Here is a 63,876-nt window from a genome sequence, read left to right on the forward strand (position 1 = left end):
GATAAATAAGTGGAGCAGTGAGAATTTTTAGAGCAGTGAAAATACTCTATGATAATATAATGGTGGACACATGTCTATACATTTACCCAAACTCATACAATGTCCACATCAAGAATGAACCCTAATTTAAACTATGAACTTGGGTAATTCTGATATGTCAGTGTAGGTTGATGAATTGTAAAATGTACCACTCTAGTGGGGAATATTAATAATGGGGGAGGCTAAGCATACCTGGGGGCAGGGTGCATGTAAGAAAGCTCTGTAACTTCCTTTTATTTTGCTATGAGCTTTCCACTGCTCTAAAAATGTAGCCTTAAGAAAACGTAAATGACTCACACATCTCCCTAATTCCCCAAATGTATCCCTCAAGATAAATTTTCCCTACAAAATATCTCTTCTCACTGTGTCTTCATTTCCTCTGTCATTTTCCTAGACTAATATCCCATCAAACTGCAACAGAATTATCTGAAAAACTTTCTAGATAATGGATATGTGATATTCATTGGCAGACATTTTGGTGGAGGTCTCTTCCGGCAAAACATTAAACTTTTTCCCTTCAATGTTTGCATTCTCAAGTATTTGATAAACCTCATCTCCTCACATAGTGAAAGAACCACATCTCTTATGAGGACCTCAAAAATGAGATTAAGGGGAAGAGAGGCTGAGAGATTGGGAAGTCAGCTCTCCATGTTACTTGAATAAAAATCAATTATTCTATATTTTGACATCAATGTTTGGATGTGTCTTCAAAATTTCGACCTCAAAAAGATAATGTAAAATTTTCCTATTTCTAAAACAAACCATCCATGCAACTTTAATATTTATAAAGGAAAACAGGTTAAAATGAGCATCTCATAAGAGAAAAAGTAAATGTTTCTAGATAAACAAAAGGTATTTATTATGCAATGGCTGTGGTGAAAACTGGATTTCCATGTGCAAAAGAATGAAAGTGGACCCTTATCTTGTATTGTACACAAAAATAAACTCAAAATGGATGAAAGACCTAAATGGAAGACTGAAACCATAAAACTTCTAGAAGAAAATATAGGGGAAAGGATCCTTGACACCCACCATTGGCTTTGGCAATGACTTTTTAGATATCACATCAGAAGCTTTTGTAGCTCAGACTACAAAAGCAAAAATAAATAAATGAGGCTATATCAAACTAAAAATCTTCTGCACAAAGAATTTGAAAATGAAAAATAATTTTAAATAACAAAATGAACAGGCAAACTTTAGATTGAGAAAAATGATTGCAACCACATATCTAATAAAGTTACTATCCAAAATTTATAAAGAACTATTAGAACTTAAAGCAGAAAGAAATAACCTGATTAAAACATGGACAAAGACCTGAACAAACATTTCTACAAGAAAGACATAAAAATGGCCAACAGTTATATTAAAAAGTGCTCAACATCGCTAGTCTTATGTAGGATGAACAAGTCTAGAAATCTAATAAGCAGCATGAAGACTAGAGTGAAAAAATTGTATTGTATTAGGAATTTAAAAAAATAAGTAGATTTTTAGCTGTCCTTGTCACAAAAACCATGTGAGATAATGGAACAATTTTACCATCTATATGTATCTCATAATATGTTGTAAACCTCAATTATACATAGTAAATTTATTTTATTTTATTATTATTATTTTCAGACAGAACCTCACTCTGTCGCCCAGGCTGGAGTGTAGTGGTGTGATTTCAGTTCACTGCAACCTCTGCCTCCTAGGTTTCAGTGATTCTCCTGCCACAGCCTCCCGAGAAGCTGGGATTACAGGCGTGCACCACCACACGTGGCTAATTTTTTGTATTTTTTTAGTAGAGACGGGGTTTCATCAAGATGGCCAGGCTGGTCTCGAACTCCTGACCTCAAGTGATCAGCCCACCTCGGCCTTTCAAAGTGCTGGGATTACAGGCGTGAGCCGCTGCGCCCAGCCCCAGCAAATTTATTTTTTAAAAAGAAAATAGTGTGTAATACAAGGAAGTAAAAAAGTACCAGTTTAAAAAGAGTCCTGAAAGTCGGGAGAAGATTTTAGATTCGATGCTTTGACAAAGTGAAGCTCCTGAATGTTTGTGGATATATAAGTAAACGGAGAGTCTAGTCTCAGAGAAAGTGCAATGAGTCTATTATAAAGATCCCAGGATATTGCTCAGGTACTGCCTTAAGTTATATTTTGACCTTGGGCAAAATGTTTAATGTTTTCCATTTTGTTTTGTTTTGACAGGCTACCTTATTTGAAAATATAGGTCTTATGAAGTATGAAGAAGTATTTTCCACATTAGTAAAACTGGACATTACAAAACCAGTTTCAGATCAAAACATTACAGTGACTGACACCACCTTTAGTGGTATTCCAGTACGTTTGTATTTACCAAAAAGGAAGTCAGAAAGACAGAGACGGGCTGTAATTTATCTTCATGGTGGCGCCTTTGTCATTGGAAGTTGCAGTAAGTGCACTTTATGTGTGTATGTTGCAAGTTATATATGTTTATATTAAAATATATTGGATGTATACATGTAAAATTGGCAGAGCATTTGCTGATATGATATTAATTTTTGTGGTATGTACATGTATTTTAGCAAAGATATGATAGATTGTATCAATCATGGTTCATACATATTTCTTCACACACCACGTGGCAAATAACATTATAAAAACACTAGATGAGATTTTTGCTTTAAAAACTTTATTATTAAATTAACTTATATTGAAAGCATAGAATGAGAAGTTCAAGTTAGTAAACTTGAAGTTTAGGTTTGAAATTACCTAAGGACCTGCCTTCAGTTTCAGAAAAACTGACATGAATAAGATGTTTTAAGTGCTGAGTCAGAAATAATACAATTTGTAGCTACTGAGTGGAAAACACATGTCCAAGCTATACACTGTGATGGAACAATAATGTTGAGACTTAGAATCTAATGCATAACTTTGATCTTAAAATGAAAATATAACATTAGATAGAATGTTAGAAAATGTAACATAGAACTCAATGAATAAAAATAGAACTGATAAAATAGCTCCCCCCCGGAAGTCTATGTTCCCATCTAATGTTTGGAGATGATCACAAGAGATACAGTAAAGTAGCTGGGATGCATGCACACACATTCATATCCTTATTTTTAGATTGTCAGGGAATATTACCACTGCACAGCACAGAGTACAAAGTCACCACACACCACAGAGTACAAAGGATATCATACTAGGTACTCAGAGGATGTTAAGAAGCAAACAATAATACTCCTTTCCTCAAAGAACCTACAGCCTGATCATTACATCCAGAATTTTGGCTTCATGATCTGTTATTTAAAAACAAGCAAAAATGCTACCGCAAGCAGCAGGGTGGTCAACTTTTATTTTGCTAGATAAGCACATTCTAGGAATAGATATTATCACAATTTTTGAGGTGCACTAACAGACACAGAGAGGTTAAGTAATTTTCTCAAAGTCCTACTGTTAGTAAGTGGTAGAACCAGTAGCCAAATGAGCAAGATCCACTTGCTTAACCATCACACCACTGGTGAGCAGTTCTTCCATGTGCTCAATGTGGCTTATAAGAAGTATATGTGGCATTAGATTAATGTTTTTTATTCAAAAAGACAGTAATGATGACTAGTAGTTCCTGAAGAAATGAATTATGGTTGGATCTCTGAATATACGAAACTTACAATGCTGATCATAATATTATGCTCCGCTTAACTTCAGAGTTCTGGCTTATTCTAGTTAGAGTTCTATGGAAAACCATGGCAATGAGTGTTTCAGTTTTAGAGAGTCAAGACATACACATTCTTTCTTCTTTTCCATAGTTTTGCAAATATTGAGCAATACAGGATTGAAGCAGAAGACAGCCAAAATATTGTGTGTGTTACTAATAAAGATTTAAAGGATGTGTCTTTGATTCTTGCTTAATGGGTCAGAATTGAGTTACACATATACCCAGGATAGCATCCAACAGTGCTGCACAACCACCAGCCTCTTCCTGGTGAAACCTGCCACAGAAAGGAGAGAGCATCCTGTCTCTTGGCCATCCTTGGTGAATGATGCCCCTTTGAAGCGTGCAACGCAGTGGAACTGGAAGGAGAGTTCTGAAAGAAAACTAGTGGGTCAGCAGGGCATGCCAAGTTTCTTCTCCCATTGTCACCAATCAGATGTCTTTGTTTTTGGTGAGGAATGATTTGGTAGGTGAAGCATTAGGAAGGTTTTGTTACTCTGACAGAGGTCCTTTCATATGATGACAAAAAATGGAGGTTATAAAGTTTCCACCAGTTAATTACAATCTATACTTCCATCATATTTCATAAGTATCAGTGGTTTTCCATTGCTCTTTATTTACAGGGTATACTTATGTTTATTTCTTTCATTTCAGAGAATTCGCCTTATGACTTGCTGAACAGAGAGACGGCAAACAAACTTGATGCTGTTGTTGTGGGAGTGGAGTAAGATAAAAAAAAAAATACTATGATCCTTGCCCTCATGATATAGGATTGATTTCCAAACAAAGTCACCTAAGCCTCAAAAGTGGCTTGAATTGTGTGGAGTTTTTGCTCATATTAATAACTTTTATTCCTGTTATAATATCAATGCTTACTCAAAAGGACCCAACTTTCCTTTATTTATTTATTTTTTTTTATTATACTTTAAGTTTTAGGGTACATGTGCACAACAGGCAGGTTTATTACATATGTATACATGTGCCATGTTGGTGTGCTGCACCCATTAACTCATCATTTAACATTAGTTATACCTCCTAATGCTATCCCTCCCTCGTCCCCCACCCCACAACAGGCCCCGGGGTGTGATGTTCACCTTCCTGTGCCCACATGTTCTCATTGTTCAATTCCCACCTATGAGTGAGAACATGCCGGTTTGGCTTTTTGTCCTTGTGATAGTTTTCTGAGAATGATGGTTTCCAGCTTCATCCATGTCCCTACAAAGGACATGAACTCATCCTTTTTTATGACTGCATAGTATTCCATGGTGTATATGTGCCACATTTTCTTAATCCAGTCTATCATTGTTGGACATTTGGGTTGGTTCCAAGTCTTTGCTATTGTGAATAGTGCTGCAATAAACATACGTGTGCATGTGTCTTTATAGCAGCAAGATTTATAGTCCTTTGGGTATATACCCAGTAATGGGATTGCTGGGTCAAATGGTATTTCTAGTTCTAGATCCCTGAGGAATTTCCACACTGACTTCCACAATGGTTGAATTAGTTTCCAGTCCCACCAACAGTGTAAAAGCGTTCCTATTTCTCCACATCCTCTCCAGCACCTGTTGTTTCTTGACTTTTTAATGATTGCCATTCTAACTGGTGTGAGATGGTATCTCATTGTGGTTTTGATTTGCACTTCTCTGGTGGCCAGTGATGATGAGCATTTTTTCATGTGTTTTTTGGCTGCATAAATGTCTTCTTTTGAGAAGTGTCTGTTCATATCCTTTGCCCACTTTTTGATGGAGTTGTTTGTTTTTTTCTTGTAAATTTGTTTGAGTTCATTGTAGATTCTGGATATTACCCTTTGTCAGATGAGTAGATTGCAGAAGTTTTCTCCCATTCTGTAGGTTGTCTGTTCACTCTGATGGTAGTTTCTTTTGCTGTGCAGATGCTCTTTAGTTTAATTAGATCCGATTTGTCAATTTTGGCTTTTGTTGCCATTGCTTTTGGTGTTTTAGACATGAAGTCCTTGCCCATGCCTATGTCCTGAACGGTATTGCCTAGGTTTTCTTCTACAGTTTTTATGGTTTTAGGTCCAACATTTAAGACTTTAATCTATCTTGAATTAATTTTTGTATAAGGTGTAAGGAACGGATCCAGTTTCAGCTTTCTAGATATGGCTAGCCAGTTTTCCCAGCACCATTTATTAAATAGGGAATCCTTTCCCCATTTCTTGTTTTTGTCAGGTTTGTCAAAGATCAGATAGTTGTAGCTATGCGGCATTATTTCTGAGGGCTCTGTTCTGTTCCATTGGTCTATATCACTGTTTTGGTACCAGTACCATGCTCTTTTGGTTACTATAGCCTTGTAGTATAGTTTGAAGTCAGGTAGCGTGATGCCTCCAGCTTTGTTCTTTTGGCTTAGGATTGACTTGGCAATGTGGGCTCTTTTTTGGTTCCATATGAACTTGAAAGTAGTTTTTTCCAATTCTGTGAAGAAAGTCATTGGTGGCTTGATGGGGATGGCATTGAATCTATAAATCACCTTGGGCAGTATGGCCATTTTCTCGATATTGATTCTTCCTACCCATGAGCATGGAATGTTCTTCCATTTGTTTGTATCCTCTTTTATTTCATTGAGCAGTGGTTTGTAGTTCTCCTTGAAGAGGTCCTCCACATCCCTTCTAAGTTGAATTCCTAGGTATTTTATTCTCTTTGAAGCAATTGTGAATGGGAGTTCACTCATGATTTGGCTTTCTGTTTGTTTGTTATTGGTGTATAAGAATGCTTGTGATTTTTGTACATTGATTTTGTATCCTGAGACTTTGCTGAAGTTGCTTATCAGCTTAAGGAGATTTTGGTCTGAGATGATGGGGTTTTTCTAGATATACAATCATGTCATCTGCAAACAGGAAAAATTTGACTTCCTCTATTCCTAATTGAATACCCTTTATTTCCTTCTCCTTCCTGATTGCCCTGGCCAGAACTTCCAACACTATGTTGAATAGGAGTGGTGAGAGAGGGCATCCCTGTCTTGTGCCAGTTTTCAAAGGGAATGCTTCAAGTGTTTGCCCATTCAGTATGATATTGGCTGTGGGTTTTTCATAGATAGCTCTTATTATTTTGAGATACATCCCATCAATACCTAATTTATTGAGAGTTTTTAGCATGAAGGTTGGTGAATTTTGTCAAAGGCCTTTTCTGCATCTATTGAGATAATCATGTGGTTTTTGTCTTTGGTTCTGTTTATATGCTGGATTACGTTTATTGATTTGCATATGTTGAACCAGTCTTGCATCCCAGGGATAAAGCCCACTTGATCATGGTGGATAAGCTTTTTGATATGCTGCTGGATTCAGTTTGCCAGTACTTTATTGAGGATTTTTGCATCGTTGTTCATCAGGGATATTGGTCTAAAATTCTCTTTTTTGGTTGTGTCTCTGCCCGGCTTTGGTATCAGGATGATGCTGGCCTCATAAAATGAGTTAGGGAGGATTCCCTCTTTTTCTGTTGATTGGAATAGTTTCAGAAGGAATGAATGGTACCATTTCCTCCTTGTACCTCTTGTAGAAATCGGCTGTGAATCCATCTGGTCCTGGACTTTTTTTGGTTAGTAAGCTATTAATTATTGCCTCAATTTCAGAGCCTGTTATTGGTCTATTCAGAGATTCAACTTCTTCCTGGTTTAGTCTTGGGAGGGTGTACGTGTCGAGGAATTTATCCATTTCTTCTAGATTTTCTAGTTTATTTGCATAGAGGTGTTTATAGTATTCTCTGATGGTAGTTTGTATTTCTGTGGGATCGGTGGTGATATCCCCTTTATGAGTTTTTATTACGTCTATTTGATTCTTCTGCCTTTTATTCTTTCTTAGTCTTGGTAGTGGTCTATCAATTTTGTTGATCTTTTCAAAAAACCAGCTCCTGGATTCATTGATTTTTTGAAGGGTTTTTTGTGTCTCTATTTCCTTCAGTTCTGCTCTGATCTTAGTTATTTCTTGCCTTCTGTTAGCTTTTCAAAGTGTTCACTCTTGCTTCTCTAGTTCTTTTAATTGTGATATTATGGTGTCAATTTTAAATCTTTCCTGCTTTCTCTTGTGGGGATTTAGCGCTATAAATTTCCCTCTACCCACTGCTTTAAATGTGTCCCAGAGATTCTGGTATGTTGTGTCTTTGTTCTCGTTAGTTTCAAAGAACATCTTTATTTTTGCCTTCATTAAGATGGCCAAATAGGAACAGCTCCAGTCTACAGCTCCCAGCGTGAGCAATGCAGAAGACCAATGATTTCTGCATTTCCAACTGAGGTACCGGGTTCATCTCAGTGGGGATTGTGGGACAGTGGGTGCAGGACTGTGGGTGCAGCACACCAAGCATGAGTCGACAGGGCAAGGCATCGCCTCACCCAGGAAACACAAGAGGTCAGGGAATTCCCTTTCCTAGCCAAGGGAAGGGGTGACAGACGGCATCTGGAAAATTGGGTCACTCCAACCCTAATACTGTGCTTTTCCAAGGGTCTTAGCAAACGGCACACCAGGAGATTGTATCCCGTGCCTGGCTTGGAGTGTCCTACACCCAGGGAACCTTGCTCATTGCTAGCACAGCAGTCTGAGATCAAACTGCAAGGCAACAGTGAGGCTGGGGGAGGGGCGCCCGCCATTGCCGAGGCTTGAGTAGGTGAACAAAGTGGCCAGGAAGCTCGAACTGGGTGGAGCCCACGATAGCCCAAGGAGGCCTGCCTGCCTCTGTAGACTCCACCTCTGGGGGCAGGGCATAGCCGAACAAAAGGCAGCAGAAACCTCTGCAGACTTAAATGTCCCTGTCTGACAGCTTTGAAGAGAGTAGTGTTTCTCCCAGCACACAGCTGGAGATCTGACAATGGACAGACTGACTCCTCAAGTGGGTCCCTGGCCCCTGAGTAGCCTAACTGGGAGGCACCCCCGAGTAGGGGCAGACTAACACCTCACATGGCCAGGTACTCCTCTAAGACAAAACTTCCAGAGGAAAGTTCAGGCAGCAACATTTGCTGTTCACCAATATCCGCTGTTATGCAGCCTCTGCTGCTGATACCCAGGCAAACAGGGTCTGGAGTGGACCTCCAGCAAACTCCAACAGACCTGCAGCTGAGGGTCCTGACTGTTAGAAGGAAAACTAACAAACAGAAAGGACATCCACACCAAAAACCCATCTGTACATCACCATCCTCAAAGACCAAAGGTAGATAAAACCACAAAGATGGGAAAAAACAGAGCGGAAAACCTGAAAATTCTAAAAATCAGAGTGCCCCTCCTCCTCCAAAGGAATGCAGCTCCTCACCAGCAACAGAACAAAGCTGGATGGAGAATGACTTTGACAAGTTGAGAGAAGAAGGCTTCAGATGATCAAATTACTCTGAGCTAAAGGAGGAAGTTCGAACCCATGGCAAAGAAGTTAAAAACCTTGAAAAAAGATTAGATGAATGGCTAACTAGAATAACCAATGCAGAGAAGTCCTTAAAGGACCTGATGGAGCTGAAAACCACGACACGAGAACTACGTGATGAATGCACAAGCCTCAGTAGCTGATTCGATAAACTGGAAGAAAGGGTATCAGTGATGGAAGATCAAATGAATGAAATGCAAGAAGTTTAGAGAAAAAAGAATAAAAAGAAATGAACAAAACCTCCAAGAAATATGTGACTGTGTGAAAAGACCAAATCTATGTCTGATTGGTGTACCTGAAAGTGACGGGGAGAGTGGAACCAAGTTGGAAAACACTTTGCAGGATATTATCCAGGAGAACTTCCCCAATCTAGCAAGGCAGGCCAACATTCAGATTCAGGAGATACAGAGAACACCACAAAGATACTCCTCAAGAAGAGCAACTCCAAGACACATAATTGTTAGATTCACCAAAGTTGAAATAAAGGTAAAAATGTTAAGGGCAGCCAGAGAGAAAGGTCGGGTTACCCACAAAGGGAAGCCCATCAGACTAACAGCTGATCTCTTGGCAGAAACTCTACAAGCCAGAAGAGAGTGGGGGCCAATATTCAACATTCTTAAAGAAAATAATTTTCAACCCAGAATTTCATATCCAGACAAACTAAGTGAAGGAGAAATAAAATCCTTTACAGACAAGCAAATGCTGAGAGATTTTTGTCACCACCAGGCCTGCCCTAAAAGAGCCCCTGAAGGAACCACTAAACATGGAAAAGAACAACTGGTACCAGCCACTGCAAAAACATGCCAAACTGTAAAGACCATCGAGGCTAGGAAGAAACTGCATCAACTAACGAGCAAAATAACCAGCTAACATCATAATGACAGGATCAAATTCACACATAACAATATTAACCTTAAATGTAAATGGGCTAAATGCTCAATTAAAAGACACAGACTGGCAAATTGGATAAAGAGTCAAGACCCACCAGTGTGCTGTATTCAGGAAACCCATCTCACATACAGAGATACACATAGGCTCAAAATAAAGGGATGGAGGAAGATCTACCAAGCAAATGGAAAACAAAAAAAGGTGGGGGTTGCAATCCTAGTCTCTGATAAAACAGACTTTAAACCAACAAAGATCAAAAGAGACAAAGAAGGCCATTACATAATGGTAAAGGGATCAATTCAACGAGAAGAGCTAACTATCCTAAATATATATGCACCCAATACAGGAGCACCCAGATTCATAAAGCAAGTCCTTAGTGACCTACAAAGAGACTTAGACTCCCACACAATAATAATGGGAGATTTTAACACCCCACTGTCAACATTAGACAGATCAACGAGACAGGAAGTTAACAAGGATATCCAGGAATTGAACTCAGCTCTGCACCAAGCGGACCTAATAGACATCTACAGAACTCTCCACCCCAAATCAACAGAATATTCATTGTTTTCAGCACCACACCACACCTATTCCAAAATTGACCACATAGTTGGAAGTAAAGCTCTCCTCAGCAGATGTAAAAGAACAGAAATTATAACAAACTGTCTCTCAGACCACAGTGCAATCAGACTAGGACTCAGGATTAAGAAACTCACTCAAAACCGCTCAACTATGTGGAAACTGAACAACCTGCTCCTGAATGACTACTGGGTACCAACTTTCCTTTAATCTCTTCCTTTGTAGTTAACTCTGAGAGGCATTGCAGGGTGAACATCCTGGGCAACACAGCTGTGAGAATCTCTGGGAACATAAAGGTGCTAGAAGGACCCAGCTTAATCCCAATATAGTAAACATAGAAAGAGGAAGCTAGTTACCCATTACACATTTGCGATGCTGGGTTTTGTTTCAGCTGGTAATAAAAAGATGAATTTTAGAGATATTTTGGGTTGGAAGAATATCAGGTGACAAATATTGGAACCATATGATAATTTCAAGTCATTCTCAAAATTAGAGATCTTAGTAGTTCACAATTTTGTCAAAATTTCTAACAATATGTGAGAAAGACTGATGACTGTCCAAAATGTCCAATACTTTCTAATGTATTCAGGTGTACTCTGTACTTCTAAAACCATCATCCTCAGGATGAAGAACTTTTTCCATCTTTCCCACCAACTTCAGAGTGCAGAAATACACTTAGAGAATTTTAGCATCCTTATGAAAAGAGAAAATAGTGTAAATTCTTGTGAGAAATTAATAGGATCAAATAGAACATACAAGTTGAACTAATGCCATCCTGTTTATTTTTGCTGCTTTAGAGCAACCATAAGTATCCCTTATGCTTTCAGAGATATTTCTAACTTATACTAATTAGGATAGTCTCCCTTTTACTCTATAGGTTTAACCTGTTTAACCTAGTATGCCACTTTATCATTTTTAAATATACTTCTAAAATGGTAATATGTAGAGAGTATCTGGTTCAAGAATTTTATCAAGTAATCTTATAAATTACAAATTTATCATAAATAATTTTATCAATTACTTATGATGTTTTTTGTTCTTTACCCATGTTTAAAGTAACAATCACATTTTTGATATGCTATTTTGTTTAGATTATGCTATATTTTAGATACTTTAGATACAGATTACAGTATGACAATACTGCTAGGACAATCTTTGTAATGTTTATTGCTTAGTGTTGCCATATGAATAATTTACTAACTCTAATTATGGATATTGAGATTAATACTATCAATAGGAATAAAAAATTGGACAGTTCAATAGCTCCTATATTAGAAGGCAAGGTATATAATATGTATGTGGTTATATATATACATATATAGAGTCATTAAAAGATGCTGCAACAATTTACCTTATAAATAAATTACAATGATTAAGAAAGATTCCTTGCTATGCTTAAATATTATTTACATTTCAAAGCTTTTATTTTGAATCACGTTTTCAGATAGTGCTCATGATATGAAATGAGACATGCAACCTTATAGAATTTTGACCTAAATACATTTCTAATACAAGGTATCTACAAATAATTTACTTTCAGATTTTCTCCTTTTAAAAAATATTTTGTGCCTTCCCAACAATAGTTCTGAAAATTGTTGACCCAGAAAACATAGGCAACAAAAATAAAAATAGCCAAATATGATTACACCAAACTAAAAGCTTCTGCACAGCAAAACAGTTAACACTCTACAGAGACATCTATAGATTGAGAGAAAATACTTGCAAGCCATACATCTAATTAGGGGTTAATATCAAAAATATTTATATTTTGAGCTCAAACAATTTAATAGCAAGGAAACAAAAAGCTCAGTTAAAAAATGGGTGAGAAATTTGATAGATATTTCTCAAGAGAAGACATTCAAATGGGCAACATATATATGAAAAAATACTCAACATTGCTAATCATGAGGGAAGTGCAAATTAAAACCACAATGAGATATCATCTCACACTTGTCAAAATGGCTATCATAAAAAAGATGAAAGTTAACAAGTGTTGGAACTGATGTTGAGAAAAGGAAACCCTTGTACAGCATTGGTGGGAATGTAACTTAGTACAGCCATTATGGAAAAGTCTGTGGAGTTTCCTCAAAAAACTAAAATTAGAATTACTATATGATCCAGCAATCTACTTCTGGGTATCTGCCCAAAAAAACTGAAATTGGTTTGTCAAAGATATGTCCTCACTCCCATGTTCATTGTGGCACTATTCACAATAGCCAAGATATGAAATCAACCTAAGTGTCCATCAACAGATGAATGGATAAAGAAAATGTGGTACATATACACAAGGGAATACTGCTCAGCCTCAAAAAAGAGGAAATTCTGTCATTTGTGACTACATGGATGGAATTGGGGAACATTATCGTAAATGAGATAAGCCAGGCATAGAAAGACAAATACCACAGGTTCTCACATATATGTAGAAACTAAAATCATTGAATTCACAGAAGCAGAGGGTAGAACAGTGGTTACAGAGGCCAGTGGTTAGGACCAGTGGGGAGACAATGGTTAAAGGGTACAAAATCTGTTAAAAAAGAGGAATTCTCTTTTAGTTCTATTGCACAATACAGTGAATATACTTAGTAATATTGTACAAAGTTGCAAAGATTACAAACATCATATGTTCTTAACACAAAAAATATTAAGTATTTGAGGTAATGGATATATTACCAAGCTCATTTTAATTATTTCATATTATGTTATATTCATAAATCATAACATCACTTTGAAACCCATAAATTTATAAAATTATAATTTAATTAAAATGTATGAAATATTTTCTAAATAAAAATTTTTACAAATTATTATTGTCAATTTAAAGTAAAAATGTTTTCTTGAGCCACCAACTACATTGAGAATCTGATGAATAGTACAGGGTACCTCCCCTCCTGACTGCTCTTCTGTTGAAAATTTTATGAGAGTGAAGACACATCCTTCTCTTTCTTATCTCTCTATAGAGCCAACATTTTATAACCTTTATAGCAGCATCTACTTTTTATTTTAAAACAAAAGTTAGTAGTAAGCCAGGTTTAATTGAAGAAATTAAAGTCAAAGTAGGGCCAATTATGTTCAATGGATCGGTAGCTTAAATTGATAGATATTTGGATATATATAACCTAAGTTTAATCATAAATGCTTTGTTGCTTTTTTTTTCTGAAGCTTTAGACAACCTCCTCAATATTATTTCCCTGCTGCCATTGAAGATATTCTTTCTGCGGTCAAGTTCTTTCTACAGGACAAAATTCTTGAAAGATATAGAGTGGATCCCACACGAATCTGTATCACAGGTGATAGTTCCGGGGGTACATTGGCAGCAGCAGTGACTCAACTGGTATGTTTTATGTGTTATGTATGTTTATAATACACATGCATACTGTAATTTGAATACAAGAGAATCATTTTATTTCTGTTACAATCTTTGTATTGTTCTTATATTTTCAACTTTGAAATAGCAAAAATGAACAAACATACAGACAACTTCCTGTCCCTTTTTGTATAATTATACCTTAGATAGATATGGCTTTAAAGGCATTGAGGGGACATTGCACATAATGTTAAATAAGGCTCTTATTTGTCCCATCAATTTTAAGAAAACTAATACAATGTCCAGGACTACCATTTAATATGACAGAGGCTTGTTGTTCTCCTTAGGTAAATTGTCAGCGTAAACCATGTTTTAAACCCTGTAGTGTCATCAGATAACATACCAGACCTGTGTCATGCTTGTGTAGAAGAATCACTACTGTGACAGATAAAATTTACCTGATGTTAAAACTCTTGTCATATGCAATTAAATATCTGCCCAAATAAATATTGAAAAATGATTTCAGTCTAATATGTAATTCCCACTGCCAAAACATTTATTTAATGGAACAAAATTAACATAAGCAGAGGAATTCCCTTTTCAATTATAGAACAGCCCCTGCTTGTAAAAGGAATGTAGACTCAAAAGTTAGTTCGTAAGTACTTATTGTGCCTTTAAGTAAAAATAAAACAAATTAAAACCACCATGAATGAAGGTGGCTTCTCGACACATCCCATTTAGCATGAAAGGAAATGGGCCCGGCGTGGTGGCTCATGCTTGTAATCCCAGCACTTTGGGAGGCCTAGGCAGGTGGATCATGAGGTCATGAGTTCAAGACCAGCCTTACCAATATGGTGAAATCCCGTCTGTACTAAAAATAAAAAATTAGCCGAATTAGCCAGGCGTGGTGGCACGCACCTGTAATCCCAGCTACTCAGGAGGCTGAGGCAGGAGAATCACTTGAACCTGGGAGGCGGAGGTTGCAGTGAGCTGAGATGGCACTACTACACTCCAGCCTGGCAACAGAGCGAGACTCTGCCTCAAAAAAAAAAAAAAAAAAAAAATGGAAATGAACTTAAATCCTGTTCCTCTCTTCATGATCTCAGAGCCCCTCTGGGCCCTTAGCTTTTAGGATCCATGTGTCCAAGCAGATGAAGCAAGTGGAGCTGTGGTCATGGATTAAAACCTTCCCTGTCTGCAGCAGCAAACTGATGAGCAGATAGAGAGAGAGAGAGTCCAGGGCAGCACTCTCAACATAGGGTAGAGGGCAGATACTCTCTAGGAGAGCTTCCTAACAAGCAGAACAGTGTGGAGGGTGGAGTAAGGGATTAAATGTTTGTGTGTAGTCATTCCTAGGCCATGTGTCTGTATGCAGAGCTTTGAAAGTAATAATTTTAAAGTTTTTTTTTCTTTTTCTTTTATTTTATTATTATTATACTTTAAGTTTTAGGGTACATGTGCACAATGTGCAGGTTAGTTACATATGTATACATGTGCCATGCTGGTGTGCTGCAACCATTAGCTCGTCATTTACATTAGGTATATCTCCTAAAGCTATCCCTCCCCCCTCCCCCCATCCCACAACAGTCCCCAGAGTGTGATGTTCCCCTTCCTATGTCCATGTGTTCTCATTGTTCAATTTCCACCTATGAGTGAGAATATGTGGTGTTTGGTTTTTTGTTCTTGCGATAGTTTACTGAGAATGATGATTTCCAATTTCATCCATGTCCCTACAAAGGACATGAACTCATCATTTTTTATGGCTGCATAGTATTCCATGGTGTATAATACGTGCCACATTTTCTTAATCCGGTCTATCATTGTTGGACATTTGGGTTGATTCCAAGTCTTTGCTATTGTCAATAATGCCGCAATAAACATACGTGTGCATGTGTCTTTATAGCAGCATGATTTATAGTCCTTTGGGTATATACCCAGTAAATGGGATGGCTGAGTCAAATGGTATTTCTAATTCTAGATCCCTGAGGAATCGCCACACTGACTTCCACAAGGGTTGAATTAGTTTCCAGTCCCACCGACAGTGTAAAAGTGTTCCTATTTCTCCACATCCTCTCCAGCACCTGTTGTTTCCTGACTTTTTAATGATTGCCATTCTAACTGGTGTCAGATGGTATCTCATTGTGGTTTTGATTTGCATTTCTCTGATGGCCAGTGATGGTGAGCATTTTCTCATGTGTCTTTTGGCTGCATAAATGTCTTCTTTTGAGAAGTGTCTGTTCATATCCTTTGCTCACTTTTTGATGGGGTTGTGTATTTTTTTCTTGTAAATTTGTTTGAGTTCATTGTAGATTCTGGATATTAGCCCTTTGTCAGATGAGTAGGTTGCGAAAATTTCCTCCCATTCTGTAGGTTGCCTGTTCACTCTGATGGTAGTTTCTTTTGCTGTGCAGAAGCTCTTGAGTTTAATTAGATCCCATTTGTCAGTTTTGGCTTTTGTTGCCATTGCTTTTGGTGTTTTAGACATGAAGTCCTTGCCCATGCCTATGTCCTGAATGGTAATGCCTAGGTTTTCTTCTAGGGTTTTTATGGTTTTAGGTCTAACGTTTAAGTCTTTAATCCATCTTGAATTAATTTTTGTATAAGGTGTAAGGAAGGGATCCAGTTTCAGCTTTCTACATACGGCTAGCCAGTTTTCCCAGCACCATTTATTAAATAGGGAATCCTTTCCCCATTTCTTGTTTTTCTCAGGTTTGTCAAAGATTAGATAGTTGTAGATATGTGGCGTTATTTCTGAGGGCTCTGTTCTGTTCCATTGATCTATATCTCTGTTTTGGTACCAGTACCATGCTGTTTGCTCCTGAATGACTACCAGGTAAATAGTGAAATGAAGGCAGAAATAAAGATGTTCCTTGAAACCAATGAGAAAAAAGACACAACATACCAAAATCTCTGGGACACATTCAAAGCAGTGTGTAGAGGGAAATTTATAGCACTAAATGCCCACAAGAGAAAGCAGGAAAGATCCAAAATTGACACCCTAACATCACGAATAAAAGAACTAGAAAAGCAAGAGCAAACACATTCAAAAGCCAGCAGAAGGCAAGAAATAACTAAAATCAAAGCAGAACTGAAGGAAATAGAGACACAAAAAACCCTTCAAAACATTAATGAATCCAGGAGCTGGTTTTTTGAAAGGATCAACAAAATTGATAGACTGCTAACAAGACTAATAAAGAAGAAAAGAGAGAAGAATCAAATAGACGCAATAAAAAATGATAAAGGGGATATCACCACTGATCCCACAGAAACACAAACTACCATCAGAGAATACTACAAACACCTCTACGCAAATAAACTAGAAAATCTAGAACAAATGGATCAATTCCTCGACACATACACTCTCCCAAGACTAAACCAGGAAGAAGTTGAATCTCTGAATAGACCAATAACAGGATCTGAAATTGTGGCAATAATCAATAGCTTACCAACCAAAAAGAGTCCAGGACCAGATGGATTCACAGCCGAATTCTACCAGAGGTACAAGGAGGAACTGGTACCATTCCTTCTGAACGTATTCCAATCAATAGAAAAAGAGAGAATCCTCCCTAACTCATTCTTTGAGGCCAGCATCATCCTGATACCAAAGCCGGGCAGAGACACAACCAAAAAAGAGAATTTTAGACCAATATCCTTGATGAACATTGATGCAAAAATCCTCAATAAAATACTGGCAAACCGAATCGAGCAGCACATCAAAAAGCTTATCCACCATGATCAAGTGGGCTTCATCCCTGGGATGCAAGGCTGGTTCAATATACGCAAATCAATAAATGTAATCCAGCATATAAACAGAACCAAAGACAAAAACCACATAATTATCTCAATAGATGCAGAAAAGGCCTTTGACAAAATTCACCAACCTTCATGCTAAAAACTCTCAATAAATTAGGTATTGATGGGACGTATCTCAAAATAATAAGAGCTATCTATGACAAACCCACAGCCAATATCATACTGAATGGGCAAAAACTGGAAGCATTCTCTTTGAAAACTGGCACAAGACAGGGATGCCCTCTCTCACCACTTCTATTCAACATAGTGTTGGAAGTTCTGGCCAGGGCAATTAGGCAGGAGAAGGAAATAAAGGGTGTTCAATTAGGAAAAGAGGAAGTCAAATTGTCCCTGTTTGCAGATGACATGATTGTATATCTAGAAAACCCCATTGTCTCAGCCCAAAATCTCCTTAAGCTGATAAGCAACTTCAGCAAAGTCTCAGGACACAAAATCAATGTGCAAAAATCACAAGCATTCTTATACACCAATAACAGACAGAGAGCCAAATCATGAGTGAACTCCCATTCACGATCGTTTCAAAGAGAATAAAATACCTAGCAATCCAACTTACAAGGGATGTGAAGGACCTCTTCAAGAAGAACTACAAACCACTGCTCAGTGAAATAAAAGAGGACACAAACAAATGGAAGAACATTCCATGCTCATGGGTAGGAAGAATCAATATCGTGAAAATGGCCATACTGCCCAAGGTAATTTATAAATTCAATGCCATCCCCATCAAGCTACCAATGACTTTCTTCACAGAATTGGAAAAAACTACTTTCAAGTTCATATGGAACCAAAAAAGAGCCCACATCGCCAAGTCAATCCTAAGCCAAAAGAACAAAGCTGGAGGCATCACGCTACCTGACTTCAAACTATACTACAAGGCCACAGTAACCAAAATTTTAAAGTTTTAAAAAAGGTTTTTGAAGATTATTCCAATAATATCAATTGTATATGTTACTTATCTCTAAGCTGGTCATTTCACCTTTTAAGGTAACTTTCCCTCCCTTTATTAAATTATAAAATTTGGATTAAATTAATAACTTAAATTATGAATACAACAATCCATACAAAGCTTATAAAGTTCTAAAAAGCTTTTCAGAAATTATGTGAATATTCTGTTTTATGTGGAATGATGGAAACATCATCACACAAATAGAGGTGATGAGAAGAATAAAATAAAAAGTTTTATTACCAAACCTCCAAAGTAGGAAGTGATTTTTCTAAAAGAAAAACAAGAGATATAGACAGCAGCTCAAAAGATGTGTACTCTGGTTTTAGACAGGCTCAAAACTTATTGCGAATATCTCTTCTGAATTGCAGTGCAAAGAAATTCTTGAGGCATGCCACTTCTTCCATAGTTAGTCTTACTGCCTTAAGGTAGATTTTCAGAAGTAGAAAAACTTGATGTTTAAGGTTTGAGAGACATATTGTTTGTGAAATGAGTTTTACCAGTTTGCTTAGACACTAGAAATGTAGATAGGTGTTGGATTCATTCCATTCCCACATGCAGTACATAATCATATTTACAATGATTTTTTTGTTTTTACCGCGGTAAAGGGATATTATTTCCACTATAGTTTTGATGTACATTTCTTTCACTACCAGTGAAATAGAATACTTTTTACTGGTAAAATTAAAAATGTGAATGATTTTATTTCCTCCTCAATAAGATCTCTATTCATTCTTTGCTAATTTGTTTCATAAAATATTTTTCTTTAAAGAGTATAATTATTTGTTAACTAAAGATAACCTTTGTAATTTATTTTTGTGAGTCTGTTTGTATTTTTTACATGGATATAGGCTTGCTCATCTTCTAAAAAATTTTTCTTTTTTTTACACTTAGAAAACTTTAAACTTGTAAAATATTGGAAAAACCTGGGTATTATTATTTTTCTTCATTATTTTTCCCATTTCCTTTAAGCTTACAAAAACTTCTGGTTTAGAAACTTGATACAATTGTTTCATATCAAGTATATATTTCTTATCTATATGTCTACATATAATCTGTCCTATCTCTAAAATCATTAATATACTAATGCCTCTGTGTTACCAACATTATGGCCTTTGATAGGCTCTCATATCTTATGGAGCTAATGTTTTCAATTATTATTCCTATTTTAATTAAAATTTATTATATCTTTTCACCTGCCAAACCACATCAGACTTTACCTGTGTCTCTTCAAACAAAAATGGAGCCAAGCTAATAGTTTACCTGCTAGAACACGAAGATTTTCAGAAAAGATAATTCTTTTCCATTGCCTATAGTGATAATACTAAATATAGTTAATATTTATTGAACACTTGCTACATTCCTGGAACTCTTCCTCACGAGTTTCATCTTATTTTCACCATACAAAAACCATATACAGTATTGACTAATAAAATCATTAATTTAGAGATCAGAAAACTGAGGCTTTGAAAGGTTAGGTGAGTTTATTAACACAACATCATAAAATGAATATGTTGTAAAGCCAGAACTCAAACTAACCTATGAAGAGCTCCAAGGCCTGTACTTTCAAACTCTGTGTGATATTTCTTTTCAGTCTCTTCTCTGCTAGTAGATTGGGTATTGGATATCATATCACTGAGTATGCTTTTGAATGTGAGACTGTTTTAGTGCATTGCTTCAGGGACACAGAGTGGAATGTATGGTTGCTTTGGAGAAGTAGGGAGCAGAGATTGGAAGGGTTTATCCTCAAGGTAGAGAGGATGGAGTCTGCAGGGCAGTAGTTTCATGTTATTGAGCACCCAGAAAGCCCCAAGTGGAAGTCCCCTAGCACCCAGTATGGGCTGAGTATGTGTTCTAGGATAAAGCAAAAATAACCTCTCTCGCTGAGATTTATTTATGGTTGCCCATAGTTTATCCAGGCACTGTCAGACTTTCTTCATGCTAGAATGAATGAAAGGAACCAGGGAGCCTATGGGAAAAGGGAAATTAGTGGGAATGACAACTAAACTCAATGTTCTAGGTGAAAAAAAAAGAATTGGTAATTTACGTGAGGAAGATTTCTCACTAGGTCAAATACTCAATGAATATCTTGTGTATATCTATTGTCATTTATGGGAGGCCACACATAGGAGGGTGAGACTTGGAAGACCAGTTACTACATACCCAAATCACTGGATAAATGGGAGATGCACTTGTGAATCAGTGACAAGGTCCAGAGATAGAGTATAGAAGACTTAGGGATGATGTGCTTGGTGCAGGGAATGAAATATGACTCTTGAAAAGGACATCTAGCCCAGGAAAGAGCTATGTCAAGGTGGATGATCTTGAAGCCATTTGGAACATGAGAGCATATTCAGCAGTGCTTCAGACTTTCTGGAGCAGAATAAATACCAGACACATGTGTCTATGGAAGCTACTGCTTTGAAAGTCTGTTAAAATCAGTAGGAGCCACTGAGGGATCCCAAACCTGTATGAGTAGGAATTAAAGTTATAGACCAGCACTTTTCAAAAGTTTGCAACTGTTCTCAACTGACATATCCCCTCAGGATGGGCCCACAGCCTGCTGGGTGTGGAGCTAAAGGAACAATGAAAAAAAGTCCAAAGGCAAAGTAGAGCCAAGAGTAAGCTGCTAAATAAAAATCCTCAAAAACCTAAGTACTTAATCTAAAGAGGTCAGTGGAAGGTGGCAACCAGGTGCTGTGAAGGTATGGGAGAGTAAGTACTGATACCAAGATAATCAAGAATAACAATGGCATGTTGAGGACATGTACATGAGATGCATATATGAGCACTTTAAAAGAAAACACACATGCACACACACACAATTGGTGTGTTAAAGGTACCAGACTAATCTGTACTCTCCCTTTAAGATATAGTTCCTGACCTCCAAATTTTTCTCTTTTTTAATTTTTTCTTTTTAATTTTTGTGGATACATAGTAGATATATATATCTATGGGTATGCAAGATGTTTTGATGCAGGTAAGCAACGTGAAATAAGCACATATTGGAAAATGGTGTATCTATCCCCTCTAGAATTTATCCTTTGAGTTACAAACAATCCAATTACACTGTTTATTTTTAAATATACAATTAAGTTATTATTGACTGTAATCACGCTGTTTTGCTATCAAATAGTAGGACATCATTCTTTCTATTTTTTGTGCCCATTAACCATCCCCTCCTCTCTCCCATCCTTCCATTACCCTTCCCAGCCTCTAGTAACCATCCTACTCTCTAGGTCCATGGGTTCAGTTGCTTCTATTTTTACATCCCACAAATAATTAAGAACATGCAATATTTGTCTTTCTGTGCCTGGCATATTTCATTTAACATAATAATCTCCAGTTCCATCCATGGTTTTGCAAAAGACTGGATATCATTCTATTTTTATGGCTGAACAGTACTCCATTGTGTGTATGTACCACATTTTCTTTATCCATTCATCTATTGATGGATACTTAGGTTGCTTCCAAAGCTTACAATGTTTCAGCATTGTAAACAGTGTTGCAACAAACATAGGAGTTCAGATATCTCTTCAATATACTGATTTTCTTTCTTTTGGGTATATGCCCAGCAGTGGGATTGCTGGATCATATGGTAGCTAAATTTTTAGTTTTCTGAGGAAGCTCCAAACTGTTCTCCATAGTGGTTGTACTAATTTACATTCCCATCAACAGTGTACAAGAGTTTCTTTTCCTCTACACCCTTGCCAACATTTGTTATTGCCTATCTTTGGATATAAGCCATTTTAACTGGGATGAGATGATATCTCATATCGTTTTGATTTGAGTTTGTCTGATGATCAATGATGTTGAGCACCTTTTCATATGCCTGTTTGCCATTTGTATGTCTTCTTTTGAGAAATGTCTATTCAAATCTTTCACCCATTTTTTGATCAGTTTATTAGATATTTTCTATTGAGTTGCTTGAGCTCCTGATATATTCTGGTTATTAATCCCTTGTCAGATACGTAGTTTGCAAATATCTTCTCCTAATCTGTGGCTTGTCTTTTCACTTTGTTGATTGTTTCCTTGCTGTGAAGAAGGTTTTTAACTTGATGTGATCCCATTTGTCCATTTTTGCTTTGGTTGCCTGCACTTAAAAAACTTAAAACTTAAAAAACACAAAAAAACTTAGCCCAAACCAATGTCCTGGAGATGTTTCCCAATATTTTCTTGCAGTAGTTTCATAGTTTGAGGTTTTAGATTTAAGTCTTTAATCTATTTTGATTCAACTTTTGTAAATGGTGATAGACAGGGATCTAGTCTTATTCTTCTGCATATGAATATCTTCTGCATATGAATATCCAGTTTTCCAAGCACCATGTATTGAAGAGAATGTCTTTTCCCCAGTGTATGTTCTTACCACCTTTGTCAAGAATGAGTTCACTGCAAGTGTGTGGATTTGCTTTTGGGTTCTCTATTCTGTTCCCTTGGTCTATGTGTCTGTTTTTATGCCAGCACCATATTGTTTTGATTACTATAGCTCTGTAGTATAATTTGAACTCAAGTAATGTGATCTCTCCAGTTCCATTTTTTTTTATTTTTATTTTTTGCTCATGATAGCTTTGTCTATTCTGGATCTTTTGTGGTTCCATATAAATTTTAGGATTGTCTTTCTATTTCTGTGAAGAATGTCATTGGTATTTTGATAGGGATTGCATTGAATCTGTAGATTGCTTTGTGTACTATGAACATTTTAATAATATTGATTCTTCCAATCAAGGAACATGAAATATTTTGCCATTTGTTGGTGTCCTCTTCAATTTTCTTCATCAGTGTTTTATAGCTTTCATTATAGATATCTTTCACTTCTTTGGTTAAATTAATTCCTGGGTATTCAACTTCATTTGTGGCTATTGTAAATGGCATTACTTTTTAAATTTCTTGTTCACAGTTTTCACTGTTGACATTTATCAGTAGCATTTTTATCAGTGGCATATATATATATATATATATATATATATATATACATATATAACTGATTTTTGTATGTTGACTTTGTAGCCTGCAACTTTACTTATTTTTCAAATCAGTTCTAATAGTTTTCTTGTGGACTCTTTAGGTATTTCCAAATATAAGACCACATTGTCAGCAAACAAGGATAATTTGACTACTTCCTTTCCAATATGAATGCCTTTTATGTTTCTCTTGTCTGACTGCTCTAGCTAGGATTTCTAGTACTTTGTTGAATAACAGTAGTGACAGTGGGTGTATTAATCCGTTTTCATGCTGCTGATAAAGACATACTGAAACTGGGAAGAAAACAAGGTTTAATCAGGCTTACAGTTCCACATAGCTGGGGAGGTCTCATAATCATGGCAGGAGGTGAAAGTCACTTCTTACTTGGTGGCAGCAAGAGAAAAATGAGGAAGAAGCAAAAGTGGAAACCCCTGATAAACCCATCAGATCTTGTGTGACTTATTCACTATCATGAGAATAGCACGGGAAAGACTGGCCTCCGTGATTCAACTACCTCCCACTGGTTCCCTCGCACAATATGTGGGAATTCTGGGAGATACAATTCAAGTTGAGATTTGGATGGAACACAGCCAAACCATATCATTCTGCCCCTGGCCCCTCCAAATCTCATGTCCTCACATTTCAAAACCAATCATGCCTTCCCAACAGTCTCCCAAGTCTTTAATAATTTCAGCATTAACCCAAAAGTCCACAGTCCAAAGTCTCATCTGAGACAAGACAAGCCCCTTCGGCCTATGAGCCTGTAAAATCAAAAGCAAACTAATTACTTCCTAGATACAATGGGGGTACAGGTATTGGGTAAATACAGCCATTCCAAATGGGAGAAATTGGCCAAAACACAGGGGTTACAGGCCCCATGCAACTCCCAAATCCAGCAGGGCAGTCAAATTTTAAAGCTCCAAAGTGATCTCCTTTGACTCCAGATCTCACATCCAGGTCACACTGATGCAAGAGGTAGGTTCCCATGGTCTTGGTCAGCTCCACCACTGTGGCTTTGCAGAGTACAGCCTCCCTCCTGGCTGCTTTCAAGGGCTGATGTTGAGTGTCTGCAGCTTTTCCAGGCACGTGGTGCAAGCTGTCAGTGGATCTACCATTCTGGGGGCTGGAGGATGGTAGTCCTCTTCTCACAGCTCCACTAGGCAGTGCCCCAGTAGGTACTCTGAGGGGGCTGCAACCCCACATTTCCCTTCCGTACTGCCCTAGCAGGGTGGTGGCAGCAATTCAAGACTGTCTTTCCTAATCTCTCCAGTACCTCTTTCAGTGAAGTTAAAACCAGGTACTGTGATTATTCACCTGTTTTTTTATTCTTAGGGAGGTGCTTTTTTGCATGGATAGTTGTTCAATTTGGTGTTCCTATGGAGAGGATGATTGGGAGGCTTCTATTTGGCCATCTTACTTGGCCTCCTTGAATAAAATAGTTTAATGTTCCTGAGATGTAGTATAAATATTTTGAAAATAATCATTGAGTACTGTCGGTTTTGTAACTTTATTTTATAATAACTCATGTTATTGAAGTAAAGACTTGAACTTCTATAGTTTAAAAACTTTTGACTAATTCACATTTTATTATATATTTTCAGCTAAAGAATGACCCAGTATTCAAAAATAAAATTAAGGCTCAAGCTTTAATTTACCCTTTTTTACAAATCCTTGATTCCTTCACGCCATCTCACCAAGAATATAAACATGGCCCATTGCTAACAAGGGATATCGCAATTAAAATGGTATGCTTATATTTGACCAGAGATGAAGCACTTCCTCAGGCAACAAATAAAAACCAACATATGCCTCAAGAATCAAGACATCTGTTCAAGTTAGTCAACTGGAGTAACTTTCTTCCTGATAAGTATAAAAAGAACTATATTTATACAGAACCAATTCTTGGACGACTTGACGTATCATATCCAGCACTTTTGGATAGTAGGTTATCACCCTTGTTAGTGAATGATTCCCAATTACAAAAGTTGCCATTAACTTATATCATCACCTGTCAACATGATATTCTAAGAGATGATGGACTTATATATGTCACACGACTTCAGAATGTTGGAGTTAACGTTGTTCATGATCATATAGAGGATGGAATTCATGGAGCTCTATCACTCATATCACCACGATTTTATTTACTCTTAGGCATTAGAATAAAAGATAAGTATATTAATTGGTTAGAAGAAAATCTATAAATCCATAAATCGTACATGTCAGTAATCACTTAGTTAGTATTATAATCCAAAGATTATGTTTTAAAGTCTTGCGAGTTTAATGGATAGAACGATGGTATGAGTTTGGGATAAATCAAAGTTTAAATCAGAGTACTTTTAAATGTAAGTTTAAATTGTGTACTTTTGAATAAATTATTTAGTTTTTCTACTGTTAAACCTTGCTAAAATGAAGACATTATTGTATTATTCCAATTTGATTTACTTTGCTTGATAAACACTAAATATTCACTAATATCAGTAAAGTATAAAAGTGACTATGGTTATAGGCAACGCAGGCATAACAGTTTCTTGGCAGTGATAAGAATGGTAATGGTGAGTGAGGGGAAAGTTTAAGGAAGGAAAATTGCAATGACATTTGTATGGGGTTATCACTACATTATATTGCAGCCATTTTTTTCAATTAGGTATGGCTCATACATTACTTATATCTGCCCAATGTAAATTCTATTAGTTTTTTTTTCTATTCACTTAATAAAAACAAAATCTGATTTCAAATGTATTGCTAGGATTCTTTGCCTATAGAAGAAAAAAAATTAACTTCCGTACTCTGAATTATTTCTATAGCCTGAAATTTTCACCCTTACTCAAACTTTTAGCAAAATCGCTACAAACTTTTAGCAAATTTTACTACATTGATTGCTATGTGCTGATTATTAATCCAAGAAGCTTCCTAACCAACTATATGACAGCCAAAATTATTTATTCTATTATTTTGAATTACCAGATTAAATCATATATCCTTATGCAGGATATATAAGTAGCAAGATACTTAAGCTGATAAACTCAGGAGCTCTTGACTTCCTTGTGATGATGAGACCAATTCTCATGTCAGCCTATACCAACCTCACAATTAAAATGCATTCCCATTATGAGGCATTAGAAGTAATTTTTGAGGTCCTTGTGATGCTGCTGTTTGCCTGATATTGTTTTCTCTGTTCTGGATCTTTTATTAACGCTGACTGAATATGGTGTTGTGTAAATTCACTTGTTCCTGTGGATTTGATTGATAATCAAATACCAAAACTTTTTTCTTTTGGCCTGCAGCTTATTCACTTGCTGTTTGGTCATCTCAACAATAATCTGTTCACTAATTTTCACCAGAGTTTACCATATACATCTCTTCACTAAAATTCAAATACTGAGCTATATTTCATAAGCTTGAGAATGTGTTGATGAATATGTTTTCTTTGCTATTAGTTGTTTCATGACATGTATAAAGCTATGACCTCCTGTGCAATAATGATCTGGTTGTTTCACTTATAAATCATAAGGGACATTGATAAACTCATTTTAAAGCAGAATTGACACAAAAAATTTGTTTGCCAGACTTAACTATTAATCATTTAAGTCATGTGAGTAGGTATTATATGTTCAAAGTTTGTTTTGCAAACACTGTACAGCAGGAAAAGTCTGTAGATTAATTCCAGCATTCATGCATGTACTTGTTCATTGATTCATTCACAAATTTTACTGAGTATTTTGTATAATGGCTAAATTTCAAATAAGTCATGAGCATGGAGAAAAGATTAGAAAACTGTCATTTTTTGGTTCACAATGCAAATATTTTGAGGTAAGTTATTTAAACGTTAAATATACAGCATGGAACATAAAAAAGCAAAGAAGAATTAAATATGAATTATATAAATTCAGTTACCATCCAAATTATCAATCTTTTGGTTAATATACATGATTGAACATCAATTTTATGATAATATGTAACATGTTTCCCTAGAAACTTGTTTAAGCAAATTGCTAGTGACAGAGTAATTTTGTATCTGATATGTTTTAGAAGTAGGTACAGAATTACCAGTTCATTTAAAACATGAAGGAAATAATTATTTCCTGAGATATAAAGGGGTCAAAGACAACCTCTTAGTTGAAAAAAGAAAATTAATAGAATACTTAGCATTAAAGTGACTGGAAGTTGAGTGACAGTCTATTACAAAGGTGTCAGAAGCAGATAAGTTTGTAGCCCATTTTATTTCATATTTCAAATCAATTCATGTAAATGCTCACGAAAATATTTTACATAAAGTAAAAAGTTAAAAGGCTGTGCAACCTCTTTCATTAATTCAGCATAATTTTTTTTATTATTATACTTCAAGTTGTAGGGTACATGTGCACATCATGCAGGTTTGTTACCTATGTATACATGTGCCATGTTGGTGTGCTGCACCCATTAACTCGTCATTTACATTAGGTATATCTCCTAGTGTTATCCCTCCCCCCTCCCCCCACCCCCCAATGGGCCCCAGAGTGTGATGTTCCCTTTCCTGTGTCCAAGTACTCTCATTGTTCAGTTCCCACCTATGAGTGAGAACATGCAGTGTTTGGTTTTTGTCCTTGCAATAGTTTGTTGAGAATGATGGTTTCCAGCTTCATCCATGTCCCTACAAAGGACATGAACTCATCATTTTTTATGGCTGCATAGTATTCCATGGTGTATATGTGCCACATTTTCTTAATCCAGTCTATCATTGTTGGACATTTGGGTTGGTTCCAAGTCTTTCCTATTGTGAATAGTGCTGCAATAAACATACGTGTGCATGTGTCTTTATAGCAGCATGATTTATAATCCTTTGGGTATATACCCAATAATGGGGTGGCTGGGTGGCAACAAAAGCCAAAATTGACAAATGGGATCTAATTAAACTAAAGAGCTTCTGCACAGTAAAAGAAACTACCATCAGAGTGAACAGGCAACCTACAGAATGGGAAAAAATTTTTGCAATCTACTCATCTAACAAAGGGCTAATATCCAGAATCTACAATGAACTCAAACAAATTTACAAGAAAAAAACAAACAACCTCATCAAAAAGTGGGCGAAGGATATGAACAGACACTTCTCAAAAGAAGACATTTATGCAGCCAACAGACATATGAAAAAATGCTCATCATCACTGGCCATCAGAGAAATGCAAATCAAAACCACAATGAGATACCACCTCACACCAGTTAGAATGGCGATCATTAAAAAGTCAGCAAACAACAGATGCTAGAGAGGATGTGGAGAAATAGGAACACTTTTACACTGTTGGTGGGACTGTAAACTAGTTCAACCATTGTGGAAGTCAGTATGGCGATTCCTCAGGGATCTAGAACTAGAAATTCAGCATAATTTCTATACCAAATCATAATAAAGATAATAATAACCACAAAAAACTTCATTATATAAAGAAAATATGGTATATATACATAAGATAAAAAAGAATGAAAAATTTAAAAGTATGAAATTCTGTCATTTGTTTGCAATGTGGATGATCCTAGAGGACATTATGAAATAAACCAGGCACAAAAAGATAAATATTACCTGTTCTCTCTCATATATATGTGCTAAAAATTTCTGAGCTCATAGAAGAGAAGAGAACTGTGGTTATTAAAGGATGGGAAGGTAGGGGAAAGAAGAGGATAGAGACAGGTTGGTTAATGGATACAAAGCAATAAGTAGATGAGAAGAATACTGTTCTAGTGTTCTGGAGCACAGTAGGGTGAATACTGTTAATGTAATTTAGTGTTTTTAAAAAGCTAGCAGTGGCTCACGCCTGTAATCTCAGCACTTTGGCAGGCCGAGGCACGCAGATCACCATGTCAGGAGATCAAGACCATCCTGGTTAAAAGGGTGAAACACTACCTCTACTAAAAATGCGAAAAATTAGCCAGGCGAGGTGGCGGGTGCCTGTAGTCCCAGCTACTCAGGAGGCTGAGGCAGGAGAACGGCGTGAACCTGGAAGGTGGAGCTCGCAGTAAGCCGAGATTGTGCCACTGCACTCCAGCCTGGGCGACAGAGAGAGACTCTGTCTCAGAAAAAATAAGGAGTCAAGACCCATCAGTGTGCTGTATTCAGGAGACCCATCTCACGTAAAGAGACACACACAGGCTCAAAATAAAGGGATGGAGGAAGATCTACCAAGCAAATGGAAAACAAAAAAAAGGCGGGAGTTGCAATCCTAGTCTCTGATAAAACAGACTTTAAACCAACAAAGATCAAAAGAGACAAAGAAGGCCATTACATAATGGTAAAGGGATCAATTCAACGAGAAGAGCTAACTATCCTAAATATATATGCACCCAATACAGGAGGACCCAGATTCATAAAGCAAGTCCTTAGAGACCTACAAAGAGACTTAGACTCCCACACAATAATAATGGGAGACTTTAACACCCTACCGTCAACATTAGACAGATCAATGAGACAGGAAGTTAACAAGGATATCCAGGAATTGAACTCAGCTCTGCACCAAGCGGACCTAATAGACATCTACAGAACTCTCCACCCCAAATCAACAGAATATACATTCTTCTCAGCACCACATCACACTTATTCCAAAATTGACCACATAGTTGGAAGTAAAGCACTCCTCAGCAAATGTAAAAGAACAAAAATTACAACAAACTGTCTCTCAGACCACAGTGCAATCAAACTAGAACTCAGGATTAAGAAACTCACTCAAAATGGCTCAACTACGTGGAAACTGAACAACCTGCTCCTGAATGACTACTGGATACATAACAAAATGAAGGCAGAAATAAAGATGTTCTTTGAAACCAATGAGAACAAAGACACAACATAACAGAATCTCTGGGACACATTTAAAGCAGTGTGTAGAGGGAAATTTATAGCACTAAATGCCCACAAGAGAAAGCAGGAAAGATCTAAAATTGAATCCCTAACATCACAATTAAAAGAACTAGAGAAGCAAGAGCAAACACATTCAAAAGCTAGCAGAAGGCAAGAAATAACTAAGATCAGAGCAGAACTGAAGGAGATAGACAGAAAACGCCCTTCAAAAAAATCAATGAATCCAGGAGCTGTTTTTTTCTAAAAGATCAACAAAATTGATAGACTGCTAGCAAGACTAATAAAAAAGAAAAGAGAGGAGAATCAAATAGATGCAATAGTATTCTTCTTTAAGTGATAGACTATATTGTTATAACTAAATAATTCAGAGAAGCCTGAAATATAGGTGAATAAAAATAAATGTTTAAATAATTCAATTTTGATAGACTTTGGAGTTAATACTTATGCACTAAAGAGGTCCAATATATACCTTTAATGATACATATGATAGATATACTTATGACATTTACTTATGTCAGTATAATTATATATATACTTATATCATTAAAAGTATATATTGGACCTCTGATATGAGTGTATCCTATTACTAAAAATTACTTCCCATAAGTACCAATCCTGTACTTACTATTTACTATGTCCTGACACATCAGAGAGAAAATCTCTAGTAGTCCTTGTATCTCTGAAGAATTTTCAGGTGATCAGCTGTAATGTGGCAGGGTCTCTCTCAGCCTGTCAGGTTGCAGCAGGCGAAGTCCAACATTTGTATTTGATGTTCTCTGCCACCCTAGGAAGGCTAAATTATTCATGTGAATTAGTCCTAAAGATTTAACACTGAAACACATGAACACAGTCACTATATGTATTAGTCAAGGTTCTCTAAAGGAATAGAACCAACAGGAGATAGATAGATAGATAGATAGATAGATAGATATACACATCTATATAACTATATATAGATATCTATCATACATTATATTTATATATCCATATCTATATATACATCTATATATCTATATACATCTATATATCTATATCTATATATCTATTATCTATTGTATTATATATATAACATATGGATAGATACACATATTTATATATAGTTATATACATTTCTATATATAATTTATTATATACATATATAATATATAAAGATAATATATAAATTTATGTTATATACACACAGATTTATATATATTTATAATATACAAATTTATATATAATTTATTATATATACATATAATTATTATACACATATAATATATTAATATATACAATATATAAATTTATATATTGTATATATTTATATATTGTATATTTATAATATATAAATATGTGTGTATCTATCCATATATTAGCATGTATATATGTGTGTGTGTGTATATATATATATAAAGTGTAAATTGGCCCATGCAATTATTTAGGCAAAGAAGTCCCACAGTATGCTGTATATACTGTGGAGAACCAGAACCAGGAAAGTTAATGTTCTATAAAACCAGTCTGAGTCTGAAGACCTGAGAACTGGGAGAAGGGAGGTGGTGTCTGGTGTGAGTGTCAGAGTCTAAAGGCATAGGAACTAGGAGCTCTGATATCCAAGGGCAGGAGAAGATGGATGTCTGTTGTGGTTTGTTAAGTGAAGAAGAATTTAAATTAGGTTTGGTGTAGTCAGGTGCAGCACAATGAGGACATTTAGACTACAATTACTTGCAGATTCCAGAAAGAGGAGTGTAAAATGCCTTGCAGAGCCAATGGAAAGGGTGAGGCAGTCAAGGACACTGTCTCTCACACAGCAGGTGAAAAGCAAGTGAGAGATGGACGGACCTATGGGTAAAACCCTTTATTGGGGTTCAGGATTACCTAGATGGGTTTTCCACAACAGAGTTGGATTGGTTAATTTGAAGGAAGCATGAGTTTAAGTGTGAGAACTTGGGTTACATGATTGTGTTTACCAGACTTAAAGCAGAAATAAGGCAGCAAATGGGACCACATCTATGTAGAAACAGAAACTGGGTGGAGACTGTCTCAAAATATGTAGGACATTTGTGACAAGCTGGGGACGGACCAAGAAGGTGGTGCTGAGGCAGCACTAATATGAATTAGAGTTACAACAATGTCCCAGCCCAAGAATAGAGTGAATTTACCTTTCCTTCACATTTTTGTTCTGTTCAGTCCATCAATGGATTGGATTCTGCCCACCCACACTGGGGAAGGTGATTCTTTATTCACTCTACCAGTTCAAATGCTGATCTTTTCCAGAAACACTCTCAAAGACATACCCAGAAATACTTTTTTACAAGCTATTTATTGTTTACGAGCATCCCTTAGCTCAGTCAAATTGACACATAAAGTTCATCATCATACTATGTAATCCTCTAAGAAAACAGATAATTGCACTGAGCTTCCAGGCTTAGTCTACAGAAAAATTCTAGTTTGATGCTTAATAGAACTCGGACAAGTCCCCTCATGCCTTGTTTTTTAATCCAAAACTTGTTCCACCACAAGAAAGTTTTGTTAACATGGTTAATAATCCATGATAATGGCATTAACCTGGATTTGGACTTAATATCAGCAAACTTAAAAAAAAAAACTGTTCTTAATATATGTTGCAACCACCACCCAATCACAAAAATTTACTTCATGACTTATTCGGTGCTTTCATTTAGGTTTCATTTAGGTTTAAGTCTCAATAATAAAGTTGTTTTGGGCTGATGATGGTATCACAGGGTGAAGAAACACTGTAAGAGTATTACATTGCATGATAACAATGCACGCACACCCTCATGAATTATGACATCTGTTCCAGTCTGTGTGCTTGCAAAACAAGTTACTACTGACACTGTAACATTTGAATTGAAAATTAGCTTCATGTTGTTAAGATGATCATATCACCTGAGAGAGTTCCCAAGTCTACATTTGCTCTACTAGTTACTATTCAGTGTTTATGAAAAATTTTAATCTCAGTACTGTGAAGAAGCTGGAAAAAGGGATATTATGGGGCTAAAAGCTCTCTGTTTGGGGCTGCTTTGTGTTCTTTTTGTCTCTCATTTTTACACACCCATGCCAGACAACATTGAAGAAAGCTGGAAAATAATGGCCTTGGATGCCATCGCTAAAACTTGTACATTTACGGTAAGGTTAACATTGTTTTTTTCTGTTGGATATTGGGATGACTTATTGATTAAAAATGGGTGCTTATGAACTCTTTTATTAATAGTATTAATATCACCATTTTGAAAGAACCATTGCTTGTTAGAGTAAATTAATTAAACAACATTAAGTAAATAAAACTCCCTATATCTGTGCATAACAGTGAGACAGAATTCTCACTTCAAAGACTTTATGTCTAAATGTGACATGTATAAAATAAATTTATTGTGACGTATAAAATAAATGGTATTGCTAAAGGAAAAGGTTTTGAGGTTTATTTGAGAACTTGACTTAAATTTGAACTTTCAGGGACAACCTAGTCCCGTAATTATCTTTTAGTTGTTCAGTACACATTATTGATATTTGTAACTCTTTGATATTAATTTAAGGTTCTTACTATTTAATGGCTTTCATTGTCCATCTTCAATTCTAAATTGCTGGTTTTCAGGCATTATCTCACTTGGCATGTGCAGAATGAATTATAAATTCATGCAAAAATACCTCCTTCAAAAGGGAGAGATAGGGTTAGAAACTAATATTTTTGAGTTCTTAAGTTGTATAGGCTTTGTATAATATGTACTTCCATTGATTCCCCACTATCCTACAATTATTTTTATCAGGTTATGGGGTTGGGGAAGAGATTGAGAAGAACATATGCAGGTAAAAAGTAACAACTCTATAATTTGAACTCTAAACTATCTCATTTTGAAACCCATACTCTTTCTGCCAAGCCAGACAGCTTTCAGAAAGGGTAACAATAAGAGGCTCAAAGGAGAAGGCCACAGCAGAAGATGATCAGAAAAAAAGAGAGCAATACATGGTATTAGAAGAAGAGGCTGTCTTATGATGCTTTGTACAGCAAACAGTACATTTGCTTTGTGAAACCACAGTCAACTCCTTCTGATGTCTGCTAATATTTTCCCCTGTAATCACTTCTAGAGGCTTACCTTCTCCATAACTTTTCTCCAATGCTCTTACTTCTTGAGTAAGCATATGTGGGTAAGCAAGTGTCAGTTCCACAGAGAAAATACTATGTTCCCTTCCTTGATTATCTAATTTGTATCTCAGGGCATTAACTTGTTTAAACCCTACTACAATCCACTGAAGTATTATTATTACTATCATATAGACAAGGAAATTGAGCTACAGAGAGTAATTTTCTCAATGTCAATCAGCTAGTAAATAGTAGCATAAGATGCTGGTTTAAATGGATGCAAACTTGGCTTTGACATTTACTGGCTACAACTTAGAGTTTCTGCATACTTCCTCATCTTTAAATTATAAGGGTTAGCATGGTGGCTCACGATTGTAATTTCAGTACTTTGGGAGGCCAAGGCAGGTAAATCACCTGAGGCTAGGAGTTCAGGACCTGCCTGGCCAACATGGGGAAACACCATCTCTACTGAAAATACAAAAATTAGCCAGCTGTTGTGGCGCACTCCTGTAATTCCAGCTACTGGGGAGGCTGAGGCAGGAGAATCACTTGAATCCAGGAGGCGGAGGTTGCAGTGAGCCGAGATTGTGCCATTGCACTCTAGCCTGGACGACAGAGCAAGACTCCTTCTAAAAAAATTAAAAAATTAAATTAAAATTAAGAAAATAAAGTATAGTGGCTAGATGTTCTCAATTGCCCTGCAAATACCTTAATTTCCTTGCAATAACTGTAATAATAAAGATTGTTTCATGTGTTATTAACCACGTAATTTTTAAGTTTTTTTATGAGTAAACTGTCCAGTGACATAACACAAAAGCCCTCAAGAAGCTGGTCAGAAATACCAAAGGCAGCTTTTTTCAATGACATCAAATATGGAATTTAAAGGTGAGGAAAGTGCCCTAATCTTTTTGGAGTTGAAAGCCAAAAAATTTGGATTATTACTAGTGTGTTCATATGAAGATATTTAAAACTTTGGATTAAATAAAATGAACAATGAAAAAAGAAAACATGACAGCATGCCTACAAAATGTTTTTTTTCCTGAAAAAAATTTACAAATCAAAAATAATTACAGCGGCATAAAAAAACTGCTAGTAAATTAATGGATTTTGAATAGGACAGCTCTCAGTCTAAAACACTAAATATTTGAGATTTTCTTTTTTTATACACAAGGATTTATCTTTTTTTTGTCTTTTACTTCAAGTTCTGGGATACATGTGCAGAACATGCAGGTTTGTTACATAGGTATACATGTGCCATGGTGGTTTGCTGCACCTATCAACTCGTCATCTAGGTTTTAAGCCCTGCATGCTTTAGGTATTTATCCTAAGGCTCTCACTCCCCTTTCCCCCTGCCTCCCAACAGGCCCTGGTGCATGACGTTCCCCTCCCTGTGTCCATGTGTTCTCATTGTTCGACTCCCATTTATGAGTGAGAACATGTGGTGTGTGGTTTTCTGTTCCTGTGTTAGTTTGCTGAGAATGATGGCTTCCAGGTCCATCCATGTACCTGCAAAGGACATGAACTCATTCATTTTTGTGGCTGTACAGTATTTCATGGTGTATATGTGCCATATTTTCTTTATCTATTCTATCATTGATGTGCATTTGGGTTGGTTCCAAGTCTTTGTTATTGTAAATAGTGCTGCAATAAACATATGTATGCATGTGTCTTTATAGTAGAAATATTCATAATCCTTTGGGTATATACCCAGTAATGGGATTGCTGGGTCAAATAATATTTCTGATTAAAGATCATTGAGGAATTTCCGCACTGTATTTCACAATGGTTGAACTAATTTACGCTCCCACCAACAGTGTAAAAGCATTCCTATTTCTCTGCATCCATGGCAGCATCGGTTGTTTCCTGACTTTTTAATGATTGCCATTCTAACTGGTGTGAGATGGTATCTCATTGTGGTTTTGATTTGTATTTATCTAATGACCAGTGATGATGAGCTCTTTTTCATATGTTTGTTGGCTGCATAAATGTGTTATTTTGAGAAGTGTCTGTTCATATCCTTTGCCTACTTTTTGATGGGTTTGTTTTATTCTTGTAAATTTGTTTAAGTTCCTTATAGATTCTGGCTTTTAGACCTTTGTCAGATGGGTAGATTGCAAAAATTTTCTCCCATTCTGTAGGTTGCCTGTTCACTCTGATGATAGTTTCTTTTTCTGTGCAGAAGCTCTTCAGTTTAATTAGATCCCATTTGTCAATTTTGGCTTTTGTTGCAGTTGCTTTTGGTGATTTAGTCATGAAGCCTTTGCCCATGCCTATGTCCTGAATGGTATTGCCTAAGTTTTCTTCTAGGGTTTTTATGGTTTTAGGTCTTATGTTTAAGTCTTTAATCCATCTTGAATTAATTTTTGTATAAGGTGTAAGGAAGGGGTCCAGTTTAAGCTTTCTACATATGGCTAGCCAGTTTTTCCAGCATCATTTTTTAAACAGGGAATCCTTTCCCCATTGCTTGTTTTTGTCAGGTTTGTCGAAGATCAGATGGTTCTAGATGTGTGGTGTTATTTCTGAGGGCTCTGTTTTGTTCCATTGATCTATATCTCTGTTTTGGTACCAGTACCATGCTGTTTTGGTTACTGCAGGCTTGTAGTATAATTTGAAGTCAGGTAGTGTGATGCCTCCAGTTTTGTTCTTTTTGATTAGGATTGTCTTGGCTATATAGGTTCTTTTTTGGTTCCATATGAAATTTAAAGTAGTTTTTTCTAATTCTGCAAAGAAAGTCAATGGTAGCTTAATGGGAATAGCATTGAATCTATAAATTACTTTGGGCAGTATTGTCATTTCCAATGATATTGATTCTTCCTATCCACGAGCATGGAATTTTTTTTCCCATTTGTTTGTGTCCTCTCTTATCTCCTTGAGCAGAGGTTTGTAGTTCTCCTTGAAGAGGTTCTTCACATTTCTTGTAAGTTGTATTCCTAAGTATTTTATTCTCTTTGTAGCAATTGTTAATGGAAGTTCACTCATGATTTGGCTCTCTGCGTGTCTATTATTTGTGTATAGGAATGCTTGTGATTTTTGCACGTTGATTTGTATCCTGAGACTTTGCTGAAGTTACTTATCAGCGTAAGCAGTTTTTGGGCTGAGACGAAGGGGTTTTCTCAATATATAATCGTGTCATCTGCAAACAGAAACAATTTGACTTCCTCTCTTCCTATCTGAATACCCTTTATTTCTTTATTGCCCTGGTCAGAACTTCCAATGTTGTGTTGAATAGTAGTGGTGAGAGAGGGTATCCTTGTCTTTTGCCAGTTTTTCAAAGGGAATGGTTCCAGCTTTTGCCCATTCAGTATGATATTGGCTATGGGTTTGTCATAAATAGCTCTTATTGTTTTGAGATAGGTTCCATCAATACCTAGTTTATTGAAAGTTGTTAGCATAAAAGGATGTTGAATTTTATCGAAGGCCTTTTCTACATCTATTGAGTTTTTTGTCATTGGTTCTGTTTATGTGATGCATTATGTTTATTGATTTGCATAGGTTGAACCAGCCTTGCATCCTAGGGATGAAGCCTACTTGATCGTGGTGGATAAGTTTTTGATGTGCTGCTGGATTTGCCCGTATTTTATTGTGTTATTTTCACATTTATGTTCATCAGGGATATTGGCCTGAATTTTTTGTTGTTGTTGTGTCTCTGCCAGGTTTTTGTATCAGGATGAAGCCAGCCTCATAAAATGAGTTAGGGAGGAGTCGCGTTTTTCTATTGCTTGGAATAATTTCAGACGGTATGGTACAGCTCTTCTTTGTACCTCTGGTAGAATTTGGCTGTGAATATGTCTGGTCCTGGGCTTTTTTTGGTTGGTAGGCTATTAATTACTGCCTCAATTTCAGAACTTGTTATTGATCTATTCAGGGATTTGACATCATCCTGGTTTAGTCTTGGGAGAGTGTATGTGTCCAGGAATTTAACCATTTCTTCTAGATTTTCTAGTTTATTTGCACAGAGGTGTTCATAGTATTCTCTGATGGTTGTTTGTATTTCTGTGGGATCATTGGTGATATCCCCTTTATCATTTTTTATTGTGTCAATTTGATTCTTCTCCCTTTTCTTCTTTATTAGTCTAGCCAGTAGTCTATCTAGTTTGTTAATCTTTTCAAAAAACCAGCTCCTGGATTCATTGATTTTTCAAAGGTTTTTTTCATGTCTCTATCTTCTTCAGTCCTGCCCTGATCTTAGTTATTTCTCGTCTTCCGCTAGCTTTTGGATTTGTTTGCTTTTGCTTCTCTAGGTCTTTTAATTGCGATGTTCGAGTGTCGATTTCAGACCTATTCAGCTTTCTGATGTGGCCATTTAGTGGTATAAATTTCCCTCTTAACACTGCTTTAGCTGTGTCCCAGAGATTCTGGTATGTTGTCTCTTCATTCTCATTGGTTTCAAAGAACTTCGTTATATCTGCCTTAATTTAGTTATTTACCCAGTAGTCATTCAGGAGCAAATTGTTCAACTTCCATGTAGTTCTGAGATTTTGAGTGAGTTTCTTAATCCTGAGTTCTAATTTGATTGTGCTGTGGTCCGAGAGACTGTTTTTTTATGATTTTCATTCTTTTGTATTTGCTGAGGAGTGTTTTTTCTTCCAATTATGTGGTCAATGTTAGAATAAGTGCTATATGGTGCTGAGAAGAATGTATATTCTGTTGATTTGGGGTGGAGAGTTCTGTTGATGATTATTAGGTCCCCTTGATCCAGAGCCGAGTGCAAGTCCTGAGTATCCTTGTTAATTTTCTGTCTCATTGATCTGTCTAATATTGACAGTGGGTGTTAAGGTCTCCCACTAGTATTGTGTGGGAGTCTAAGTCTCTTTGAAGGTCTTTAAGAACTTGTTTTATGAAACCTGGTGCTCCTGTATTGGACGCATATATATTTAGGATAGTTAGCTCTTCTTGTTGCCTTGGTACCTTTACCATTGTGTAATGTCCTTCTTTGTTTTTGATCTTTGTTGGTATAAAGTCTGTTTTATCAGAGACTAGATTTGCAACCCTTGCTTTTTTTTTCTTTCCATTTGCTTGGTAAATCTTCCTCAATCCCTTTATTTTGAGCCTATATGTGTCTTTCAATGTGAGATGGGTCTCCTGAATACAGCACACTGATGAGTCTTGACTCCTTATCCAATTTGCTAGCCTGTGTCTTTTAATATGGTCATTAACCTATTTACATTTAAGGTAAACATTGTTATGTGTGAATTTGATCCTGTCATCATGATGCTAGCTGGTTATTTTGCACAACAGTCAATGCAGTTTCTTCAGAGTGTCATTGGTCTTTATATTTTGCTGTGTTTTTTCAGTGTCTAGTACCAGTTTTTCTTTTCCATATTTATTTCCTTTCCATGTTTCTTTCCATATTTATTTCCTTTCCATATTTTCTCCTTATTTCCTTTTGTAAGGCAGGCCTGGTGGTGACAAAATCCCTCAGCATTCGCATGTCTGGAAAAGATTTTATTTCTCCTTTGCTTATGAAGCTTAGTTTGGCTGGATATGAAATTCTGGGTTGAAAATTCTTTTCTTTAAGAATGTTGAATATTTGTCCCCACTCTCTTCTGGCTTGTAGAGTTTCTGCAGAGAAATCCAGTGTTAGTCTGATGGGCCTCCCTTTGTAGGTAACCTGACCTTTCTCTCCGGCTGCCCTTAACATTTTTCCTTTGTTTTAACCTTGGAGAATCTGATGATTATGTGTCATGGGGTTGCTCTTCTCAAGGAGTATCTTAGTGGTGTTCTCTGTATTTCCTGAATTTGAATGTTGACCTGTCTTGCTCTATTGGGGAAGTTCTCCTGGATAATATCCTGAGGTGTGTTTTCCAACTTGATTCCATTCTCCTTGTCACTTTCAGGTGCACCAATCTAATGTAGGTTTGGTCTTTTCACATAATTCCCTATTTCTTGGAGGCTTTGTTTGTTCCTTTTCTTTCTTTTTTTCTCTAATCTTGTCTTCACACTTTATTTCATTAAGTTGATCTTCAATCTCTGATATCTTTTCTTCCACTCGATTGATTCAGCTATTGATACTTGTATATGCCTCATGAAGTTCTTGTGCTGTGTTTTTCAGCTCCATCTGGTCATTTATGTTCTTCTCTAAACTGGTTATTTTAGTTAGCAGTTCCTGTAACCTTTTATCAAGGTTCTTAGCTTCCTTGCATTGGGGCAGAACATGCTCCTCTAGCTCAGAGGAGCTTGTTATTACCCACCTTCTGAATCCTACTTCTGTCAATTCGTCAATCTCATTCTCCATCCAGGTTTGTGCCCTTGCTGGAGAGGAGTTGTGATCATTTGGAGAAGAGTCATTCTGGTCTTTGGAATTCTCAGTGTTTCTGGGCTGGTTTTTCCTCATTTTCATGGATTTATCTACCTTTGATCTTTGAGGCTGATGACCTTTGGATGGAGTTTTTGTGTGGGGGTCCTTTTTGTTGATGTTGATGTTGTTGCTTTTTGTTTGTTAGTTTTTCTTCTAACAGTTAGGCTCCTCTTCTGCAGGTCTGTTGCAGTTTGCTGGAGGTCCACTCCAGATCCTGTTTGCCTGGGTATCATCAGTGGAGGCTGCAGAACAGCAAAGATTGCTGCTTGCTCCTTCCTCTGAAAGCTTCATCCCAGAGGGGCACTAGCTTGATGCCAGCCAGAGCTCTCCTGTATGAGGTGTCTGTTGACCCTTGCTGGGAGATGTCTCCCTGTCAGGAGACACAGGGGTTAGGGACACATTTGAGGAGACAGTCTGCCCCTTAGCAGAGCTCAAGCACTGTGCTGGGAGAATCCTCCTTCTCAAGATCAGCTGCTCTCTTCAGAGCCAGCAGGCAGGAAAGTTTAAGTCTGCCGAAGCTGTGCCCACAGCTTCCCCTTCCTCCAGGTGCTCTGTCTCAGGAAGATGGGGGTTTTATCTGTAAGCCTCTGACTAGGGCTGCTGCCTTTCTTTCAGAGATGCCCTGCCAAGTGAGGAGGAATCTAGAGAGGCAGTCTGGCCACAGCCACTTTGCTACATGGTGCTGAATTCCACCCAGTCCAAATCTCCCAGTCTCCTTAGCACTCTCAGGGGAAAACCACCTACTCAAGCCTCAGTAATGATAGACCCCTCTCCCCCCACCAAGCTAGATCATCCCAGGTTGACTTCAGACTGCTGTGCTGGCAGTGAGGATTTCAAGCCAGTGGATCTTAGCTTGCTGGGATCCATGGGAATGGAACCCTCTGATCAAAACCTCTTGGCTGCCTGACTTCAGCCCCCTTTCCAGGGGAGTGAACGGTTCTGTCCCACTGGAATTCCAAGCACCACTGGGGTACAAAAGAAACTCCTGCAGCTAGCTCCATGTCTGCCCAAACAGCCACCCAGTTTTGTGCTTGAAACCCAGGGCCCTGGTGTTGTAGGCACATGAGAGAATCTCCTGATCTGCAGATTGCAAAAACCATGGAAAAGCGCAGTGTCTGGGCTGGGTAGCACAGTCCCTCAACGGCTTCCCTTGGGTGGGGGAGGGAGGTCTCCTGGCTCCTTGCACTTCCTGGGTGAAGCAATGTCCCACCCTGCTTCTGCTCGCCCTCTGTGGGCTGCACCCACTGACTAACCAATCCCAATGAGATGAACTGTGTACCTCAGTTGGAAATGCAGAAATCACCTGCCTTCTGCATTGCCCTCACTGGGAATTGCAGACTGGAGCTGTTCCTATTCAGCCAGCTTGCCAGATAGTTGAGATTTTCAAGGACAAGAAGGTTATGCAATAAGATCTTTACAGTATTATTTGGAAATAATATTTTTAAATAGTCTATTTCTTTTTGTTTACCTTGCTTATTTTTTCTTCCTTTTCAACTTTCGTTTTAAATACATTTGGTGTTATTTAAATATCTAAATATTTAATTTTGTTTGTTTTGTTCTTACAGGCTATGTGTTTTGAAAATATGGGTATTATGAGATATGAAGAGTTTATATCCATGATATTCAGGCTGGATTATACCCAACCACTTTCAGATGAATACATCACAGTGACTGATACAACATTTGTTGACATTCCAGTACGATTGTACTTACCAAAAAGAAAGTCAGAAACCCGAAGGCGAGCTGTAATATATTTTCATGGTGGTGGTTTTTGTTTTGGAAGTTCCAGTAAGTTCATTGTATAAGGAAAAAGTGTAGCTAGCTCTACATTTTTGATATAAGAACTATTTTATATAAATATACACACTTACACTGATATATACATCTATATATATACTTGTCTGGATATGGATAAGTATAGATATAAATGTGAGATATCTAATAAAGACACATAGACATATGTTTGGCAAATAATATTATGGGGATTTTAAATTCAGTTTTTGTTTTGTTTTGTTTTTTATTATCCTTAGCTTTCATATTGAATGAACATATATCAAAGGAAAATAGGATATAAAGTCAGTTATTAAACTTTTTTTCTTGGGATCTGAATTCAGGAGCAGAAACATTGAGGGGATGCAGATGTTTTAATTAACAAGTCAAAAGCATTTGCTATTGGTTGTTACAAGATCAAGTTTTCAGTTACTGATAACATAATATAAATACTGGTAAGGCTTAGAATGCAGTTGCTGGCATTGACTCTAAAAAGAAAACACAAAATAGCACTATGTAATAATAAACTCTTCCCATAAAATCTAGGTTCCCTACTTGTCTTTTTAGGCATTTTTCTTACAGTGATTATTCAATAAATGTTTTTGTGAAGAAAAAAGACACACACATAGTGAAAGAGAGGGACATCTGATGATCTCTAGAGGGATTATTATCCAAAATGTTCTAATCTGTTTCTTTTATGTATTTTTTACCTTCTTAATGTTTTCAATAAATTAGATTTCATCTATAATTTAATTTATATCATGCATTAAAATGGTCAGAATAACCTGCTTTCTTGATAAGATAAATACCAAGTTTGCCTCATTTCTCTCCAAAGAAATGCATTCATTCCACTGAAGTTTTTATGAGGTGTATGAAATATCCAAGTGTTCATATACATATTACCTAGGACTTGAGTAAGCACAAAAGAAATGGCCACTGACAGGAAAATATCACTTTGATCGAAAAATACTAAGAAGTATTCCTAATTATTAGGGTTATATCTCTTTTTACTGACATAGGCAATGATTGTGATCAGTAATTTCTAAAACTGTGAGAATTATTATTCAGGAGATGACATTCCAACATTGTGCTTAGCTAAATTCTAGATGTCTTTTGTCAATATTTTGGTTTTATATTTACACATTATTTGTTTTCAGATCTCCCAAACGTATGTGAATACACTGGAAAAGACTTAGATACTTTCTATTTTTTCACCAAGAAAAAATAGACATTATAACTATTTTCTAGTATTTGCAAATTTTAATTTTCTTTCTTTTTCCCCTAGGCTTCCTCTTTTGTCTTCTCTAAAACATATCAAAGTTGCTTTGAGAACCAAGAAATATAGGAAAATGTTGCTCCAGTAGACTTTTTACATACTTTTGTGATTTTTGTTTTTCAACATTTATCCTCATATCTTTTTGTTTCTATATGCATTCTACAGACACTATAACAATAAAAGGGCATGGAATAAAAGAAACATGACCAGATAGATTATATCAGCAAATATTCTATGAGTAGAGACAGTTTGAGATAAAAATGGGAAACAAACAAGCAAACAAAAATATGGCTTTAATTCTGAGACAAAAAGGATTGGGAGATGAAAATGAAGCCATAGATTTGGAATACATCACTGAGTGGCTTTAAAGGTTATGAAATGAAACTGGAAATAAGACCCCAAGGTCTCTGGATGAAATGGACTCCTTGTGGCTGATAAAGATACCCAAATTATGATACTAAGAGCTCAGTGTCCATAATGAGTGAGAAAAGGGTGGTCACACATCACTTTGTTCCCAAAGAAGGCAGCTCCAAACATCCTGTTTGCGCCCCTGAGCTAAGATGTTTCCAAGCTGAAACACCTTGACTAGAAAACTCATCCCACCAGTTGCTTGAAAGGGGTATCTAACAGACTTTTGGTTTGGGGCTTGGAAACTACCCCATCAGGAATCAGCTGTTTTAAACTATTTGAATAAGTTTGAATCCTTTATTTACATATATATACCTGATTGTGATTGAGGGGTGCCAGCTGATTCTCCATATTTAAGCCACAGACCCTCTTTTTTGTCTCTGGAGCACACTTTTGTTTTACATGGAAGGCTATGTCTCCCTAGTCTGCAGATTTTTTTTTAAATAGAAAATAAAACTCTCCCATTTTCTTCTGAAGATCTCATGGTCTTTTGTTAACCAGGTGAAGCTCAGAGAGTTCTTAGGTCTTGTACATTTTGGTCTTCATCTATGCATGGCCTTTTCTTGAAAATTAACTTAATATTTAATAAGACATCATTTTTTTTTCTATTTAAAAGACTAGGTGACTTACTTTCCTGTTTTCAAGGTTATATATACACCCAGTGGTTAGTTTTTACTTTGCAGTTTTGTTAATGTGCAAGAGAAGGTCCAGAAAAGTCTGGAATTTGATCACAACTCTAGAATTCTCTGCATTTCTAGGATCTTGTGGTAAATAAAGCAGCAGCAGATGTCACAGAATTTGCCAAGGTGCTTGGCCAGGTCCCTGGTAAATAGGATACGTGGGGACCTGGGGAAAGATATGTGTGTGTGTGTGTGTGTGTGTGTGTGTGTGTGTGTGATGTGTCTGGGGAAAGTCAATAGCTTGTATGTCAAGCATGTCAAAACTCATATGTATATCAAGTCTTCACACTGACCTGCCAGAGGCTCTCTCATATCTAGTTATTATTCCTTAGACTCTGTCTTAATGCCACTGTTATTGGACTATTTTATTATGTGGCATCTTCAAAGAAGAAAAGAGGTTTTGAAGAACCATGTTTAAAGACTCAATACATACCATTACTTTCTTTTTCCTCCGACTTCTGAACCAGTTAAAAAATTACACACAGAGTTCACATAAATTCAAGTCAAACCATTACCATTATTTCAGATGAAGTAAAATGCACCAGGATACAAAGGGTCCTGGGAAGGGTCACTGAGTACAGACAGCAGATGTTAAGACGAAATTACAATAGGCTGAGCCTATTCTAGTTGATCCTCCCCAAAATAATCAATTGGTGAAGTCATCCTTTTCCTCCTGGAGAGAGTGGCTGAAAAGACTAGGAAGGGGAGAGTGTGCCATGTGGATTCAGGTCCATCTGCTTGGAAATGGGGGGTGGAAATAAAAGCTCCTATGTGATATTCACAAACCACAGTTATTTCCACATTCATATCTGTAACAGTTTCTATAGCTTTTTAATTACAGGAAATACTTTGATGTTTATTTCTTCATTTCAGAACAGAGGGCTTTTGACTTCCTGAATAGATGGACGGCAAACACACTTGATGCTGTTGTTGTAGGCGTGGAGTAAGAGAATGATTTTTTTCTGGCTACTACGATTTTTGCCTTTACCATGTAGAGGTTTGATTTCCACATGAAGTCAGCTATGCTTCAAATATAATTTTTTAAATTAATATATTTTACTTGTCACCATTGCAACATAGACTGCTCCTCAAAGAGGTTCAGTGTCCCATTATTTTTCTGTGATTGTGAGAATATCTGAATTATACCCCAGAGTAAGCAGTTTTGGAAACACTTGCTCTAGACATGTAAGACTCAGGTCCTATAAGGCCCTAGTAGTGTCCCAAGTAACATAGCTGGACAGAAGGAAGTATGTTAACTATTGCACATTTGGGATATTGGATTGTATTTGAGCAGGCAAGAAAAGTTTAATTTCATAGCTTTTGAAGTAATCTAAATACTATTTTATACCTGTTTTGATATAATAATATGTTTGTGCCTGGCTTATACATTCTATCAAATCCCTTAAATTTGTGTTGTTCTTTGTCCAAAAAGTATAAATCCACTGCATTTTAAATAAAGATACCAACATCTTTTTGGTACACATCTATGTCTAAGCTACAAATTACTTAGAGTTTTCTAGATAGTTTATAATAAAATTCTAAGAACCCTATTACCAACATTTCGTATTGCCTATAGAAATATACACGTTTTAGCATTCTGAAGATCAAAAAGAAAAAGCTCTATGAATTGGCTGCTAGACGTATTTTCCTGCTTTACTGGTCTACATAAACTGGGGAAAAAATCAATTTGTGCCCATGAAAAGAAGAGTGTGACAATTTGCCTTACAAATGAATTTACCAGAAATAAGCAAGCTCTCTGGCATATTTAAATTTTATTTATATATCAAAATTTTTATCTAGTAATAACTACTGGGTATTATCCATGATGAAGTATGTGCACCGTCAGCTTATAAAATTTTTACCTAAATGTCCTTGATAAAATAGGACACTGCCTACAATATGCTCTCAGATCTGCAGCCTATTGTGCTTTTTAAACAAGCGTTTTTAAAAAAATGTTTGGATTACAAGTTACATTGAGAATATGATGTAAGCTATAGACCATCTCCATTCTAAAATACACTTGGACTAAAATTTTTGCTTACAATTCCTAGGAATTTCATAACACTCCCCTGACTCCTCACAAATAATTCCATCCATGGACTTTAGGTACAAGATTGAAAACCTTATACTTTATTACAATAATTTTCATTTTAATCAAGAGTTAGTAGAAAACGTAGGCTTGATTTTTAGAAGAATGAACAATAAAGGCTGGCATTAAATTGCATCTATTTGGTATTTGATAATTAGATGGACAGATACAACCATAAATGCTTTATTATTCTTTCTTTAAAGCTATAGGCTGGCTCCTCAACACCACTTTCCTGCTCAGTTTGAAGATGGCCTTGCTGCAGTCAAATTTTTTCTTCTGGAAAAAATTCTTACAAAATATGGAGTGGATCCCACCCGAATCTGCATTTCGGGAGACAGTTCTGGGGGCAATTTAGCAACAGCGGTCACTCAACAGGTACATTAAATTTGTTTTTATGATAGGAGGTAGAAGTTGAGGCTCATTTTTTTCTATAGATAATTCAGTTCTTCCAGCACCATTTGTTGAAAAGACCATTCTTTCCCATTGAATTACAGTAGCACTTGGGTAAACATTTATTTAACCTTAATGTGACTATTTCTGGATTATTTTGTTCCATTGATCTACATGTCCATCCTACCGCCAATACTACACTGACTTCAACTTTGTTCTTCTTTAAAAAAAATCTAGTATTCCATATCTTTCCCATTAAAATATTAGATTACCTTATCAATTTTTAAAAAGAAAGACTAACTGAATTTTTATTAGGATTGCATTGAATCTATAACTTTGGGGAGGATTGACATGTCAACAATATTGAGATTTCCAATTAATGTACATGGCATGTCTCATACTTTATTAGATCCTCTTCAATTTCTCAGCAATAGTTTACTATTTTCAGTGTAGAAATCATGGAAATCTTTTCTCAAATTTTACTCTGAGATTTTTTTTTATTTTATTAAAATAATATTTTCCAAATGCTTATTTGGAACATTTTGTAATTTGTAATTTATTTCTATGCTATATAGAAATACAATTGATTTTGATATTGGCCTTTTCCCATCATATCCTCAATAAACTCACTTATAACTCTAGTGTTCTGTGTGTGTGTGTGTGTTTTTTTTTTTTTTTTTTAGTTTCCTAGGATTTTCTATATTTTCAATGACTAGAGACAGTTTTAGTTCTTGCTTCCCAGTACTTATTCCTTTTAATTTTTCTTTTATTAGTGCACTGTCTGGGGCCTCTAGTAAAATATTTAATATAACTCTCTTGCTTTGTATTTTCGGAGGAAATTTTTCAATATTTCATCAATAAATATAGTATTAACTGAAGGTTTTTATAGTTAGCTTTTGTCAGATTGAGGAAGTTATTTCTACTCCTAGTTTGCTGACAGTTTTTGCATAAATGGGTGTTGAATTAGTCAAATGTTTTTAATGCAACTACTGAGATGATCATGTAATTTTTCTTATTTATTCTTTTAATGTGGTAAATTATGCCAATTGACTTTCAAATGTTAAATTATGCTGACATTCTAGGCATGAGCCTTACTTGGTCTTGATGAATTAAAATTTTCAAATGTTGCTGCTTTCCGTTTGCTCTAGTTCATTAAATGTTTTGTATTTTTGAGATTAATCTTTATTTTTTAACACTTTTTGTCAGGATTTTTTTTTTTTTTTTTTGAGATGGAGTTTTGCTCTGTCACCCAAGCTGGAGTGCAGTGGCACGATCTCGGCTCACTGCAACCTCCGCCACCTGTCTTTGTCAGGTTTTGAGAAAAATTACACTGGCCTCATTAAATAATTTGGGAAGAATTCCAACTCTCTTATTTTCTGTTTTTTTTTTCTCTTTTGTAAGGTTGTATTGAGGTACAGTTGAAAAGGAAAAATCATATGTATTTAAGATGTACAACATGATGTTTGGATATATGTATGCATTTTTAAACAATTAACAAAAGCTAAGTAATGTAATCATTACCTCACATAGTTACCATTTATTTTTTCTGTATGCTGAGCATGTTTAAGATCTGTCTTAGCAAATTTCAAGTACACAGTATTATTAACTATAGTCACTGCACTTAATATTAGATCTCCAGAACTTATTCATCCTGCATAACTGAAACTTTGTAACCTTTCACCAACATCTCCCCGTTCTCCCCATCTCCATCCCCTTTCATCTATATCCCCAGTTCCTCATAACCACCACTCCACTATCCACTTCTAGGGGTTTAACTTTCTTAGGTTCTACATATAAGCAAGATTATGCAGTATTTGTCTGACTTATTTCATTCAGTGTAAGGACCTCCAGGTTCATCAATGTTGTCACCAATGACAGGATTTTCTTCTTTCTGGAGGCTTAATAATATTTCCATTGTGTGTGTTTGTGTGTGTGTGTGTAGACACACACACACACCAAATTTTCTTTATCCATTTATCCGGCTGACAAACAGTTTGATTCCATATCTTGGCTATTTGTGAATACTGCTGCAATGAATATGTGAGTACAGATATCTCTTCATGTTACTGACTTTGTTCCCTTTGGCTATATACCTAGAAGTGGTATTGCTGAATCATCTGGTAGTTCCATTTTTAATTTTTTGAGGAAACTCCATACTGTTTTCCATAATGGATATACTAATTGACATTTCCAACAACAGTGTACAAGGGGTCCTTGTACATATGTCTACCCAGCTCTATTTCCCATTTTTTAAATTGGGTTATTTGTTTTCTTGCCATTTAGTTGAGTTCTTTATACATTTTCAATATTAACCCCTTATTGAACCCATGGTTTGAAATATTTTCTCCTATTTTGTAGAGTGTCTCTTCACCCTGTTGATTGTTTCTCTTTTAGTGCAGAAGCTTTTTAGTTTGAGACAATCCCATATATCTATTTTTGCTTTTGTTGCCTGTACTTTTGGAGTCATACCTCCCAAATTATTGCTTAGACTAATATCAAGACATTTTTCTCTAAGCCTTCTTCCAGTAGCTATACAGTTTTATATTAAGTGTTAAACCTTTGACTCATCATTTTGAGTTGATTTTTGTATATGAAATGAAATGAGTGTCCAATTTCATTCTTCTGCATGTGGATATATGAGAATTCTCAACATTATTTATTGAAAAGACTGTCTTTTCCTCTTGTGTGTTCTTGGTACCTTTATCAAAGATCAACTGACCATTGCTATAGCTTGGTCTTTCCCAGTCAAAGCTCATGTTGAAATTTGATCCAAAATGTGGCAGTGTTGAAAGACTGAGCCTAGTGAGAGGTGTTTGGGGCAGGAGGGTGGATCCTTCATGAATAGATTAATGCCCTTCGGAGGGAATGAATGAGTGAATTCTTGCTCTCCAGGGAATGAATTAGTTTGTCAGAGAGCAGATTATTAAAAATAATCTGGCTTCCTTGGTTTCTCTCTCTTGCTTCCTTTCTTGCCATGTGATTTCTTTGCACATGCAGATTCCCGGTTCTCTTTCAGCCGTGAGTTAAAGCAGCCAGAGGCCATTATCAGATGCAGATACCCAATCTTGAAACTTTCAGCCACTAGCATTGTGAGATAAAATTTTTTAAATAAATTACCCAGTCTCAGGCATTCTATTGTAGCAGTGCTAACTGAACTAAGACAACAATTTATTTCTTAGCTCTTTATTCTGTTCCATTGGTCTATATGTTTGTTTTTATGCCAGTACCATACTGTTTTGATTATTGTAGCTTTGCAGTTTATTTTGAAATCAGGCATTGTGTTGCCTCCAGGTTTGTTCCTTTTACTCAAGATTATATTGACTATTCAGTCTTTTGTGGTTCCATATGAATTTTCTATTTCTGTAAAAAATACCATTGAAATTTTGATTGGAATTGCATTGAATCTGTACATTGCTTTGTGTATATAGACATTTTAACAGTATTAATTCTTTGGATCCAGAAACATGGTTAATCTTTTCATTTACTTGTGTCTTCTTCAATTTCTTTCATTAATATTTTATAGCTTTCTGTGTATAGATCTTTCTACCTCCTTGGTTAAATGTATTCCTAGTGTTTTGTTTATGTACCTATTTTTGATGCTATTGAAATGGGATTTTTAAAAATTTCTTTTTAAGATAGTTTGTTGTTAGTATATAGAAATGCAAGTGATTTTTCTATGTTGATTTTGTATCCTGCAACTTTACTGAATTTATTTACTTGTGCTAACAGATTTTTGGTAGAGTCTTAGGGTTTTCTATATCTAATATCATGTAATATGAATTTTTTTTTTTTGAAACAGAGTCTCGCTCTGTCGCCCAGGCTGGAGTGCAGTGGCATGATCTCTGCTCACTGCAAGCTCCGCCTCCTGGGTTCATGCCATTCTCCTGCCTCAGCCTCCCAAGTAGCTGGGACTACAGGCACCCACCATCACACCTGGCTAATTTTTGTATTTTTAGTAGAGACGAGGTTTCACCATGTTAACCAGGATGGTCTCGATCTCCTGACCTCGTGATCTGCTGGCCTCAGCCTCCCGAAGTACTGGAATTACAGGCATAAGCCACTGCACCCGGCCCAGACTTTTTTACTTCTTTCTCATTTAGATGCTTTTTATTTCTGTTTTTGTTTGTTTGTTTTTTTGTTTTCTTAATTGCTCTGACTAGGTCTTCTAGTATTTTATTAAATAGGTATAGTGAGAATGGGTATCTTTGTCTTGTTCCTGATGTCAGAGGAAAAGCTTTCAGCTTTTTACCACTGAGTATGATGTTAGCTGTGAGGTTGTCTATATGGCCTTTATTATGTTGAGGTACTTTCCTCTATATATAATTTGTTGAGAGTTTGTATAATGAAAAGATATTGCATTTTGTCAAGTCATTTTTTGCATCTGTTGAGATGTTCATGTAATTTTTATTCTTCATTCTCTTACTATGGTATATCACATTGATAGATTTGTGTGTATTGAAGCATCCTTGGGATAAATCCCACTTGAACATGGTGTATGATCCTTTTAATGTGCTGTTGAATTTGGTTTGCTAATATTTTGTTTATAATTTTTGCATCTATGTTCATAATGGAAAATTAGCCAGAATAGCTTTGCCTTTCATGACCTCAACATTTTTTAACAGTGCTGGGGATTTTTCTGTGATGCTTACTCATTACGTCAGCTTCTGCCACCTGTGCATCCAGGCTCCTAAGTTCACCTATAAGTCTCTGTCCATCACTTCCTCCACCTATGCATCTATGTTCCTAACGAATAGTTTGCAGCCTTTTCTTATCTTTCATGATCTTGCCACTTTTCAAGAGTGCTGGTTTTTTCCTGATGTCTACTCCTTATGTCAACTTGTCTACCTTTCTATTTAAAAAAAAAAAAGATGAAACTAGTCTTCTTCAGACTTCTTTTTGAGAAACACTGCTCTGTACTTTTTAAAATATGACTTTAGTTATAAAAACTTGAACCAAAAGGTTACTCTAGGTGCCTATTTATTTTTTAAAATTTCTTTCTTCTTAAGTATTATAAGATTCAGGATTAGAGCACTAGAAGAAGTTTATATACATACATATTTTTATATGCATATACACTTGAAATATGTGTTATACATACATATATAAGTATATATGCACATACATATACATGTACATATACATATGCCTATACATATATATTAACCTATGACATCATACACACAAAACTCTATTGTGAAACCAAAATTGCAGTGATAACAAAGCCTCACCTTTGGTTCTATACCTGGGCCTCCCTTCAACCCAACCTGCTACACTTTAGTTGCCCTTCATGTTTAGAGCTCTAAGTAAATTTTCTTAGGAGAAAAATAAAAGAGGACTTCATTGCCAAGAAGAAAGTTTGCAAACCATTAGACATGTTGATTCCTGAGGACTCTTTCAGACTGAACTTATTTGCTATTTACTTGAAATAATGTCATTTATTTGAAAGATCTTGCTGGAGTAAAATGAGGAGTATGATGGAGGGTAAAAATTGGAGAATGCCCTGCTTAGAGATTATTATACTAATTACTATGTAAAATTGTATAGCACTCTGGTCTAACATTTCATCTGAAACCGGTTTGGGGAATGCAGAGATTCTGAAAGCTGTCCAACAATTACCCAATAGTGATTAAGCAACATCTTACCATACCTCTAATTTCTTGCACATTTGTAACATTTGCTTGGCTTTGCAAGTGTAGCAAGCATAACTGAAACAACAATTGGGCTTGATGTATTGGCTCACCCCTGTAGTCCCAGCACTTTGGGAAGCCCAGTGGGGAGGATTACTTGAGGCCAGGAGTTCAAGACCAGTCTAGGAAAAAATAAAAAAATAAAAATAGCCACAGGTAGTGGTACATTCCTGTAGTCCCAGCAACTCAATAGAGTGAGGCAGGAGGATTGGGTGGGCCCAGGAGTTCGGGGTTTACAGTGAGCTAGGATCACACCACTGCAATCCAACATGGGTGACAGAACAAGACCCTGCTTCTAAAAAACAAAAAAGAAAAGAAAGAAAGAAAAAAGAAATAACAATTGGATGTAGCCATACAGATTCATGAATGTGTGATACCCTACCTTATAACTTTTCAGCAGGACAATACTTAATAACACAGGCACCAAACAGAGACGTGATTCTCAGTAACATCTGTAGCGCAGCACAAAAGTGAATAAAAATCTAACATCATTCTATTTCTTAATTAATTATATAAGAACTTAGTATCTATTTAGACATTCTGATTTATCTGTTCAAAGGGAACATAGTGCAGTATGCAGATGAACAGGTTGCAGAAGAACCAGTGTACTTAATGAGCATTTAAAAAGGTGATTTTCTTTATCCTTTCCTATTTACTTTTGTGATTATACTTTAAGTTATTTGTTCTTCATGGACTGCTAAACTTTCTATATGAATTACATTTTCATTGAAAAGCTTTATTCCCTGTACTGTGTTTATTTTGGGTCATAAGAATCAACTTTTACTTTGAAATTATTATAGAGCTCATTTTTTCCAATGTCTCATGATCCTGTGATCGATAATATGTTATAGATTACGGCTTTAAAAATTCGGTATCAATACTCACCACTGAGGGATATATTTTTAAAAATGACTCATCTGTTTCAATTCACATTATAAAAGGATTTTCTCATGGATTAGGATGCATACATTATCCTGTCATTTTCTCTTGTGGACGTGGTAACTTTTCAATTGTATTCTTATTATTGAGAAGAAATGAATATATTTAACCTATTATTGCTAGATTTCCTGGCAACATCACATGATGTGTCCTAAAATCACTAATGTGGCTTGCTGGTCACAACGATCTGGATGATCACTATAGCTTAGAAAACTCTTGTGGACATGGTGCCTTAATCTTTAATTAAGAGGAAAAACTATTTCTAAACTTTAATCGTATCACTTAAATCCAATTTCATGGCCACATTTTATTTTAAAATAATGTATGCATTACTCTTATTTAGGATCAGAGATATTCTTTTTACTTTCATAAAACAATGGGAATTGATTTGATATTTTGAAGTAATTAGTAAGTCCTACTCTCTTAGATATTCTAAAAAATAAGTATTTCAATGTAGGTAATTTAAAGAGGAAGCTGTGATATGCGATAGCTCTACTTATTTAGGTTTATAGCTTTGGTCTTTCTAAATATACTTTTGCTTCTAATTTGTATCATTAGTCATAAGGTGGTAATAAAGCCTTATGACCTTATTTATAATAATATTTCTATGGCATCCCATATTTCTATGGCTATATATGATATTACATGTGACACTTCTTTAAAAATATTAAAAAACTCTTTAAAAACAGTTTAATAGCAAATATTAATCAGAAATTATAATTAATGGTGATGATTTTTAGAAAAACATGATTGACATGCAGCATTCTTGGACATGGGATGATGTCCCATACATAGATAGTATGTATGTTAGTTTCTGTTATTTTGTTTGTTTACCTCTGTGTAATCACAGCATATCAGTGTTATAGAGGTCACCTGAAATCCATCAGAAGCAGAAATATCTGTCTTCTTTTACTTGCACTTGGAAGTGGTATCAATGTGAGCCCTGCACTTCTGAGTGATATAATCTCTTTTACGGTCACACTTTTAGGACGTAAAGTGGGAAGTGGGATTTTAGGGGAAGAATAAAGATCAGGAAAGGACAGGATTAATCTGCAAGGAGGAGAGCAGGTTGATTATCTTGGACTCTAGCCCATGTGGGAGTTTTGCAGTTTCCAGCACGGTTGGAACATGCGTGCTGGGATGAGGCCAAAAAATCCTCCCATATTAGAATTTCTTCATGGTGGTTAATAGTTTATCCAGATACTCATTGGCTAGTTGTGTATTGTTGGAATCAAGTTTGGAGTTGTTAGGGGTAGTTGATAGAAAGGAAAATTAGTGGGGATAGCAATCACAGTTGCTATGAAGTTGAGTGCTCTGGGTTGAAAATGACAGACATGTTAAGTTTGGTGAACAATACTTACCACTAGCAATGTAGGAACTCCTCAAATAACAAGTTAATATTTTGTCTACATCCATCCTTCCATGGATGACAGGCTATGGATAAGTTGGTGTGGGCATGCAGGAATTTGAATAACACACACTCAAACCAGGGAGCTAGACGGTAGGGTATCTTGCGAACCAGTAACTGGATTGAGAAGGGTAGTAGATGATGGGGGGCAAAGTGCAAGGGCCGTAATATGTTCCCTTGGTAGCGGAAACTATTATTCTCTAGGAAAGTGCCATGCCCTTTGAATGGTCACAGGGCACTTGGGAAACGGGAGAGGATTCAGTAATGCCTCGGAAATGGGAGAGGATTCAGTAATGCCTCAGACTGTCTGGAGTTGACTTTATGCCAAGCACAGGTGTCCATGGCAGATTACTGCTTTGAATGGGCTTTGAAGCAGTTGAGTCATAAAATGACACAGGGCATGAAGTCATGGATCATCCCTTCTCTGACTTTGTTACTAGCTTCCTTTCAGCCACCACTCCCAATTCATGCTGTCCAGGACGGATGTTTGTGAATAAAAAAGACTGATGAAGGAGTGAAAATCATGCTGATCCACATGTTTACTCCAAGCATTTTAGCATGGCATAGAAGCTTTTCATGAACTGGGTCCCAAATTTTGCTCTCAAAAGTATAGACTTAGGCGATCAGTCTTCATCATGGTATAAATAAGTTACTTTCCTGCTGACAATAATACCAGTGGCATGGCGTATAACTTGAAAAACACGGCCTATAACTTGAACCAATTAGAGATTCAAACTGGGGGACTTAATAAGGGAGGGGAAGAGCAAATAATTTATATGAGACAATTTTACTGTAAATACCATAAGTTTAGGATTAATGGTGTTTAATTATAAAAGGAAAGTTCAAATGCATACTATCCATTGTGTTTTCATGAAAATAAAGGTCATTGTTGAAAAAGATTAAGAATAAGGACGGGCTTTATTGAAGCTCTTCCACAACCTTTAAGTTACTTAGCTATCCAAAGGTCTTTATTATATTGGAAACGTAATAAAAAGGTAAATAGAAATTTAAAATACAGTTACCAGTGTCTAAACTCTAAGGACATTACCATGAGCTAGATATGTTCTCTCAACTTTTTTGACCTTTTACTTTTTCATTCTTGTTCTTTACAAAGTAATAACATCCTGAGATGAATGTCACCTTTTTTTGTACTCAAGTACATATTAGTTACCCACAAAATCAGAAATATATATCCATTTCTTCATGTCCATTTTATAGAATGCTCCATTCTAGGCTTGTTTTGGTTTAGTATTAATGTTTATGTGCACTTTTGAACTTTGCTTAGCTGGTTGTCTTCGAGACCATATAGGTCTAGGAGGAAAGAACTAAGCTACAGATAGGTCAATAATTCAGCATTACTGTTCGGACCTACTTGTTTTACACTTGTTACTGTTTCTCAGATCCTATTATTCCTGGCTCCAGATATAGTGTCCTGTTAAAAGAATTATAAATCAGATATTATAGTTCATAATATTACGGTTTCCATATTATTAAAATATTCATTTTTCTATTATTTTCCCATATGATATTAATTACTTTACTATCTTAGGCCCAGTAAGGGGTACAATGACAACTTAGGTATCATGTCAGTGTTTGTGAAATTCAAAACCAAGTAGAAAGATTAATCACGTACATTTTTGTATAATAAAGGAAAAGTGACAATTGGCCTTAAAGAGGTAATAGAGATTTGGGAATTTAAAAAAGAAGAGTTTCCTTTGATCAGGTATTTACATGCATAATCACACATATATACTTGTGACTATATATAAAATGTGTAGAAAATATCTGAAACACACCAGATAAATAACACAGTTGTTAAGACTATGGCAAAATTGCCAACCTCGGAGAATCTGACTCAGGTGCTTTTCCAATATCTTGAAGAGAACTGACTTTAGCATGGGTTTTGAAGAATATTAGAGAGAGAGGAAAAAAGCCTTGAATGGCAAAGTAACAAATGACATAATGGGGAACTTAGAGATGGGAAATACTGACACATTTGTTGAAGTGATTTATTTCATATGGCATTCCAGAAAGGAAAGTTAGGGTCAGGCAAGGGTATTGATGGACACTTTTTGACCTGTCCCTGTTTATGTGTTCTCTGTTTTTTTTTTTTTTTTCTAGATTAGCGAGATTTAGAGTAGGATGACTGAGGGTGGGCTATTGATAGCAATCTTTGATTAGTAAATTATCTACCTAAGGGCACGGCAGAGAGATTTGAGATCTAGGAAATTTTCTGTAAGATAACTTTGTTTTGGCTCATTTTCATTCTACACTTACTAAACCTCTAGCATCTTGGAAGTACATTGTGGAGATGGTAGGATACCATTTCCCTTTCTGAGGTACCTCTTGGATTTCAATTTAGTTTTTCCTTTCAGTTCAGTCAGCCACTGTGGTGACTGGTTGACTTAGAGGTACATCCTGTGGTCCTGAGCTTTTCACTTGGAGCAGCAGCAGGTATTTCCATTTGTCCAGATCCCAGACTCTAGCCAAGGCAATAGCTCTTGGGAGATTAATTCAACGTTGTTGTCTCCTGCAATCTGCAGGGTCATAGGTGAGGCCTCAAATGCCTTTTTATTTGAAAAAGAAAAGGCACTCCTTATCAAGTACTTCACATTTTTTCCTTGCATATCAGACTTATGCACATCGATTTTTTCATAATTTTCTCCCTTTGTCTCTCCAACGCTGCATCATTCTCATAAGATACCTGTTGATTGGCCTTTTTTTCTTCACCTTGGTCCATGTGCTTTTGCACTGGGATAATGTTTCTTAAAAATTATGGTATGATGTTGGTAATATCTACCTTGTTTCCAAAGAATATATTCTAAAAATGTTTAAGATATTTTTTAGATTCTATAATGAAATAATATGATTTAATAGCTATGTTTATTTCTTCCACTCACTCTGGTTACTTTATTTAAGAAGGATTTTTACAAACTTATATATACTGTCAATTTCCACTAGAAATATCTTTAGAATTGGATCATTATCGTTTGTGATTTTTGACCAAAAAATCCTGTGTATCTCTCTCGCCTTGTACCTTCTGTCTCTTTCCCTCTCCTCTCTTATACTTTCTCCTTTTTTCCTCACACACAAAATCAATATTTTTTAAAATCTTAAATTTAAATTGGTTTGAATTCTTTTATGCCATGGTAATATATTATAAATATTATAAAAATAATTATGATATATCACATCAATTTATGTAGATTTGTTTATCTCATGACTGCTAGATAATGAAAATTCAATTTTTTCTCCTGGTATTTTGGAAATTTTTGCATTAAAGAATATTACCATGTATTTTCAGGTGCAGAATGATGCTGAAATAAAACATAAAATCAAGATGCAAGTCTTACTTTACCCTGGCTTACAGATAACAGATTCTTATTTGCCATCTCACCGAGAAAATGAGCAAGGTATAGTTTTGACCAGGGATGTAGCCATAAAACTCGTGAGCTTGTATTTCACCAAGGATGAAGCACTTCCCCGGGCAATGAGAAGAAACCAACACATGCCTCTGGAGTCAAGACATCTGTTTAAGTTTGTTAACTGGAGTATTCTTCTTCCTGAGAAGTATAGAAAAGACTATGTATATACTGAACCAATTCTTGGAGGACTTAGTTATTCATTGCCAGGACTTACAGACAGCAGAGCATTACCCTTGTTGGCCAATGATTCTCAGTTACAGAATTTGCCACTAACCTATATTCTTACTTGTCAACATGATCTCTTAAGAGATGATGGACTTATGTATGTTACAAGACTTCGAAATGTTGGAGTCCAAGTTGTTCATGACCATATTGAGGATGGAATTCATGGAGCTTTATCATACATGACTTCACCATTTTATTTACGTCTAGGTCTTAGGATAAGAGATATGTATGTAAGTTGGCTGGATAAGAATTTATAAATATGTGATATATATGTATAGCCCTTACATAGTGGATTGTAATTTGTGATATTTTGTGGTTTTGGAGCAAAGAACAATGTCATTTGAGTTATCTAAATCTATATTTGCATCATTTGTAGCAGTTAATGTGTGTCCTTGAAGAGTTACTAAATTTTCTGACTTGCAGACCCCGAATATGTAAAATGTATGTAATCCTGCCTATTTTCTCCTTACTTATAATTTATTATAATTATGTTGGTCCTAATAAGAACCAATGCTTATTAAAGTTGAGAAATAAGAGTGGTTATTGGCAAATTAACAAAGATAGTTTCCAGATAGGCACAGAAATTGTTGTAGTGAGTGGGAAGAGGAAAAAACATGGAAGAAACTTACTGCTAAAAATATATGGAAACCACTGGACTTAATAAACCCTAAGGGCCCTATATTAGTTTTCTGTGACTATTGTAGCAAATTACTACAAATTCAGTTGTTTAAAACAACAGATATTTATTCTTTTACAGTTCTGGGTTCCTAAAGTATGAAATTAGTATTAACTAGGCCCAAACCAAGTCACAGGCAAGAGACACGACTCCCTTGGAGACTCTCTAGAAGGTGCTCTTTGCCTCTTTTAACCTCTGGTGGCTGCCAGTATTCTTTGACTATTGTTAGATCAGTTTAATCTTGAAGGCCAGCATCTTCCAATCTCTTTCTGCTTCATGTTCACATTGCCTTCTTCTCTGCCTGTGTCTAATCTCCCTATGGGCTTCTCTTAGAAAAACACATGTGTTTACATTTAGGAGGGTACACCTGAATAGTCTAGGATAATCTCTGCATCTCATGATCCTCAATTTAATTGCATTTGCAGATTTCCCCACCCTTTTCTATATAAAGTAACCTTCAGAGATTAGGATGTAGTTATCTTTTGGGAGGCCATTTTTAAAAATATTTTCAGTCAAATTTTATTTTTTAAAGGAGGCAGCAGATCAATATTATAATTCAAGAATCTGATCTAAATATGCATTCAATAATGAAGAACATTTGAGTATGGACTAGACAAGCTTCTCCAAAAAACTTTCAAATATATCATCTCAAATTACCTAAAGAATAAATCACTTCTGTAGCCCTTTTGTTGAGTGGAATCATAAACAAAAAACTGAAAATTTATTGCTATGAAAACAGATCCATGGTACGATGTTATAAATTTTGAGTATTAAGCATAGTCAGTTGAATCCAATTAAGAAGTTAAAAATGTAGTAAGAAATGTGTATATGTATGAGTATGTGCGTGTGTGTGAAAAATCTACCATCCAACTGACCCAAAAACAACTTACTCAGTTGGGACCAGACATTTTTCTCAATTCTCCATTATTCAGAAGGCAATTAAGAATTACAATTTCAACAGTCCACAAACAAAATAAGATTTTTTTAATGTAGAGAGAAATTAATTATGTTCAAAGAGCCCCTTTTATTTCACTCAATTTCAGTACCCCAAATCTAAAAACACATCCATGACTATGACAAATGAAAATAAGTGTCATGGGAATCTGTTACTTTTTCCTCTGAGAAATAAAATCTAAATGGAGATTTGATACTATATACTACACTAAGAATATTGTATTTTTCATAATTCTGATTTAATTTCCTTTAAACTTGATATATTTTAAAATTTGTAATTTGTTTTTCATGATACTGAATCTGGTTCCAGCTCTTTTTCATCATTTAATATACTGGCTACCCGTTCTAATTAGGAAAACAAGTTCTAGAAATCTCTTCATTTTGACAGCATGTGCTGATTTGTCAGCAAATCATTAAAAATGCAGCTCTCTAGGAAGCACATTTTGTTGATTGTCCTATTGTCTTAACATTTTCACAATGATTCCTGACTAAAAATCATTTTAATTTTGTAAGCACTACACTAGTGTGTCATGTCACTAATATGTACTTTCAAGCCTTTAAACAGAAAGGATGGCTCACAGCTAGATAATAACTAAGTTTGTTTCAGTTTTCGAAAAAGTTTGTATCTTGCAGAGCAGAAAAGCACTTCTTTTTTTGCTACATAAGTATGTGGTAGAAATGTATACTAAGGTAGGCCAGTCAATCCTTTTTTATTCATTTTGTAAATTTGGTCCCAGAATATTTCTGGAAGGAACCACAGCTAGACTAGCTTCCGTTGCAGTCCCTTACCTCACTAACTTCTTTTGCGGCTTTATCCAAGCACTGTTACCATTTGTATGCTAAAGGGTTCATTTCACTGGGTCTTACTTTCAAAGTTTGTTCCCTTTTGTGTGGTGGCATGAGCATTGTGATCAAGCCATTAAGTTTGGAAACAACTGAATGAAAGTCATCTGTTATAATGTATTTTATTTTATTTTTAAATTTTATTTTAAATTGACAATAGTAGTACATATTCATGGGATACATAGTGATGTTTCAATACATATCATGTATAGTGATTATATCAGGGTAATCGGCACATCATCTCAAACATTTATCATTTCTTTGTGTTGGGAATGTTCAATTATCTTTTTTTTAGCTGTTTGAGATTATGTAATATATTATTGTTAACTATAGTCATCCTACAGTGTTATAGAAACTACCTAGCTGTAATGTTGTATCTTTTAACAAATCTAATTTATTTCTTGACAGTATAGGGGAAGACTTGATTACACCCCATGCCATTACAGCTAAAAATTCCAATGTTTTCAGTCTCTTTGTAGCTATGTTATCCAGACATTTATTTGTATTTACATCTCATCTTCCTTTCTAAGAGAAACAGTGATGCAGAACCTGAGAGTCAAATTTAATATTCTCTAGGTACCAAGGCAAGGGTTTATGTTACAGTTTGTGTACTAGTCCAAGTCCCAAGTCGTGATGATACAGCTCCATAACCTACCTTTATAACACCCAGAGAAAGTATATAGAAGAAATTCTTGACTTCATCTATCCGAATTTCTACCAGTCATCTGTTATTTTTACTGATAATCTGCCTGTGTCTCCTGGAAACATAAAGTGTAGGTTTCTGACACACATATCTAACATGTAAAGAAGTAACAATTTCCAAAATACCTCCAAACAGTGCCACATCCTAAAGGAAATTTCTAGGTTTTTCTGCTGAAATACCCATTCCAGCATTGTTTTTTTTTGCTAGAGCTGCTATAACAAAGTATCACAAACTGAGTGCCTTAAATAAATAAAAGGAATTTATTACTTCGTGGTTCAGAAGGCTAGAAGTTGGAGACCACGGTGTCAGCACGCCATGGTCCCTCTGAAGGCACCAAGGATGGATCTGTTTCAGGACTCCTGGCCTGTAGCAGCATAACTCCAATCTTCACATGATATTCTCCCGTTGTATGTGTTCTTCCCCAATTTTCCCTTTTTATAAAGATAGCAGTCAGATTAGATTAAGGCCTATCCTAATAACTTCATTTTAACCTGACTGTCTTTGTAAAGACCCTATCTGCAAATAAAACCACATGTAAAGTATTGGGGGTTAGGACTCTAGGACTCCAACATACAGATATGTTTTTTATATATATATATATATAGTGAGAGATATATATATTTATATATATGGTGATATATATATATGTTGTGATATATATATATGTTGTGGTGTTCTGAAAGGAAGAGTCCATCACTTTTCCTTCTGTGCATTTCTCTCTGGGGAACAGGATACCAGCAAAAACTGAGCTGTTAGCTGAATACAGCATAGATCATATCAGAGCCTGCCGTGAGCTCAGAAGTACCCTCATGGATCATATCAATGGTAGAACATAACACTCTTCTCCTGTCATGTTTGAGCCTATTGTATACTCACCATCTATGAAGAAAATCACTTGCCTTGAGACACAGCAGCTCCTTTTAAATCTAGTTCCGATTAATGCAGAACATTGTTCCATTTGGATTATGTGAATCCATTTGGATTATGTGTAATTTTTTCTCATAGCTCTCTAGAGTCTTTTCAAACAGCCTCTCACTGATAGAACTTACCAGGACAATTTCTCCTAGCATGGGCCTTGCTGAGACATTAATGACACTAATGACACCATGGACAGTTCACAGAAGTCTACTCCAAGCCTCACTGTGGACAGAAATATCCGCATTTGTAGGAAGATTATCTGGGTACACCTTTGTTTGACTCCAGCCCCAGCAGGAGGTCCTCTCTCCTTTTTATTTATTTTTTTAAATCACATTTGTTGTATTTACAGAAGTAACACAGCAGGAGCATATCCAAGATTATACACATCAAATAGATGGCTAGGCCCACCGTGCAATAGGTAAAATTTCTCATGACACTTTAAGGCCAATGCAAAATTTGTACATATATATGTATATATCCGTGTGTGAGACAGCATGTGTGTAAAGAAGCATTTAAAACATATATGCAAATCATGAAATCTATTTCAATCTGTTATCAGAAATGACATCCGTAACCTAGGTTTTGTGTGGCAGTGGCAGGGCGCTGGACTGCCATCTACCATGGCAGCTCCTCCTCCTCTGCCACTGTTCATGGCTCCCCAAACAACTGGGGGAATGGGGTCAGCCTCACCTAGGCCTTCGTGGGGTCCATACGCTACTCCCCTGGCTGCG

General features: G+C 36.0%; 1 protein-coding gene across 1 annotated transcript; it reads left to right on the plus strand.

Annotated features, from left to right (window-relative positions):
- The first annotated feature begins 33,366 nt into the window (after nt 1-33,366).
- On the plus strand, nt 33,367-59,308 carry AADACL2 (arylacetamide deacetylase like 2). The gene is made up of 5 exons (XM_009239419.4): nt 33,367-33,504; nt 42,320-42,542; nt 45,762-45,831; nt 47,181-47,352; nt 58,706-59,308. Exons 1-5 carry the CDS (start codon nt 33,367-33,369, stop codon nt 59,306-59,308), a joined length of 1,206 nt encoding a protein of 401 aa, XP_009237694.2.
- Nucleotides 59,309-63,876: the final 4,568 nt, after the last annotated feature.

Source organism: Pongo abelii, chromosome 2 (assembly GCF_028885655.2).
Source record: "Pongo abelii isolate AG06213 chromosome 2, NHGRI_mPonAbe1-v2.0_pri, whole genome shotgun sequence".
NCBI classification, from domain to species: domain Eukaryota; kingdom Metazoa; phylum Chordata; class Mammalia; order Primates; family Hominidae; genus Pongo; species Pongo abelii.

Excerpts from the sequence above, each read along its gene's own strand:
- AADACL2 (XM_009239419.4), top strand. The coding sequence starts at position 33,367 with ATGGGGCTAAAAGCTCTCTGTTTGGGGCTGCTTTGTGTTCTTTTTGTC. Across the intron at positions 33,505-42,319 it reads CTAAAACTTGTACATTTACG|GCTATGTGTTTTGAAAATAT; the intron begins GTAAGGTTAACA and ends TTGTTCTTACAG. Across the intron at positions 42,543-45,761 it reads TTTTTGTTTTGGAAGTTCCA|AACAGAGGGCTTTTGACTTC; the intron begins GTAAGTTCATTG and ends TCTTCATTTCAG.